A 63,582-nucleotide genomic window follows, 5' to 3' on the forward strand; every position below is an offset into this window, starting at 1 on the left:
GAAGGCAGCTGCTTAACCAACTGAGCCACCCAGGCGTCCCATACTTCCTAAAATTCTTTATTGGTGAGGAGAAGTTTGTATCTCCTATTTCCCATGTGTGTTTTATAAAGAAAGAATTAGAGGTGATGCTTTAACTAAAGCTTTTAAGACACGCCCATCCTTATCTAATAATATACCTGATTAAACACATTGTCAGTTCACTTTTCCTTCGTCTTATTTCTACCCCGAATAGAAGGATGGCATCAAAATTTTTTGTAAGCAGTTTGAGAGAAATAGAGGACAAAAATATACATGATTCTGAATAAAGAGAAATCTAGTTCATTATGATAAAAAGTGTGCATTTTATTCACTTAGTTTCTAAAATGGCTGGGGTTTTTTTTCAGTAAATCTTTCTCTTTTTCCAAATGACAACAAATAATTTAACATATAACATTAAGATTGTTATTTTTCTAAGTAGTGATTTTTAAAGAAACAAATGGGATGGCTTTCCTTTTTTTCCCTTAAAATTCAATTAGCCAACGTACAGTACATCATTAGGATAGCTTTCATTTTTACCAATATATTCTTCCATCATAGAATGCAATTTGATCTCTTCGATCTATGACTGGTCAACTCAGAGGTTAACCTAACCTGTGAGGTTTAGATTTACTCACTACTATGGCCACAGACCCATCTCTAATCCTAAATATTCATTCATCCTACCAATTATTATTGCTGTCCAGATATGAGACCAAAGAAATGTCATCTGAAGAAAGCAAAACCATTTGTATCAATAAGAGGACAATCAGCTCAAGTTCCTTACCCTACCTCTAAGTATTTTCAGTATCATCTTGGGACAGCTCATTCATTGTTAAATTTTATATTTATATAGTACTTAGGAAAGATTGTAGGTTGAAGAATTTTAGGTATTGTAGTTGAACCCTATAGGAAACCTGATATTATACCAGACACAAAGCTGAAGTGCAGTGAAAACTATCCAGGGCAGGGAACTAAATATGCAGTATTTGAATCCAACTCTTTTCATTTATCACCTTTCAGCACTTAGACATGTCACTTAACATTGTCCAGCCTCCATTTCTTTTTTTTTTTTTCAAGATTTTATTTTTATTTATTTGACAGAGAGAAAGCACAAACAGGGAGAACGGGGAGAAGCAGGCTCCCCACTGAGCAAGGAGCCTGATGTGGGGCTCGATCCCAGGACCCTGGGATCATGACCTGAGCCGAAGGCAGTTGCTTAACCAACTGAGCCACCCAGGCGCCCCTCCAGCTTCCCTTTCTTTATGGAATTGGGGAGAGAAATACCTATCTCCCAGTTTATTGTAAGGATTAAATAAGATAATATACGTAAACTACTTAGCATAGGGTTTGACACAAAACAAGTACTCAGTAACTACTAGCTGCCTTTATCCTTTTTGTCGTTATTACGAATCCTACTGAAGAGGTATTATAAGAATGAAATGAATATGGAATAAGGACCGTATTCTTTCTTGAGCTGAAAATACTTTGTATAGCATTAAGCATTACATTTATGGAATATGTTACTATCTTACTAGGAGGAAATGATGCTAAGAAAAGTTAAATGATTTCTTTTTTCATTAATTTAAAATTTGCTTGGCATGTTATTGTGTATTGAATACTCACAAAATACTGAGATGGGTATCAGAAAAGTCTTATAAGGGACTTTCTTTTCTGGGTCAGATGTAGTAGACCATGGCAGACCAACACTCCTCCTCATACAATTAGAATAACCTATTATAAGTGACAAAAATTGTACTTTAAAGGCATCAGGTTGCTATGAAATCACTGAGGATTACATGCACTAAAATTCCAGAGAGAGTAAGAATCCTTTCGGTAGTGAGAAGACACCGTCTGATAATTTTTTCCCTAGGGCGTGTGCTGTTTAGAGGGTTGGGTGAGGGGATTGCTCACACAGAGAACCTCTACTGGGGCAAAGAAAAACCAGTTAAGTTCTTAGCAGTTATAAAAGGATGATGTGACAATAGGGGTGATGTGACAAATAAGAGGGAGGAGACTCAAATGCATGACTGATTTCCCCCTTAACGTATTTGCTGAATTCTGGTACTACACAGGAGGCTACAGAGCTAGGGTAAAAGCTTCTAAAAGACAGACTTCACTCGAAATGCTTAGAAATCAAAGACCCTCTGGGGAGAACCTTGTTTCAAAATGCTTCTTGTCTCTCCTTAAGACATTTACCAGATATTGAAGTTGTGGGGGACAGGTAGGTAGGCTGAAGAGGTGGGCTGGAATTTCTGAAGGGCAGGGCTGGATCTCCTGCAATCTGTCAGGACCAAGAAGACCCTTAGGCTCAGAAATATAAACCCAGGAGAGCCATGCCCTAGGAACAAGGGGCAGGTCAGAGGTAGAGCAAATCTTAGTTAAATTGCAATTCAGACCCAACACATCTCAATTTCTCACATAACTGAAGGAACCAGTCCTCACCCTCTCTAACAGAGAAAAATGGGGAACCTTCCCTGGTAGAAGGTAACACTCGGACTCTCTGTGATATTTTTATGCTTAATGTTTGGCATATAATATAAAATTAATAGACATGTGATGAGCCAATAAAACATGGCTAATAGCCAAGGGACAAGGCAGATAATAGAACTAGGCCCACTGATGATCTAGATATTGAAAGAACTATAAAATAATTCAGAGCATAAAGTGGAAGACAACAAAGGAACCAACCATTCCAATACAGAATTACTTATGATTAGGCTATGATTTGCAAGGGAGTGTCCTCAGTCAAGAAAATTATCCTGTTTCTCTCTTATCCTTACAGAGGGTGGTGGTTAAGAGTAGGGGAAGAATGGTCTTTGGCTTGCACAACAGAACCAGGACCTCATGTCCTGGATAGTAAGTGAGAATAAAACCAGATTACCAAACGAAAAATTCCAAAGAGAAGCCAGGCAGTACAACACAGAAGTTCTGGGATCAAGACCTAAAGTTTGAAGATGAGGACTGAGGCCCTATCCTGACCCAATGTGTAAGTAAAATAGCACACAGTAGGCAGGCTGAGGAGATAGACAGGAGAGATATTGAGGAAGAAGAATCAAGAAGTGGTGTTTATTGGATGAGTGGAAGATGGAAAGGAAAGAATCTATGATGTCTCTAAAGTTGGGTGACTGGATGAGTGGTTCCCAAACAGGGAAAAACAGAGGAGGAGCAGGTCTGATGAGCAGAAAGGAATCTTGAATATGGGACCTTTTAAGTGCCCTTCCAATAGAGATGTTTCCCATGCTGTTTTATACACTCAGATGCACGTAAGCAAATACATAAGTGAGAACTTTGTCAGAAACATAGATGCGGGTGTCATCAAAGCAATAGTGGATGAGACTGCCCAGGGAGAATGTTTCAAGTGAAAAGAGATCCAGAGATAGAACCCTGAGAAATACTGACATTGAGGGGAAAAGGAAACTTGAAAGGAGACCCTGGTAGGACAGAGGTAGGAAGAAAATAAAGCAGAGCAGTATCACAGGGATCTGGAGGAAAGCACGGCTTAAGAAGCGGGCACAGTGAAATGTGCAAATGAAAGGCACAAAAGATACAATTAAAACTTTATTTTTTATTTATTTATTTGAGACAGAGAGAGCACAAGTGGGGAGGAGAGTCAGAGGGAGAGGGAGAAGCAGACTCCTTGCTGAGCAGACTGCCCGATGTGGGGCTTGATCCCATCCTGGGATCATGACCTGAGCTGAAGGCAGATGCCTAACCAACTGAGACACCCAGGCACCCCAAGATTAAAAGTTTAAATAGAGAGCACTGAACTTTAGCAAGAGAAGATTCCTTGGACAAGTGGCCACCGAGATTCAGACCATTCTTAAAAGTTTGATTATGAAGGAAAGGAAAAGGTCGATTCTGGGAGGGGGTGGGGTGCTGTAGGTGCAGGTGCTGTAGGCAGGTTTTCTGTTTGTTTTGTTTTCAAGACAGGAGAAACTTGAACATGCTTATATGCTGAAGAGAAAGAGAGCACGTGGCTGAAAACGTGGGAGGAGATAAATAATGGTATCAGGTCCTGGAAGAGGAAGGAAGTTACGGAATTTGATTTAAAAATAGGTATATATATGTGTGTGTGTATATACATTTATATATCAGTAAGACTGTATAAGATAAAAATCAATTCTCTCTGGATGGGATTTTTCATATAATAACATAGAATATACCTAATATTTTAAGTGGAGGTACTATTAATAGCCACAGAGTATAACCCAAACTTAAATGATGACTTTAACATTTTATCTTGAAAAGTGATTTTTCCAAAATGCTTTACTTTGCCTTCTTAAACAAAATGTTCTGAACCTAATTTGACCTTTGCTTGATGATTCACTTTGAACATCAGTCATTGTCCAATGCTATAATACCGCCATGCCCTCAGGAACATTTGAGGTCCTCGGGGCTGTTAGCCCAATACTAAATGGCTCCAGACAGCTGTGACTTTAGAGCGGTTCTCTCTTCCCACCCTGTCATTTGTCACTCCTCTGCCGTTGTCAGTGTATCCTGACTCCCTGCTTTTCGTGTGTTGCCTTCACTTTGTAGCCAAGAGCAGCTCCGGCCACCCCCAAAGTGCAGACACAGACCTGGGCCAACTTGTTCAGCCTCTCAGGTGCCTTCATGCAGAGCCCTGGCCCGAAGGAACTGGGCCTTCCTGCCTCGGGGTCCCCACCTGTTCTTCAGGTGGGAGCTGAGGAAGCTGCAAATCTGACTTCTTGGGTATAGAGACACAATTGGCAAGCCCTACAGCTTGGTTGAGCCTCCCTGTGGTCTCCAGGCACTCTTCTTTCTCCTGGAGGTGTATAGACCTGAGTCATCAGGAGGCTTTCATTAAACCCTCATCTGCATATGGTCCTGAGCTATAGGGCACTGCTGTAAATGAGTCATGAAACCTGACTAGTGTCTTACTTCTGTTTTTGTTTTCCTGTCAATGGGGCCAAATTATTTTGTCCCTGGTAAAAGTAGCTAGATTTTTACAGCTTCCTTTCCTGCTCTCTAGGAACTAACCCCAGACAGATTACCCCACAGTTAGAAGCTTTGTCTACCCCTGGTGGGAGGTATACGTCTTTCTTTGGCATACCTGCACACACGTGCACACAGAGGCAGAGGTGGGTGATAATTGGGTCTGCACACTGACATCCATAATAACTGCAGGATGGTTTCCCTCTACTTTCTCTGGCTCCTTCCTCGTTCCTGAGGTCTCCCATAGACAGAAGGAACTGGCACTGAGGAGTCCAGAATTATGAAGGAAACCACAATGTCACTCCAAAATATGCCATTTTGGCAGAGGATTATTTCGAGCTAAAGGCACTTGAAAAACAGCCAGCTCAAGAAGGGTGCTCTGACCTTCCCTTTTCTTCCTAAAAGCAGGAGATGAAACTCCCATGTGAAAGATGTCTTCTCTGTACCTGGAGGTAAAGAACATTCTTATCACCAGAATCGGGTAGTTGAAGCTGAGAGAATTCTGTACAAACAGACCTTGTTAAAATGACTCTTTTCTTTCCTTTAGCTCCCCCATATTTTTAGTAACTTTTCCACAGTTCTCTCTAATAACCAACCTTGTATAAAAGCATTTAGGTTTTGCCACCTTTTTGGGTCTTCATTTCCTTACAAAGGCTTCCCATGTCACATAAAACTTACATTAAATAAAACGTGTATGATTTTCTCCTGTTAATTAGTTTTATGTCAGTTTAATTCTTAGACCCAGCTGGAGACTCTAGGAAAGTAGAGGTAAAGTTTTCCTCGTCTTCCAATTACCTCTGGAAAATGATAGCTTTGCCTTGGGAGGAAGGGGTCAGATTTTTCTGCTGTCCTCTCCTTTAAAATGTCTAGTAAACCTCTAGATGCAGAGGCTTGTATAGTTGTCCATCAGGCACACACATACAGGTAGAAGCACATTTTCAGAGGCCCATGTGATGTGGTCAAGGCTGTTGTCAGCAAGCCCCAGTGGGTTTCTCAGCAGTTGGTTGCCATTAAATTATCTATGGCAAGTGTTGCCATCCAACATTTATATGGCGAGACCCTGCCTATTAAGTGTGCAATGATCACTGAGTTGCCAATAAGGAGATCCTGGAGGCTGTACAAGTGAAAATAGTTTTCTGTTTCTCTCTCCCTAAAGCAATTTTTCCCCTTGGGTGTTATGTAATAAGCTCTGTAGGAGCAGTTGGTTATGGTGGTAAAATCTACTTCCAAGTAGGAGAGTAAAAAATTTAAATCGATAAGAACCAGTTACATTTGATTAAAAAAAAAAATGGTACCACTTTGAGCGGTCCCGCGGGGGGCGCGGCGTTGGCGGCCCCAGCCCCCGGGCGGGGCAGTGGTGGCCCAGGGCCCCGCATCTACTTTCAGAGACCCCCTGGGGCTGCAGGCGAGGGCCCGGCGGCGCGGACGACGAGGGCCCAGTGAGGCGCCAAGGGAAGGTCACGGTCAGGACGACCTCAAGGAGCTACGGAAGCGCCTCAACCTAGAGGGGTGGATCCCGGAGCAGCTCACTCGCCTCTATGACTGCCAGGAAGAGGAGATCCCAGAGTTGGAGATTGATGTGGACGAACTCCTGGACATGGCGAGTGATGATACCCGGGCTGCCAGGGTCAAGGAGCTGCTGGTTGACTGTTACAAACCCATTGAGGCCTTCATCTCTGGCCTGCTGGACAAGATCCGGGGCATGCAGAAGCTGAGCACACCCCAGAAGAAGTAAGGGTCCTTGACCCAGGTGAACGGTGGCTTCCACAGGACAATCGCTGCCCCCCGACCTCGTAGCAACAGCAATACCCGGGGGACCCTGTGGCCAGACCTGGTGCCTGTGCCCCTGGCCCAGGGGCCTCTTCCCTGCCCCCTCAGTTTTCCATTTTGGGGTTTTTTTATTGTTATTAAACTGATGGGACTTAAAAAAATGATACCATTTTTTGTGTAAGCAAATATGTGTATATATAGATACGTAGAAAATCATTTGAAAAAATGTACTTAAGAGTATTAACAGTAGTTTTGTATGGTGATGACAGAAGTACTTTGAAAAGTATTCACTGGCTCTGTAAGGTATAATTTACATATACTCATTCAAGATACATACAAAATACACTTACTTTAAGCACACAACTTGAATTTTGACAATGTATACACATTTGTAATCGCCATCACAATCAAGACAAAACATGTGCATCTCCCCTCTGGAAGTTTCTTCATGCCTCTTCTGATCAATGCCGCATCCCCCAACCGCCAGCCCCAGGCAATCTCTGACCTGCTCTTCTGATCAATGCCATGGCCCCAACCGCCAGCCCCAGGCAATCTCTGACCTGCTCTTCTGCAGTACTCATACTTTCTTCCTTTTACTTATCTGTGTATTGTAATATTCTTCAATGAACACGTTTCTTTTTTTATAAGAAAAAAGTTTTAAAACTAAAAAAAATTTAAAACTACGATAAAAAATAGAAAAGCAACGCAAACAAATGTATCTATAAGATGAAGTAATTTCAAAATTAATTGATGTATTTCTCGCTGGGTGAATTTCCATTTCCTGCTTTGCTCCCTGACTTTAAAGGACCTCCCGCATCCCCTCCCACCTACCCACACTCCCCCAAATCAGCAGCTCACACCCCATCAGGAATCCATAGCCTCTAGGGGTTATGACAATCTTCTCATCCAAAATGGAAAACGGTGAGACGGCCCCCTTTTTTCAGAAGGTTGTACATATGTGACATTGAGAGCAATTTATTGTTTAGGATAATTCTTTAAATTACTCCTTTTCCTTCACTTCTGTTTGAAATACCTCCCAGTCGTAGAGTGATAATTAAACATAGTAGAAGCTTCACACAGTCCAAACATATTTAAAAAGATTGCCTTCCTTGGATGTCTCTCCTGCCAAACCACTGGAAACATTCTGAGACTACAGGAAATGAAGAAAAACAGTGGTGAATGAACTAGACAGGATCTTGGGATTAGGTATGGTGCAGACCTAGGAAGCTGGTGGCTTCCCTGCCTATGAATGTGATGAAGGAAATCCTCGACTAGATATCGGGTACACAGAGTGCTTCCATGGAAGCCAAAACAAATGATCAAATATTGATTGAACACCTGCCTACCTAATATTCAGATACAAAGTCTTCCTTTGTACCAAAGTACCATGTACACTTCACATGATGTAGCCTAGAAACCCTGATGAGAACATACAGTTTTATTTAGCTAACATGGCCCTAAGGGAGTAGGGAGGGATGCAATGTACATTGCCTGTTTACCTTGCATAAGAACGTCACATATGTTACTTTTCTTAATTTTCTCCAACTCACAGATGAGGAAATCGAGGCTTTGAGGGGTTAGGTAAATCACCTGAGGCTGCGTGGAAAGTGGCAGAACTGGAATTTAAATCTCCGAAGCCCTGCTCTCCTGAAGCGCCTCCTTCCTGTTTCCTCTGTAAATAATGGCGGCAGCACCCTTTAGTTGGCTTGTTAATGTTGCACTGAAAACATTTGTGAAGAATTTTCCCGGATGTTTGGAAGGTTGATGGCTTTACTTCCTCTTCTCTGAGAGCATTTCTTTCTTCCATTCATTTCTTCCTGATTCCTCAAGTGTGAGATAAAGTTAAAAAAAAAAAAAAGACTGGCTTTTATTTGTTTGTCTGTTTGTTACTGAGAAAACACTATCACCATGGAGAAAGGGAACAAGTCAAATGGGCATTCTGTGTTCCTTTACTCTATTTATGCTAACCCGTGAGACTGATTTTTTCATGGACTTGAGTAGTTGGTCGAATGCACTACAGACGGAGCCTTTGCTTTTCCCTCAACCTCTCAATTAGTGAGATGGATTAATATCATTAATATTTGTTGTTGTTCTGAGAGTTTAAAATGGAAAATGGGGAAATTCTGTATGTGCTAGGTACTGTTTTACATAGATTATCTTATTCCTCTCATTAACGTTCTTGTTCTCAGTTTTAGAAAGTGGCTTAGAGAGGTTAAATAATTTGTTCAAGGTCACACTGCTGGTAATTGCTCAAGATCGGCAGAGCCGGTTTTCACACCCAGGCTGTGTGATTCCAGAGCTGTTACACTGTGCCACGCTCCTCCCCAAATTCAACTGGGCTCTCAAGGGGTAGCGTACTGAATTCATTTAAATAATACTAATATAGTTAACATTTCCTTCAAAGAGCTTTGGAAAACATTGGGGAAAAAAACAAAAATCAAGCAATATTAGAAATAAATGAGTCAAGTGCAAAGAGAAGAAAGAGAGGCCAGTTGACAAGGAAGAGGCATGAAATGGGGTTAGGGCCCGCAGGGATCTTGATCTCTAACCATCGTTGCTTGAGGCAGGAAGTTGTGGTGATGCTTCAAAGGGGATTCAGCTGAGAGTGATGAGGCATTTTAATTGTTTGGCTGGCGTGTGGCTTCTGAAAGTCTTTCATAAAGAGAAGTGTCACAAAAGGCGGGAAGAATGGTATTAAAGGATGGGCTTTTAAAGTGATTATTTGGAAAGAAATACATTCGTTTGAATGTCTAAGCGCTGGCAAGATGGATAAAAATCATTTTAATCCCTTTATGGTGCTGTCTCAGATGGGTCTGGTCACATAAGGTTATAACTGGTCTGGATGGAGCATGATTCTAATAAGGTCACAGCATAGAGTCTTAGAGGCTGTCTGTTTGTAATAGAGGATATCTTTTCCACTTGACCATGATCAGCGAGCCACCTGCAGGATACTGGTGACAAAGGAATCTGCATGAGAGAGAATGTGCAAATCCATGACCATCCTTACACAAAGGCTTGTATTTATCTTGCCAGTATTCAGTGATGGGATTCTTTATGGTACATAAGCAAATATTTATTGAATACTTAGTATATGTTGGGTTCCCATTTGGAAGTAACTATAGTTATTATTAATTTAGAAGTGAAATCCTGACAGCTTTTTTTTTTTTCTTTTTGAAATGTCTCTCACATTCATCTTTTCCTGGTATCACTTGTTACTGTCTTAGGTCAGGACCTCTTATCTCCCATCAGGATTATTGTCAGAGCCACCTAAAATGGAATAGAATAGAAATAAATTGTTTTAGGGTGGAAGGGACATCATTTAGTCTAAATCAGTTTCAAGGCTCAGACCTTACCAGAGACTAACTTCCCTTAAATCATTGTCTTTATATGATGTTTATCTATCTTCTCAAGAATTCTCAGGTTTTTCCCTTTGAGTTCAACTCCTAGCCTGGCTGTAAGGTCCCACCTTGCATTGTGGCCCTACTGTACGTGTCCAGTCTCATTTTTTTCTCAAGTTCCTAAAGTACATCCTCTCCTTTAGTCAAGCCTAACTCCTTGTGGTTCTCTCCTCAGGTCTGCCTCTGAGACTTTGCTCATGCTATTCCTTTCTCCTAGAATATCTTTCTTTCCATTCCAACTGTCTAAATTTCACCTGTCCTTGAAGAGCCCTTGATGTCTACCTCTTCAATGAAATCTTCTTGACTGTTCCAGTCTTCATTAATTACCCTTCTCTGAACCAATAGTGAAATTATCATGCATCCCACAATTTAGTGCCTAATTATACAATTTCGGGATTGAAAATGACTTTAAGATCATCCAGTTCTACATCTCAATCTATGTGTGACTCCCCTCTACCACAGCCTTCCCAACGAGCTTTTGCTCTTCACTCAAACACATATCTGGCAGATCTTGCCATCTGTACATTCATTCATTCAACTCACATTTCCTGAGCACCCAGTATTCCAGGCAGGGAACAAGGGACTGGGGATTTGACAGTGAACAGGATGCAAAAATCTACTTTTCATCATGAAGATAATATCATATAGTGAGAGATACTAAAATGAAATAAATAAAAGGGTGTTGCCTTAGAGAGTGCCTTGAGATGCTAACTTAGGGTGACCAGAAGAGACTTTTTAGAAGAAATTACTTTAATGCTGACGGCCTTACTGATGAGAACAGGCTAGCCATGTATACCTTGGAGAGAAATGTTTTTCGGACAGCGGGAACAGCAAGTGCATGCCTTGGGAAGTGGGGGTGAGTTTGGAGAGTTGGAGGAGTAGGAAGAATGGCAGTAGGTGAAGTGTAGTGAGTGTGTGGGAGGAAGATGAGAGAGCGGCTGGAGAGTGAGCCCGGGTTACAGCCTGTAGAGCTCATAGGTCAGAGCAAGAGGTTTGGACAACACGGCTTGTATTTAAATTGAGTGCAATCTGTATTCCTCCTAACAGTGATTATCTAGGTCACCAACACAGGATAGCATATGTCTATTTCCTTATTCTTTCTAATATGTCCTGTTCATACATCTCAAGATTGCATTAGCTTTTTCTTTTTTCAGCCATTTGCACTGTCTAGTCATGTGGACTTTTTGCCTAAACCCCTGGATCATTTTCTATATCATTTGCTATTAAATTGTACTTCCCCTCAACCCACACTTCTGTGATGGCCATTGTGCAGGGTTTTTTTATTCAAGGGCAGAGTCTTACATTTATCATGAGTATATTTAGTATTACTTGATTTAACCCATTACACCAGTCTTTCAAGTTCCCTTGGGATGAGATTTCCTCGTCTGGTGGATCTGCTATTCCTCTTACCGGCTTGTCATATACCAATTCAATAAATGTGTTTTCTGAATACTCACTGAAGTCATCTAAAATGTTTATGGAACAGGGCTAAGGCCAGACTTAAGTATAAGATTTATAAGGGCAGAAGCTGTCTGTTTTGTTCATTGCTGTTCCTTTTGCTCACCATAGAGTCCAGTACAGAGTATGTTTGATGGATTAAATTGGAAAAAGTGCTTGGGTATGACCCCAAGAGCTTCCTTTCAAACTGACACAAACCCACTCTTTGAGTAATGCATGAATTTACTGGACTGTTCTCACATTCACCCAATGTTGTTGACTTGACCGTAAGGATATCAAGAGCGACATTTGTTTGTTGCTGCCCAAGGATACTATACCTCTTACAACCTCATGATCCACTGGTCTTATAACTCTTATCAAAAAGGGAAATGAGGTAGTCAGAGATGCCTGACTCATAGAGAACCTAGTTCATGCTTGAACCAGCAGATTGTCTAGTTGATTGTTTGGTAAGTGCTTAAAAATCTGGCCCTTTTAAGAGCCACGCAGAAACATCCTGGGGATTACATTTAAGAACACACCTACCATTCGATTTTCTAAATGAAAGTGACATTTGCCTCTCTTCTGTGTTTATTTAGTGATCTCTGGTCTTTCAGTAGTTTTCACTGTCATTTATTGAGCCTGGAAACATGAATTCATGGTGGGGTGCTGTGTGCTCTCTGAAGATTGCTTTGCAGAGGCCTTGATTTAGTTCTTCCTGATCATTTTTTTCTACCTTTTTAGTTTAAATACCATTTATCTTAACTGAAAAGATGGAAGTAAAAGAGACAAAAGTTGCTTTGGTTTTTTATGGTTTTTTTTTTTTGACATGCACAAACTCCTATTAATTCCAATGTAATCCTGATTGAATATAAGTATAAAATATTTTTTGTTAACCGGAGCATTTTTTGCAACAAGTTTCATATTACAGTTTCACATAATTCTGTACACAGATTGGTGCCATTCTTATATTCTTTGTTCAATGGGCTTTTTCTCACATGCTTTGCAAGTTATAGAAGAGCCTGTGAGAAAGCAGGCTGTGTATTTACATTGCTTTCTCCTTTTCTTCCTCATGGAGAAATTATATAGTCAGAATTTCTTTTTGATCTTAAACTCTTGAGCTGTATTCCCTTTAAGAATCTTCTGCCATGGAATCATATTGTTTTCTGTACCTCAATCTCAGACTTTCTAAACTTGAACTACATTCAACTTTTCTTTTTTTTTTTTTAAAGATTTATTTATTTATTTGAAAGAGAGAGAGAATGAGAGAGAGAGAGAGAGCACATGAGAGGGGGGAGAGTCAGAGGGAGAAGCAGACTCCCTGCTGAGCAGGGAGCCCGATGTGGGACTCGATCCCAGGACTCCAGGATCATGACCTGAGCCGAAGGCAGTCGCTTAACCAACTGAGCCACCCAGGCGCCCCCGGCAAGTTTTCTTTTTCTGATGATCATACAGGGACACTTTTTTCCTGGAGCACCGTTTCTTTCATTTCACCAATGAACTCCTTGTTTGCAAGTCTTAGGTTCAGAGTTGAAATTCCTCTGGTCATTTCATTGACTCTTTGGGAAATGCAATAGTGTATTTAGCCACAAATTAATAAAAAGTTATTTTAGCTGAATGAGACACTTAGTAGATGTCCACATATTTGAAGCTATCTCATCACTCTTTCTTATTTTTTTCCCACCAGATCCTTCCTATTTATTCCCTTGAAAGTGCATTCACCATGCCATGCTACAATCTCTAGTCTACTTCCTTTATAACCCATGTTCTGTGTTAGTATGTAAAAAATCTGAGATTGTGGGTCTGTGAGAATTGTGCATGACCATCTCTCAGTTATTTTTTTATTATTTTATTTATTTTTTAAAAGATTTTATTTGTAAGCGATCTCTACACCCCGCGTGGGGCTCGAACTTACAACTCTGAGATCAAGAGTTGCACGTTGACCAGCTGGGCCAGCCAGGTGTCCCCCTCAGTTATTATCTTAATTGAAATGATTTGGCACTACCCTTGCACTGTCGTTCTTGTTTCTACATAACTTAAATGAGAATTGTTTGCCTGCAAGAAATAGGTACCTACTCAAACCAACTGAAACTAAAAATGAGATACTTAATGAAAGAATATAGTGGTATGTCACAGAATATGTGACTAGGAAAAACAGCTGGGCTTCACAAGGAACTCATCTGACAACTGGACATTTGGAGTTGATAGTACTCTGTGCTCCTTTGAACACAGGGTGCATTTGCACCATTCTCCAGCTTCTGCAGCCCACCATTATCTGCTTCAGCAAGCACAAGGCAGGCGATGGTGAGCTTATCTCCAGTGGACATAACCCTCCAGATCAAGTGCTCAAGCACCAAGACTCAGTTGTGGTACCCCTACCTCAAGCTATTTTCTGAATGGTATTGCCTTGGAATGCCATATGGCTTATTTTCTTTGGTGTCACAAGCATTTGGAGTTGGAGAAGAAAGGGTCACATGATATAGACTGGGGAAAATAGCTTTTCTAAGAAGCTCACACCTAAGAAGGGTGAGGGCACAGTAGAAATGATTTGGAATTACCATGTTAGAATTGCCATCTTCAACCCAAATTATTGCCATAGGTTTATTTCTGATTTTAATTTCCTTCCTCTGCAATTACATTAAGTAGTTTCCAACCAAATACAATCTTATACTTCTTTGTAAAGTACACTTCCATCTTAGACATGAGTCTTTAATTCCAGTATTTTAAACCATTTATTGATATCTCCCATATCCTTCTCTTCCTCCCAAAGGGAATCAATGAAAACATCCCCTATAATCTCAAAAGTTTCAATTTCCTTCCAATGATGTTATTCTCCTAAATATACTCCCCAGTGTCCCTATAGGAATCAGGTTGATTGGGTAATGGGCTTGGGTATATGCTTGAGAAAGATAGCAATACTAATTTCTTTGGTCTGCTGTGGCTACTCCTAAGCTCCATCACAGGGAACTACAATACCAAGGTATATTCCTTCCTCTCAAGATCGGTATTTGATATCCTTGAACTCCCGGGGCTGTTCAATTCCTTTCCAGCATTTTTTCCGTCCTCAAGGAGGGTCTAGGCACTGCCCTTCACCCCTTCACTGGGAAGCACATCCTCAATGTGCATTGCCAGTAGGCCAACATCTTCTTTTTCTTCTCTCTGTCACATTCTTGTACTCTTTATTCTATGGATTCTGATTTTGATTCTACTCTTGTTCAGATTCTTCTGTTGAGCTTGAGATAAAACCATTTTTCTAGAAGGTCTGGTTTTACCTTTTGGGGGAGGCTCATACCTACTGTGTGTATTTTTAGCCCAATAAAATTTCTTCTTCAATTGACCTTTGCTTTCTCTTTTTCCTTTTCATTCATTCGTATTTGTGCTATTGGATCAAGTTCTGACCCTCTTCACCTTTAAAGTCAGGATCTTGTACTTTTTAGTTTTTCTTTTAATCCTATTTTATTGGAATTATTTTTGCTCAGATTCTCTCTGTGAAGATCAGACCTCTTCATACATTCAAGCATGTAAGTTAGCTAGCTAGTGTTCAATATCCCCTTAGCTTATCTTTGCTTCTGACAGGAAGACAAATTCAACTTTTTCTCTGCTTTTCATTGAACAGGTGCCATTATGTCCCATGAGTTTTGGTTGGCATTAAGACATCATATATATGTTATCCTGTTTCGCATCATTTTCTTTTATTGTCTCTTGAAAAAGAAGTAAAGAGCATAGCCTTAGTTATAGAGGTCAGATAGACCCCTATAATATTGGGCAAGTTACTGAAGCTTTGTAAGCTTCAGTTTCCTTGTCAGTAAAATGGGGATATAATAATTCTCACTGCATAGTATCATTATGAAGATCAAATAAGAAAATATGTGTTGACCGTTAACTACATAGTAAATGCTCAATAAGTGCTGGCTTTAGTTATTGTTGTGATTACTTTTGTTAGATTGTAATTTTCTTGAAATTGGGAACCATATTTCAAATTTTATTCAGCAACTAGTACTTAATGCAAATTTATTATTTAATAATAAATTAATATTATTATTTACTGTTTACTTATATCATAGTTATATTTAGTGATTAGAACTCCCAAAATGAAACACACTGGAATGAAGATTGTTAGATTTGATTATGGCTTCTTTATGTTACTCTTCTTTATTTACCCCCAAGTTGGTGGGTTGTTTTACTTCTTTCTCCTAATCTGACTTAAAAATTTTTTTTGAAAAATATTACTCATTTCTACACTTTCTTTTGTCTTTTCTAACTTGGTAGGGGGATTCATATTCAAATTCCACCAGTATTCTTAAGTGTCAACTCTGGCAGGCTCTGCACTAGATGCTTAAACACATCTAGACATTATTTCCATTTCATAGGTGAGAAAACCAAAGCTCAGAGAGTTCAAGTGAATGGCCTAAGATTGTAAGATTAGTATGGGAAGACCCAATGTCAGCTTTGAAAATATGTCCTTTCACCAAGTTTACTTACAGTGCTCATAATATAAAACCAGGCCTTGAAATGCATGGTAAATATGCTGATTCTGGGTACAAATGAATCCTCCACTTCTGAAGGCTTGGTATGGGCTCCGATTTAGGTCTCCAATACAGGTCCAGCGATTTTTGGTCCTCTTTTGGGAAACACACCATTTGGCATGATCCTGGTAAGAACTGAAATAAGACTGTCCAGATATCTTAATTGCTTTGACATTGTAGACATGGTAAGGAAGGGAGCAGTTTGAAGGAAGCTCTTGTCTCTTTCGCTGCCAGGTTTCTGTTAGCAAGTGTGTCTTCAAACGTTGAGCCATCCAGGCTGCAAAGATGTCTAGAGTTTACAGGCAGAAAGATAGTGAGGTTAGTATTTATACTTAGATAAGTCCCTGAAAATATCCTCAGCAATGGAAATCATCATTCACCCCTGATATGTGGATGTCACAAGCACAATAATAACAACATAATTGAGATAGTGGATGGGAGAACATTTTGTAAGTGCTAAAGTGATATGTAAATAAAAATTATTATCATTATTACTAAGATGACATTGGTGTTTAAAAATGTCTTCTGTTCCACGCAAACGAGAGCAATATATATTTTTGTCCTGAAAAGATCTTCGGAAAGAATAAAGCTAGAGAAGTAACCAGGGGCCAGCTTCTAGGGATCTTTGCAAATCATGCCAAAATGTTTGGATTTTCCTGAAATCAATGGGGCTATTTATTTATTTAGAGTGAGCAGAGGGGAGGGTGAAAGGGAGAGAGAAAATCTGAAGCAGACTCTGCTCTGAGCACAGAGCCCAATGCAGGGCTCCATCCTATGACCCTGAGATCATGACCTGAGCTGAAATCAAGAGTCAGACACAACTGAGCCACCCAGGCGCCCCTCAATGGGGGAGTTTTTAAAGAAGTGTTAATGGAGAATTAATAGAAACTGGTTTATGATCACAAATATCAATCGAGAGGCAATGTGGAGGATGAGCTGAGACAGGTGCATTAGATTGGAGATAGGGAGAACGTCAGGTTGTCACAATAACTGTGACAATAAACATAGGTGGGACTGTGGCAGTAGCAGAAAGTTTGGAGAAGAAAAGATAAATGTGACTGTTACTAAGAACCTGGAACTGATTAAATTTGATGACTTGATAGACGGGTGAGGAAAAGGAGGGATCTAGAGTCCCCAGTGGACTACGCAGAATACAAGAAAATAGTGGATTTGTGGAGGATAATGATGAGTTTGGCAGGTTGAATTTGGGGTGGCTGGGCCACCTCCAAGTAGAAATGTCCCACCCACTGTTGAATACATCTGCCAGTCCAGAGGTCTGGGGTGCAGATCTAGTCTTGGGAATCACCCGAAGCCTTGCTGGAAGAGCCTAGAGTGAGTACGTAGAATGAAATAAGGAAGAGTAGAGGACCCCATGGCAACTCAGTCACCTAAGGAGTAGGCAGAAGAGACTTACAAGAGGTGGTAAGAAGACCAAGAGACTATATACTCCCCAAAATCAGGGAGGGGGAGTGTTTCAGGAAGGAAAAGGTTTTAACAGTGCCAAATTCTGTGGAGGCTATTTCTGTCCTGTTAATGTGTGGATCTCTGTCTGGTGCCTAACACAGGGCTTGGCAAGTGGTAGGCATTCGGTAAATTTTATCTAATATAAAAGGAGGGAAGCAAGCAAGCAGGCAAGCAAGGAAGAAAGGAAGACAGTGAGGTCAACTAAGAGAGTCATTGGTGACGGGGGAGAGATTGGAGTCTCTACAGACAGAGGCTCAAGACTGCAGTGAAGGAGCATCGAGCAAGTGAATGTTCTGAAGAGTTTTTTAAAAAAGAAATTTGGAAGAAAAGAAGAAACAGAGAGAAGGGGATCTAGAACTAAGGGAAGGTTTTTAGGGATGTTTGTGCGCTAAGGGGACAGAGCTTATAGAGTGGGTCTGTTGAAATAGAAGAGGGAGAACAGATCAGGTGGATGAATCAAGGTATTCTGAGGCTGGGAGGGGTTCCAAGGCACAAGGGGTGCACTTCTTCTGTTGGGATGAGAGAAAACTCGTGAAAAGGAACGGAAACAGATAAGATTGTTGAGAGTGGGTATGTTCTTTTTTTTTTTTTTAGCTAGTTTTAAAAATTGAAGTATAGCTGACACACAATATTACATTAGTTTCAGGCATAAAACATAGTGATTCGATAACTCTGTACATCATGCTATGCTGACCACAGTGGAGCTCCCATCTGGCACCATACAATGCTATTATAATACCATCGACTATTTCCCTAGGCTGCTCCTTTCATCCCTGTGACTTATTCATTCCATAACTGGAAGCCTGTACCTCCCACTCCCCTTCACCCATTTTGCCCATCCCTCCACTCACTCCCCTCTGGGAATCATCAGTTTGTTCTATGTATTTATGGGTCCATTTCTGCTTTTTTTGGGAGGGGTGTTTGTTCATTTTTTTTTTCAATTCTACATATAAGTGAAATCATTGTCTTCCTCTGTTTGACTTATTTCACTTAGCATAATACCCTCTAGGTCCATCCATTTTGTCACAAATGGTAAGATCTCATTCTTTTTAATGGCTCAGTAATATTCCATTGTGTATACATACACCACATCTTCTTTATTCATTCATCTATTGATGAACACTTCGGTTGCTTCCATATCTTAGCTACTGTAAATAATGCTGCAATAAACATAGGGCTGCATATATCTTTCTGAATTAGTGTTTTTGTTTTCTTTGTGTAAATACCCAGTAGTGGAATTATAGGATCATGTGATATTTCTATTTTTAATTTTTTGAGGAACCTCCTACTGTTTTGGGTGGGGTTTGTCCTTGAAGTGGTTTCTCCTTGGTGATATCTGTTCTCTCTATGAAGGAAAAAGTGAGGCTGAGAATCAGGTGTCAGGGTAATGTAAAGGACTTGAGAGTAAAGAAGGCTTAAAATAGCTGCTTAGGGAATGGAAAAAAAGGAGACAGCTGTGGTCCTGTGCCCAACCGAGGCTGGAGACTGAGTTTTCACTGGCCCCTGGCTGGATGATGGTGAGATACTTTGGCCGTTGGATCAGCAATTGTGCTATTCAAGCAGAGCAGGCAAATGTTTGAACTGATCCAACTTCCCTTTTCCCTTTCCTTCCTATTTCCTCCCTTCCCTTCTACTTCCCTATCCCTGAATAATCAGAATATTTCCTCTGTACAATCCAAAGTGAGTCCAACAGCAGAGTTACATATGGTTGGATCATGATCTTTCATACCATCAATGAAGAAATCAGACTTTGCAAAATGGAGGAATTTTTGGCCCTGGGCTGACTGAAGTGCAGTGAGGTGCCGGCCAGGGATCTCTGATGAGCTGGACCCAGTACACAGCTGGGGCATGTGAACGAGCTCCTGGTGAAAGATGGCTGGGATGGAACAGCTATAAATGTTTGGGTTATAGACCAAGAGCTGAGAATCTGGATCAAGAAACAGAAAGAAAAGTTGAGAATTAGGACACAGATGGAAATTCTTGTTGATATTATAGATCTTATTGTGAATTAAAAAACAAAGCAAAAAAAGAAAACCAACAAACAAAAACAACAATAGCCCCTTCTTTAAACCAATAGCTTTCAAATGACTCTTGGTTAAAATAGGTGACACCTATTGAGTACTTCCTACTTTCCAGGCACTGTTCTATGGGTTTTACATGGGTGTACTAATTCAATCCTAACAATAATCATATTATTAAGTAAGTTCTTTTATCGTTATCTTCATTTTACAGTTGAATTAATGGAGAATTTATGTCACATGCACAGGGTTATAAAGCTTGTAACTGATGGCGTTGATATTCAAATCCAGGCAGTCTGGCATTGGAGCTCATATGTTCCTTTCTCAAATATGTACATATACAAAAGTAGAGAACTCCCGTGCACTGATCATCCAGCTTAAAGAATGGTCAACTCATCAGCATGTACACCTAATCTCTATGCTACTCATCTCTATAATCATTACGGGAACTCAATTAGTTAAACTAGGGCTTAACTTGGGTGAGAGCCTCAGTAATCCTTGCCATAAGGTAGAAATTTAATGAAAAACATATTCTAAATCTCCTATACTTAAAGGTAAATCACTCTTTACTACGATTTAGCAGCATCCTCAGTAAAAAGAGATTGGTAAAACAGCGTTCCTACTTCTCCTCTCCCCCACCATAGTTTTCCAAATCCAAGCATTTTTGGCTGCTTGAGCTTGGGATCTCAAAGGAAGATCACGCAGCTTGGAGCTGTCAAGTTGGTGGTCTGCAAGCAACATGTAATCTGCACAATTATTTTTTTAAATAAGATTGAGACCATACTTTTCTTCCGACTCTCTCCCACCCTCCCATCCCTAGATTCCTAGTTCCTCTTGAAAAATATAGAGATCTGATACCATTAGGTCTGCTTTTCTGCAGAGCCACATGGCAGAGCTGAGGCTTTTGAGGGGAGAGTCAACACCCCAGTTTGTCACTGTCCCCACTGCCCATGTGACGTTGTTTGTCTGTTTCACCCATTTTCATTACCTGCCTGGCCACTGCAGACATTTGAAAATACTACCCCTGATCAATTTCAAAGACTTCATCGGTGGTTAAACAAAGGTCTAGTAAGTGAACCTGTTCAAGGTCTCACCATGGCAACGCCAATATTAGAATCTAATAGAATCTAGGTATCAGAGTGTTAATGAATAGAGAAATAGAGAAATAGATGATACATTTCCAAATCCTTTCTTTAACGTTGCTATCTCTTTTTTAACACATTCTAGTGTTACCTATTGCTTCATACTGGTTATACTTAAAAGTTATGCAGATGCCAGTTTGTCCATGTCTTCTTCCTGTGGGTGGATAATCATAGCCTTCTTCAGGAGTTGGAGGAAACCGGGGAATAGAATGAATCAGCCAGATTCCCTGGACTCTGTTCCACAGCAGTAAGCCTACCAAAAATACAGTTAATACAGATACATTAGAAAAACAAATCTCCATTCAACAATAGGGCTCAAAGCTGCAACATTTAAGCCCATTTATATTTCAGGCCAATGTTTTATTCCGTTAAAAGTCACAAAGATTATGCTTGTTTTTCAAAGATTTCAAAACCAATTCAGGCACACATCACATTGCCCCATTACTGATAATAAGCCACCAAAAAGAGAGCCAGGGCAGCTACCCTGTGAAGAGTTAAGAGGAATTTCATGTTGTAATCATAAGGAGAATTTGTTTTGGCAGAATGCAAATTTGCTAAATTGGAATTTGACCTTGTTAAACTATATAGTCACCTGGCAAGCTTCAGATAACGAGTCTCTTTACTGCTAAGCAGCTAAGCTATTTTCAAAAGCTGGCTAAAAAAGAGCTGAAAGAGAAAAATATCAAGTGGAGAAATGTACCTGTGGTAATTTGTTGTAAGAAACTGATGCTTGCTTATGTGTAGAAGACCAGTCAATTCCACAAGCCCAGAAACAAGAGGCAAAGAGAATTAAAAGAGAAGCCATGCCAAAACAGCCCAGTTAATTGTGTTTAGTGAAGATTTCTAGAGCAAAATAACATGAAAACTGGAAAGGAAGGAAACAGAAAGATTTTCATCATCTTGTGACATGGCAAAAGGAATCCTATCCAACAGGCATCTGTGACTATTTCTGTGTTTATAAATAAATTGGGATAGTTTTGGTATGCTGACTAGACTTTCCAGTTTGCATATGACCATGCAAATATAAAGTATTCATGTTTGTCTTATTGTTAGAGTGGAAACCAAATGCCTGCCAGTTATTTCTTTTGCAAAGGACACACTTTAGGAAAGAACACTATTGGTCTCTCAGTGGATATAGAACTATTCCCTGTGTCCAGGGGGAAAATGTCCAAAGTCCTGTTCCCTAAAAGAGCTGGATGACCTTCAGAGGCTCTCTTCTGCCCAGATGAGTGTGCTGTTTGCCTGAAATCCTAACCCCCTGGTACTAATGCTACAGGATGTCAGGCACCTGTTGACAAAGAGAACACCCCCTCTGGACATGGGGTCTCATTCCCTTTCCAGTCTTTTTCCCAAACCCTTTTAGCAACTAACAGGGTGGAGTGAGAATGGTGGTTGAGGGTTGTTGGAGGAGAGGTTGGAGAATGTGGTGTATTATAAAAATTGCTGAATTCCATGCTAATAGGACCATCAGGAAGGCAACTTGGCTAAATCAAAAGCTTTCAATGCTCATGACATTTGACAGCCATTACAAATTATATTCTTAATCAGAGGTTGCAAAGTGGCAGCCTACTGGTCAAATCTAGCCTGCAGATACATATTATTATGCTTACAGAGTAACTTTGAGTTCATTGCCAACATTTAAACACTGGGAAAATTTTCCACAAATACTAATTTTCAACATCTCCTGAAAAATTGCATCCCTAAAAGGCAAGTTGAATACTATCTGCCTCTTGACAAAGTATGCACCCTCCAGTTCTTCAGTGACCTGCTAGTTCAGCCCACCTGGCTTGCTGACGTCCATTTGCCTGTCCCTGAAGGCATTTGTGTTTGGGACCTTCTGAAAAATACTTGTTGCCATGGGAAATTATTCATGATGTATTAAGTTGAAAAGCAGTTGAAAATAGTCATTACAATGGTTTTATAAAAATGTTTTAAAATACATACTATAGAAAAAGTAAGTAGAAAGGATTATTGTGATTATCTAGTGGGTCCTAGGATTACAGATATTTTGTTGGCTTGGCATTTTGAATTTTTAAATAATATATATATGTATATAGTTTATAAATAGAAAAATAAAATTTCCTGTAATAAAAATTATAATATATGTAACAAAATTACAATATAAAAAATCTATTTAAAATACTTTTCAAAAATATTTATTTCAAAAGGAACTCTACACTAAGAAGAATGAATTTTATTCTGTGTAAATTATACCCCAATGAATCTGACTGAAATGTGTGCATACACACACACAAACACACACACACACAACACACACATAGATAGACTGGTTGGTATTCCCAGTAGTCAGTACTTGGATTTCTCCTATAAAGCATGTATTTTTAAATGTTAAGAAATAAAATGGAATTTGTGAAAAGGAGATTTCCAAGTCAAATGATGTAATTATAACCTGTGATATAGAAATCATGCATTTTGATAACTCAAACCATTAAAAAGAAAAGCTATCTTTTTAGCGTGGAATATAAGAATATTCAAGACAGAACATTTAAGAGAATGTTGATTTCCAGGAGGAAAGAGAAACCTAACAGCTTTTGTCATACCTTTAGTGTGTCCATACTTTCTGCTGTAATTCACAGAGGTAGGGACCCCATCATTGTATAGTAGATAGGCTGTGTTATTATTCTGCAGGAATACATTAGGGTTATAATGGTGTAAATCTTACGCTCATAAATGCTCACATTTCTACCAGCCGCCCAGACTGCAGTACAAAGCTTTCATTAATACACTTGAGAAGTCATCCATTCTCCTAATAGGCAGCTTCCCCATCAATGTGAATTTTGAGCCATGCAAGACAGGGAACCGGAAGTCAATTCTCAACCATGTATGGCTTCGTCTCACGTGACAGGGACCCTATGCATTGTGATGTGCATGCACGGGCAATATTCCTATTTCTCTTGGTTGTTTTGGACCCGCGTTTCTCATTTGGCAACTGGTGTATAATAAAGGAGTACTTAAATATTTGTTCAGGAACTGAAGTAGGAACAACCAGCCAAGGATTACACCTGGGTTTCTTCCACTGATATTAGAGGCACAATGTGGAACTGGCTGTCAGGGTCTTTTGGGGTTCCTCTGCCTATGTTGTGCTTCACCGCTTGGTCATAGTTTTGTGTTTAATCAGGATTCCTCATTCTCTGTTCCCACTACTTCCCTATAGGGGAGGATTTCCCTTCAATCCATTTCTCAGTGTCACTTCACCTTTCTTGCCTGATACTTTCTGCTTAGAAAAAGTGGTGAAGTTGAGTGTGTGATATTGGATTTCCTCTGGTAAGTCTAAATATGAGTAAATTTTCTAAACAGTTGGCCAAATCTCTGAGTAAAAATGAAGGTATTATTCTGGTGGTATCTCTTATGTCATGTTTTGGAAACGTGCTTATATTTGTTCTGTGTGGTTCCATTTCATTTGTGTCATGATGCAGCGATTCTTATTCAAGCCAATAATGTTGATATTTAAAAAAATCTGGGGATGTAATTAAAAGCAAGAAAGAACAACCCAGCTCCTATATAAAAAAAAAAAGGCTCCTCCTTTTCTCTCAGAAAAAAAGTCAATAACGGAGTCGCTTACAGTTGCTTCATTATTTGATGTAATCTAAAAACTTTTTTTTTAAATGCACCATATAGTCTGTGAAGCATTCCTGGCTACTATATTTATGAATATCCAGGAAAAGAAGCTGTCTCCTTACCCTCAGTTTCCACAATTGACCATAGCTACTGTTGGCATTCACGTCCTCTGCCGGAGGACTCTGACAGTTAGTGATTCAATGAGCTGGCGTTGAATGTGGTCAGGAGGCCATTGTGTGCCTTTGGTATGCAATGTGAAGGGGCTCTGGGAAGATTCCGGAGGAGCTTTATTCTTATAATAGATGAAGTGTATTATTCTAACCAGGAGGGTAACAGTAAGCTAAGGTTAAATGGGATGTAGCCCTAGTGAAGGGAGGCTCTCTGATAAAGGGGAAAGACCATGGACTTAAGAGTAGGTAGGCCTACGCATGTGCCTCTGGACAGCTTTATTTCTTTAACACCTAGGCTGGGTATTATTTTGACTACTGGATGTTGGACAAGACTGGCACAGTCTTGGCCCCTAGTCTAGCAGGGAATATAGACAGGAAAGTACAGGCAACTACAAATATAGTTTGATAAGTGTTACTATGAAGGTGTATGGAAGGTTCTTATTGACAAAGGCAGAAGAAGGGAAACAATTCCAAATATAACTGAGATATTGGCCGAGGTCAACTTGACAATTGAGATTTAAAACCAGTTGGTCTGATCTTGCATTCTGCTTTCTGTTAGAATTCCAGGTTGGGAGGTGGGGGAGTTATGTCTCACCATCACGCCTGGCACAGAATTCCAGCTTCCAAAGAACACCCCGTCTCCCTGGGATGTCACCCACTATTGTTGCTCTTCTTCTTTTGGCTCTATGCCAATCAGACAGGGAAATCAACCCCTTTACTGTCATTTTCTTTCCTGAATCCATCACTCAAGGTCTTGTGTAGGAGCAGGTTTTACTGAGGCTACAAAACATTGAATGGTTTTACATCACTACACCGGCTTGCTCCCGGTCTCCCTCCGTGTTTCTTACACTTTCTAATTCCTAGCTCTCATCTACTCTTTTCTATTTTGCAGAGCAGTTTGGCTCTCTTGCCCTCCTAGGCTCTGGGGCTAGTGTTGTGCCTCCAAAGATCATTATTATACTCTGCCAAAGTAAGAACCATCTGCCCCAAGTAAGGTAAATGACAGAGGCTCTACCATGTTGCTCTTTCCTTTCTCTCCCCAGTGGGGAAGGGAACAGTAGAAGTGTTGATTTTCTCACTGATGGGTTATGCCCCCAGCCTCCATCCCCAACCTTGGAAAGAAGGCAGTTTTGACTTTACATAATAATCTATTAATTGAAAACAGGGTTGCTGCTGGGATTCAATAATTTTAAAAAGCACCTAGAACCGTCCTTGGTGCACCTTACAAATAAATTCTTACTTTGTAATTTGGCTCTGAAGGCTGGTCTTAATGGCAGGTGAATAAAGTGAGTATTAGCCCACACAGGGACGGCTCTCTGCATGTTTTAAGTAAATACTCACATATACATGTACCATAGTGGTAGGGTCTAACACAGTATTGTGGGGATTAGATTTACTGACCTATAGAAAGGCCCAGTACACTGTAAGTGCTGAGTTATTTATACACATTGACTTCTCTATAAGTGTTAGGAATGCATCCGTGCATGCAACTGAATATTATTGTTTGATTTTATTTGTCACCGCTGGTTGGAAAGCAGTATCTTGTCACTGAACAGCAGATGGTGCCTGGAACTTTGGGAGACTGCCCACAGTGAGCCAGCAGCCTACTTACCTGTGTCTTTTTGGCTGGTTAGCTCATTGCCTGATCAAGTCCAGATAGCAGGTTTAGTCTCCATTCAGGCAAGTTGGTTCTGGGCCTTGCACTAGGGCCCTAGCTCTCAACCTACTATTCGGAAAATGATAAGTTAAAAGGAAGACCAAGTGGAACCCTTTATGTGGGCCACCACCACTCAGCCCCACCATAGCATCAGGAATCCATCCCTCATGGCATATTGACTGCAGGTCTCTATTGCATTATAACAGGAGGGGGTTCCTTTCTATTTCTGTCAGAGGGATAAGATAGCAAGTACTGAGTGAATTGGCAGAGTCTGGCAGCCAGAAGGCTTCCATATGTAATTAGTTCACACCTTACCCAGCGATACTATTGGATATAGTGCTGAATGTGCCAATAATTTGGCATTGCTGTAGAGTCTGATGACATATGCCTTAAGGTTTTAGATTGATTCAGATTCTGCGCTGGCTTACTTCAAGTTGCTAGGATTGGGGGTTTGGTAGGTTAGCCGTTAAAATCTTTTGGAAGCTTTAGATTCTGTTTCACGCATTTCATATGATTCAGATGAATGATTAACTATAGCTTACCTTGGAGGCGTCGGCTTCATATAGCTGTCGTAATGTCCTTCCCAACACACTCTTGGTGGTGTTCATGAGCTGCTTACTCCTCCTCCAGCTTCTGGTTGTAGAGTCTAGGTATAGGGACTCTAACCCAGTCTGTCTGCTTTCCTTGTCTTGCCTTTTAGGTAACTTGTAAAAGATAAACCTAACAAAGGAAATAATTACAAATTACTAACGTTTATTGACTGCTCCCCTGGTGTTAAGCACCTAAACATATCATTTCACTTGTGTTTCCTAAGCCTAAGGAAAGGGACTTGCTCCAGCTTTCTGCCTCTATTCTCACCTTTAGCTTTGCTCCTTCCCAGAGAAGGAATGTGAATCTGACAGGATATGTCTCGAGAGAGTAACCAGTCCGGTGGGGAGGGTCCCTGTAGGGGAAACCCATGTATGAATTGTACCCATTGACCGTGGCTCTCTTCTGTTTCCACGGTCCTTATGGCTGTATTAGGGAGAGGCCAAAGCCCAGGGCTGGACTGCAAAGGCCTTGGATGTGTTTTTCTCTTCTGCCCCAAGTGCTTGGCATGCTCATCTCTTTGTAGCTAGCTGGCTGGGTCGGAGATTTGGGTCTGGCAGGCAGAGTAGATGGCGTCTCCCTTGAGCCTCTGGCCTAGGCCACATTCTTCAGCTGTTTATCAGACTGCCCTGCATTGAGGATTCAGGGCCAAGACCAGCCAATCAAGTAAGCATTTTGCCTTCTTTACTCTTATCTCCTGTTTGTATATCTTCATCAGGTACTTCACAGGGAGGAGAGGTGGTTGGATCATGTAGCCCAGGGTTTCTCAATGTGCTCTGTTCACATTTCAGGCCAGATCATGCTTTGCCGTGGGGGGCTGTACTGGGCATCGCAGCCTCCCTGACCTCTACCTATTAGACGACAGTAGTACTCCTCAGCTGTGCCAATCAAAAATGTTTCCAATGTTGAAAGTCCCCAGGGGGCAAAGTCACCCGGGTCTAGCCAAATACTCTCTAATAGCAAAAATCCCACAATGAGCTGTCAAATACAATGAAGCAAACCTTCTAATGCATTTCACTATTGCCACACGCCAGTGTCTCACACTGCCCGTAAAAGCTTCACATTCTACGCTCACTTCTATTTACACGCGCTCTTTCCTGCCCTGCGCATGCGTTCTTACTCTCAGGGCAGGGTCCTCACATGTGGCAGGAAACCTGAGATTATTCTTTGCTGCGGGCCTGATGTTGCTCCGCCCTTTGACTCTCACGGTGAGTTGTAGCAGCTGGAGGCTGCCTCCCTGTCTGCTCAGTTCAGCATTCCCTCTGACGGGTATTGCTAAGTAAGATGTTCATTAAGTTGTGGCAAAAATACATTTTATGTGTCAATCACACGGTGGTGGCCCACCACTGAAGGCCTGGAGAACTCTCAGTGTAACAACATACCAGATGAGAACTCATGCTTTTAAACATTTTTGGGGGGGTAACCATTTCCAGTTATATTCTGAAGACTCCTGAATCTGTTTGTAGCCCAGACCTCTCTGCTGAGGTCCAGAGAAGTCTACATGCATACATGTCCCAGAGACCTCCAGCTCCATATTTTTGAAACCAAGTTTCTAATATTTTGCTCCAACTCTGCTCTTCTCTGCAGCTAGGGAACACATCTATCTGTATGGTCAGAGAAGCCAGCAATATAGAAGTCTTTCTTAACTTCTCCCTCTCTCCTACAACCCTCAGCCCATTTGTGGGCAAGTTTTCTCAGAGTGTTCCTTCCTCTCTAATTTGACTACCATTTCTCTGACGTGGGTCCACACATTGCCTTGCCCATAATGTGAGTCTTCGTGGTCTCCATGACTCTAGCTAGACTGGTCTCCGTTCAGCTGGCCTTCAGAGTACCGCCAGTGGGCTTTCTCAGATATGAACCTGACCACATCACATCCCTGCTTGAAGGTCTTTAGTAGCTCCCTTTGAGGGTCGAGTGTGGACTCTGAAGCCCAGCACACGAAGCCTTTCATGACCTGGCCATTGCCTCCTGCTGAGCTTCCCTCTCGCCATCTCCCCACGTTCTCCTGAAGCACCAACAACACTGAACTGCTGCCATGCCCTCTCTGTGGCTTTTTGCCTTTTTGCCCCTGTATCATCTCCTCACTGCTCCCTCCTGGGCCTGGGATGCCCTTGCAGCTCCCTGGTTTTTCTGAGCAGCTCACCTTTGTTCTTAAAACTTAGCTCAAAACTACTCCCTCAGAGAAGCTTTTTGGGCTCTCTGCTCCCCAATGGCCCCATCTATGCCCTCACCCCATAATTGAGCTCCTGGAGGGCAAGAACCACGTTTTGTTCATATCTGTATTTTCAAAACTCAGCACAGGGCCTGGCATGTGCTCGGGAACTGTTTGCTGAGAGACTGAGTGAGTGTATCTGTGTTCTCTAGCCTGAAGTTTACGCAAAGCTTGATCCCGACCATAATGTCAAAACTAAACACCTTAATTAAAGAGTGAAAAGGTGATCAAAGCTTTAGAAGAATCCATGACCATGATGTGATGCTGTGCTTAGTCTCTCTGACACTGTGAAGGAGGCCAGTGACCTAGTACCCACTCCAACAGCTGCCCTGTGCTGCCTAATAAACAAGGTTACCCCAACAGTGCTGTGTTCGATCAAGCCCTCTTTCTCCTTCTCATAAGGGGAAGAGCAAGCTCCCATGTCAGACAAAAAGTAATCTGCCTTCTCTCCTTTGTCAATCTCTAAAAGGATGTTGGAAGGCACAATGCAATGAAAGGAAACTGCCAACCAAGAGAGGCTGTCAGTCCTCCCCCACCTCTGTGGCCACCAGCTGTGCCCCTCTGGGACCAGCAAATCAGGTTCACGAGGGGCTGCTGTGCTCTTTCTCAGTGGGGAAGCTCCCCCACTCAGGAGCCTGCCGCTATTTGGATATTTGGCCCATTTACACACTTTAATTTCCTCTCTTTTTAAAAGGGAGAGGCAGGGTGGAAGACTCCTTTGGAACTTTACAGTGAGCCGCTTTGCCTCAGATACTCTGGCTTTCTAGCTGCATGCACCAATCCGCACATTGCATTTACCTACCAATCCACAGCTTTGCCTTCTTCATTCCTGCACGATATTGTTGTTGCCTCCAGGACCCCAAAGAGGCTAAAGAAGAGCAAAGCAAGGGCTGTTCTCCGAGGTCTTGCTGTCATTTTTTTATCTGCCACCTTCACGCCGTGCCACAGCGGGAAACCTGCCCCCGAGACTGAGGACTCCGAGTCTCAGGTCTCTCTCAGTCCGTGCTGGTGCTGATGTTGGGATTCCATTTACCTCTGTTACCGCTGTTCGGGCATTTTCAGGACAGGGTGAACTTCATGTCATTGTGTGGTCCTGTCACAACAGGCCAGCGTGACTCTGGAGGCTTTGGTGCTGAATTGTTGACTGGTTTGCAAAGTCATCAAAAGTTCTGGAGAGAAAAGCGGGATATATAGTTAACTCTTTGGAGTGAACATCATATAGTAGGAAGTTCAGTGGGCAGGGGAACTCCATGTTGATCAGTAGATGTTGAATTAAATATATTTCATGTTTTTCCCTCATGATGGCCCAGGAGTGAAAGCAAATGCTTGTCGTTGACTCATTGAGCAGAAATGACAAAACCTTATGTCTTAGTAATAGTTAGGATCTATCACTTCTAATACTCTCAGTCTTAAGTAAACATTCCCTAAAGTACTTCAAAGGGTTGCCTCAAAGTCAGAACAAATTTAATTGTATTTCACCAAAGATGTTTACATATTGTCTCCACCTCTGGTTTTAGCCACTCAGCGTGGTCCTTTCGTTTCCCAAGAGGCCTTGGTGTCCGATTGGTTTTAATGCAATCAGGTAAACATATTGACTGCTCACCCTTCAGGTCAGATAAAAAATGTTAGAAAACATCTGTTTTGCCCAAACTATTCTTTTTCACTCTTGAAACTGAATTTGAAGTTGAAGGCCAAGAGAAAATGGCCCATTACCACAATGACTATAAAAAGGTGAGACCATTCTCTTTTTGGGGGAGGGAAGGGAGTAGACAGGCATATGAAGAGAATTTCTTAAATTGACTCAATTATTAAAGATGCTGTCATAAAAAGTAGCATTTTACCCTCTGCCTGGAAATCATTTTGGCTCTGATCTGTCCCTCTGAATATGGATCTAGATCAGTCACTTAGGGACCCAGACCAAACTGGAATCTTTCAAATCTTCTGGTTGAGTTGGAGTTTTTCAGGACTCAAGGTTCATGGGAAAGTGAGGGGTTGGGGCTCTATTTGTCTAAAGACAGAGTTTTGTGAAGGATGTTTGGACCACCCACCCACATTTTCCTGTGGTGCTTACAAAAGGGGCAGAATTCTGAGCCTCAGTGCAGACCTGCTAACTCAGAATTCTTCCACTTCGGCTTAGGAATCTGCATTTTTTTTTTTTACAAGGTTTGTGGTGATGCTGGTACACCCTAAACTTTGAGGCTTGCTGCCCTGAGCCAAGGCTGTGCTGTATCTGATAGGTTTGCCACCTATCAACTTGGTAAATAAAAAGAAAATTTCTGATCATTTCTCTGTGGGTATCATTTTGTTTTATATATGTTTTTATTGCATCCAAAAAAAAAAGGATTTCAGCAACTGTAAACTTTTCATCAAGTTTTAAAAATTTCATAGCATGAAGTTTATTTTTCTAAGTTAAAATAAAATAAAATTAATTTTATCTTATGATAGCTTTTGGTAGTATAAAGGTAATAGCTGAGTACCCTAGGCTTAAGATTCATTGATGCAGGGGCGCCTGGGTGGCTCAGTCGTTAAGCGTCTGCCTTCGGCTCAGGTCATGATCCCGGGGTCCTGGGATCGAGCCCCACATCGGGCTCCCTGCTCAGCGGGAAGCCTGCTTCTCCCTCTCCCACTCCCCCTGCTTGTGTTCCCTCTCTCGCTGTGTCTGTCTCTGTCAAATAAATGAATAAAATCTTTAAAAAAAAAAAAAGATTCATTGATGCATTCAGAGAATATAAGCAACTTGTTTTCAGTTATGTAGGCTAAGGAACATTTGTTGAATAGGATATAAAATAATTCCTGTTTTCTCCTCATTACATGCTTAGCACAGGGCCTGGCCAAAAGTAAATGATCCACAAATGTTAGGTAAGATTATTTTTACTACAACCTGAGCCCTTCCTGTGGTTGGGCTGGGGGACATCTGTATTAGGATGCTATTTGCTAAATCCACTTTTATTTCAAGGTCTGGAAAAATGCTGTTAGGTTACTTTCTTTCAGATATAACTTTCAGTTAAGCTTTCTTATCTCCAGTTGTTGCTGACCTGATCATGCTGATTGTCAGTCTGTGACTTTTCTTATGCAATCACTAGGTATCAAACCCTGTCCTGGACATTGAGGGGCTCCAGAGATTTCAACATTACCCTAAAGACTAGATTCCAGTGTGTCCTGGTTTTTGCTGAAAACAGTGAAGTAATGTAAAAGGAAACTGAATTTCGTGGATGGAGAAAACGCAAACTGGATAGAATGTTTTTCACAATATCCACTTTTGAAGCCCAAGTGGTAGAAGATGACAAAAATACCACAGATCCTTCACAGTACAATTACCTCTAAAAACAGTAGAAAACCCCTTCATTATAACTTAGCCGAGTATAGTGAACAAAGTAGAGTTCTTCACTTGGTCATGGGCTTCTTAGTTCATAGTTGAAAGTTTGCGTTCATTCATCCAGTAATTCTGCAAGATCTCAGTCCTGATCTCCTTGAAATTGTGCCTCTTTCACTCTTGCTCTGTCATTTGTGCCTCTTTCACTCTCGCTCTGTCATATCATCCTAGACCCTTTTACATCTCTTGCGTACACTCTGTCTCCTGTGTGTCTGTATCAATCCCGGTTCTTTATTTGGATCTATCTTCCAGTTCTCATATTCTCTCTTAGGCCACATTATTCTGTGACTTAATCTACCTCTTCCAAATAGCTAATTATATTTCTTCAGTTGTGTTTAATCTGTTTCTTAATGCATTTGGTAATGCATTTCTAGAGGTTCTATTGGGTTTTTTTCAAAATTCTCAGATTTACTTGGTCTTTTCTATGGTCTCTTGTTTTTTGCTCAAGAGAAGATACACTCTATCTCAAGGAGATATGCTCAGTTCTTTCTTTTATTTCTGTAAAAATATTAAATATGTTATTTTATATTTTGTGTTTGATAATTCCAATATCTGAAGTCTTTGCTGTTTGTGCTCGCTTCGGCAGCACGTATACTAAAATTGGAATGAAGTCTTTGCTGTTTGTTGTTTCTGCAACTCTCTCTCATGATACCTCGCTACTCTGTGTGCTTTTTTATTTTCGGCCGTGAGTCCATATTCTTTGAAGCCTTATCTGTGAAAATCTCTTGAGATTGAGATAAACTTGGATTTCTCCAGCCCCTGGCCTATGCTGGCTTCACTGAAATTTGGTCATCCTTTGAGGACTTCTGGAAGTCAGGCTGCTGGCTTTATTTTTATTTTTTTTTATTTTCAATAGCTTTTGAGGTATGATTTACATGCCAGAAAATTTATCTGTTTAAGTTTAACTTAATGTTCAAACTTTTACAAGACTGTTGATGTCCTGAGTAAAATCTGGAATGTGACAGACTGAAGGAAAAAGTTGATATCCTTATTGTGGGAGGAAGGCGGGGACTGGAATTATTTTGATGAAAATTGATGAGACAAGCAACTTGATACAGGTATTTGTGAAACAAAGAATTGTGTATGAAAAATGTTGTTAAAGGAAAACATAAGTAGAATTAATGGAAGAAGGCCAGAAAATTTTATTTTGTTAATTCCTATTCATCATTCATAGCTTTGTGGATGCCAGGCCCTCCTGGAAGCTATCCTTGATGTCCCTCAATCTGGCTTAGGTATCCCAGGGTTCACTGTATTTTTTTCAATGGGAGTAATTATCACAATGTGTTCTAATTACTTGGTTATGTTTCTGAGCCTTCTTCTTAAGAGCCGGGGTCCTCAGGCCAAATCTGGCCCACTGCCTGTTTTTGTAAATAAAGTTTTATGGGAACACAGCAACATCCATTCATTTATGTATTATGTATAACTATTTACGCTGTGATGGCGGAGCTGAGTAGTTGCAACAGAGACTGTATGGTCTGCAAAGCCTAAAATATGAACTTCTTGATTTTTTACTGAAAAGGTTTGTTCTAGTGTGAAGGGTATAAACTTCTAATGTATAATCCCTATCAGGGCAGAACAATGTCTGCCTGGTTTGCTATTGTATCTCTAGCACTTACCCTGGTGCTTATCACCTAGAAGGAGCTAAAGAAATATCGATGAATGAATGGATTGAATGAAAACGATTTCAGAGGTTTCTATTCTGGGATTACGTGGAATTCATAATGAATTAAATCTAAACAGATAAATAAATAGAAATGAGTATGCAGGCAAAATCCAATTTTAAAGAACTTGCAATGTTATGTCAAAAAGGCAGCTGGGTGTAGTGAAAACAATCAGGCAGGCCTGGGTTCCATGCCTGACCCTGCCTCTCAAAAGTCTTGTGGTTTTTGGGGCGCCTGGGTGGCTCAGTTGGTTGAGCATCTGCCTTCGGCTCAGGTCATGATCCCAGGGTCCTGCATCGGGCTCCTTGCTCAGCGGGGAGCCTGCTTCTCCCTCTGCTGCCCACCCCCCACCGCTTGTGCTTGCTCTCCCCCTCTTGCCCCCTCTCTCTGTGTCAAATAAATAAAAAATCTTAAAAAAAAAAAAGCCTTGTGGTTTTGGCTTTTTTTTTTTTTTTTAAGATTTTATGTTTAAGTAATCTCCATACCCAACATGGGGCTCGAACTCACAACCCCTAGATCAAGAGTTGCTTGCTCCACCAACTGAGCCAGCCAAGTGCCCCCACAACAGCCATGTGGTTTTGACCAAACTATTTAACCTCAACACTGTCAGCTTCCTTCCCTCAAGGTGAGGCTCATGATCTGTGCTTTCAAAGAGTGCTCTCAGGATTCAGTGAGGGGCTGTGTGCATAGCCTCTGGCACATGACGAATGCTTATTAAATGCTGGTTCCTTCCCTCCTTGTTTCCTGTTCTTCTGTGACACTGTTCTGTCTTTATCTTTGCTGATGGACTAAAAACTGTCCTTTGGTGATACGGGTTTAATGACCACAAATACACCTACATCGCTCATGTTTACTCATGTTTATAGTCGTCCTTGCCCAGATAAAAGTCAATGTTTGACTCAAATGGAGTGCCTGTTACTGAAGACTGGAAGCTGAATTTTCATCCTGCCCCCAAGGGCAATGAGCTTTTCATTCTCCCCTTACTTCACTACTTAAACATCCTAGCCATACACTCAGAATCGATCAGAGCAGAGAATTCCCCTGCAATTTAAACCAATGACTTCCGTTCTAGAAAAAAGGGATGGCTTGGACTGGGGTCTCTCTGGGGGTCGATAAGTTCTGGCTGGTTCAGTGTAAGCAGAATACGGCTTTTCAGTCTCAGCAGGGCTCTGTCCACGGCCCGGGTCTGCCTGGTAGCCTTATAGCTTTGGGCAGCTCACTTTATATCCAAACAGGGATACTTCCTCTTAAATTGCAGGGGTCTGGGGAGGAATAGATAAGATAATGTAGATTCCAATGAATGGAATTTTAAAAAATGGTATAGAAACTCAAGTTTGCATGGCCGTTTCCCTCCCTCTATATCCCTTCTCTCCCTAAAGAGTGGGCTGGCCATCCAGGGGGGTGATCAGGGCTCTGCCTGTAGTGGGGAAGAGCCTGTTATTCAGGGGCAAATGGGTGGGGTTCTCCTCCTGCCTTCTGTCACGGAGTAATTTTGTGACCTTGGCAGGCTATTGAACCCCTAGTATCTCCCCTGGTCAAGTTTGGATTAAAAATAACCTACTTCACAGGGTCCTTGTAAAGGATCAGAGGGAATAATAGATGCCCAGTTCCTGACACAGATGAAACCCTCACTAAATGGTTACTACTGTTATTTTTATTCTCAAGACTTGCACATTTGGAAAGAGGTATCTTTCAGTGTATGCGTTTTAGTGACATTTTCTTCCCACCGAGTTCTTGGAGGTCTCCATCAATTCCTTGTTGTGGCGTTTCCCGCCCCCAATGCTAGAAAGCTGCTGAGGGCCTTGTTCCAGTCCCCAGCCCTAAGGCTACTGGCGCCATGGAGAGGTTGGCAAGAAAATTAGCATTTCCCCTGACATTTAGTGACTGAACTTTCTCTTCCTTTGTAATAGGCAGAAGTATGAAAATCACTGAGCACCTGTAAATAGAATCTTCATTAGCTAACAGGTCACCTTCCTTCTACCATAATTATGCATATGACTTGTTAGACTCTTTTTGAAGCATCTGCTTGACAAATCCCTTTAGAGTCACACTTTGAACATAACTCAGGGCATAGCCCTCCTTGATAGCAAAAATAAAGCCACTCTACAGCCTAAAGCAACATGACATTTTCTACCAGATATCAATATTTTCCCATCTGACATTTAGTAGATCCTAGGCAGCCAAAAAAAAAAAAAAAAGAAAAAGAAAAGAAAAGAAATACCAGCTGCTTCTAAGGTTATGATTCACCATTGTTGTTCTTATCCTTATGTATTGTTAAGATCTGCCAAAGTGATATTAAGATTGTTCAGATGAGTACTCCTTTTTCTCGTATTAGTTTAGCATCTTTCTCTGAAATCTTTTTGTTCACGAATACCCAAGAAAATAGTCAGGCAAAGGAAAAACCTGGGCACAGAATTGGAAGAACTTCTCCAGAACATTCCAAAGACAGAAAGAGAGGCCTGTCTCCATGAACAGTTCTTCCATCATGGTGCACTGCAACTGAGTTGATTTTTATACCTGTGTTGGGTCCTAAATAGCTAGCCCTTTTGTATTTGTCTCTGTTATGGAGGGAAGAGATAAGGCTTACAGAAGCTCTTCTAAGACTGAAGAGAAAATGTGAGTTATTTTTAAATTTAAAAAAGTTTTTTTTTTTAAACCTTTCTTAATATTTTCTACCTCAAATCCAACCACTGGGCCTTCTAGGGTTAACAGACTCCAGGCTAAGGACCCCTAGACCTGTAGTGACAGCCTTCATCGTTTTCAGTATGGCTTGCAAATAAGAGAATGCTCACGATCTCATTACAGAAGTGAAAAATAAGATTAATTTACAATCTCAGAGTGTTGTCTCCAACATTGCTTGCGGGCAAGTAATGATTTCTATCCTCTTATCTTTCAAGACATGTCTAAGAAAAGGGGATTTTCCTTGTGTAGAGCCAGGTAACTCATCCAGAGTATTGCTCTAGGAAATTGAGTTTCCTTTTGTAACTTTGTTTCCTGAAGCCACACAAGGCTGAGGAAGGACATCCAAAGTATGAAGGCAGAGGTAGGCCTTGTCACAGCAGCAGTCTTTCTGGATTGGTGTGCAATCTGGGTATTTATCTCTAACAGTAATTGGAACCCTTTGATATAAAATCTGACATGTAGTTATTATTTATCAATGGTAATTATGGCTAACATTTATTGAACACTCACTCTTTGCCAGGCCCTTTTCTGAGTGCTTTGTGGTTTTTCCCACAGAATCCTCACAGCAATCCTGAGAGGTGGGCACTACCATTATTCCCATTTTATAGATGGAGAAATTCACCTCCACGTGCAGAGCTAATAGGTGGCAGAACAAAGGTGCACCCCTGTGCTGCCTGATTCCAGAGCCCAGAGCCCATCCTCTCAGCCACCTGCCCACCCTCCACATGACAGCCACCTTCCTATCTCACTGTGCAGTTATCTTGGATATGGATCTCTGCACCACACTGTGCTTTCTACACCATAGGGTTCTGGCACCTACTTCTGATGTCTCTGCCTGCAGAAATGGGGGAAGTCTTATTGAGGAGAACAGCCTCATTTCTGGTCTGGACCCGTTATCTGTCAGGTCCTGCCAAGAGACTCTCGGGCATCCCACACCTCTGTTGTTCCATTCTGCTCCGTCCTCAGATGGTTATGTCCTTTTTCTTCTGACTTATTACCCAGTAAATGTGATTACTCAAGCTTTGCTCTGGTGCCAAGGCCTGGTTGGGAGCTTGGGGAGGAAGGCTGACCTCTCCTGCATGCATCACGCAGGAGCTCCATGATGGCTGCGCTGTGTGGAGTGCTCAGTCTTGTTAGCACTGTGAGCACTTTGTGCTGCGTCCCTGACTCTCTCTACACTCAGTTCTGCCCTTCCCGGGCCTTCATTCTCCAGTCAGCTGTGCCTGTGATCTCCAGGCTGCGGCGATCAGAGAGCTGATGGTGCCTTCCCCACTTTCCCAGGAAGAGGAACTTCCTGCTCAGGGTTTGAGCTGACGTGGCAATTCTGTATTGAAATCTTTGGGATATTTTCATTAACTATTCCATGTCACCACACAAGAAGTGGAGGTGATGGTGCACCAGTCATTCAGCCATGCCATATTTGTTAAGCACCTATTTATGTTCTAGGCACTGTGCTGAGCACTGGGGTTGCCATGACAACTAAGATAGAATGGTTTCTGCTTTCATGGTCGCCCGTTTTTTAACAAACAGACACATGATGAGGCAATTGGAACATAATTTGATAAAGGCTCTGCTAAGGCAGTAACTCTTTCCAGAGCATATAGAAGAGGCACCTACTCCAGCCCTGAAGAACTGGGCAGATAACCGGGAGAAGTGGCATCTGAGACCTGAAGGGTGACTAGAATAAGTTCGGCAGGTGAAGGGGTTGGTAGTTGGGCGGAAGGAAGAGAAAGGGTGCCCAAGGAAGAAGGAATAGCATATTCAAAGGCCTACAGGCAGAGAAAGCATGCAGAGCCTGGGCAAGCCCAATGAGCTCAGGATAGCTGAAACAGAGTTTGAAATAGGCTGTGGCAAGACATGCAGTTGGAGAGGTGAGCAGGGTTGGGGACCTGAAGGGTGGCTATCATTGAATCTTTCTATGTATCATGTAGGAACCACTTGCTTTCACAGACTGAGCTACTGTAGCTTGGGTATTTAGTGGCAGGGCGTAGGACTGAGGGGTCACATTTGTTGAGTCCTGCTGTGTCTTGCAGCTGATGGATGATCTGGGAGACCTTTGGTTCTGGCCCCTCATCCATGCCATCCAGGGGCCCCAGGCCAGCCAAGTGCCTCCCTCCCCCCGGTGGAATACCTGTGGCTCAAAAGTCATGTCAGAGTCTTCCTCCGACTGCGGCCAGCAGTGCTCTCTACTCTAAAACCTGGTGCCTTCACTCAAAGTCCCTCTTGCCATCCCTGCCGCTGCTGTGCCCGCAGCTGGGCCTGACGTGGCCACTGTAGTTGGGGGTGGCCCTCGCTGCTCCACTAGGTACTAGGAACTGAGCTGGGACGTTCACACTCACCAGCAACTCCTACAAGTAGGGGTGGTTATCTCCGTTTGTACAGCCGGGGAAACTGAGGGCCAGAACCAACAAATTATTTGTTGCAAGCCACAAAGCTATAAACGGCAAGACAGAATTTGGACCTGGTCTGATTCCAAAGCCCCTGCAACCACAAGCGGTGACTCTTTCCTTGTCCATATTATCATTCTTATTAAGATCCTTTAAGTCCGCTCTTTGTGTTGTCTTATTGATCCTGTTCTTGAAGATAAGTCCCTCCAAAACTGGGTCAGAGGCTTTTGAGGGACCTCTCCAAGAGTCGTCCCTTTAGTCAGCAGCATGTCCTAGCAGGCTCTGTCCCTGAGACTTAAGACCGCCTCTCATACTTTATGATTCCTCCCTGGGGATCTGGTGACGCTTTACGTAAGCAGAATTTGGGGCTGCCATCAGCATATTGCCTACGTGCCATTAGCAGGTGAGGTTCCTCTGTGACCCTCCCCAGACTCTCATTGCATGTTGTTTCTGATTTACTTTTATTTTTGTCACTTTGCTTTCATTACCATTTTAATGTTCAATTTTGACCCTAACTAAAATAGGGTTTTCTGCCCCTCTGCTCCCTCCTGCCTCTTCTCTCAAATACCAGTAAAGTCCAGGGACGAATCTTCTGAATCCTAGCAGTGGGGTTGGATTGCATTCGCTAGTGAGAGCTTGGGCTCCAGATAAGGCTACTAATCAATCAGTCACCAGGCTTTTATTAAGTGTTTCTTCGCTAAAAGCATAGCTGTCTCTGCAGCCAGATGGCCCTGGCTCTGCCCTCCTAAAGGTAATCTGGACCCTGTCACTAATTACTCTTCTTCCCGGCAGCAAGTAGAAGAAGCAGTTTGCAAATTGTTTTTATTGATCACACAGCATTTTCTCCAGAGTATTGCTCAGTATAAAAAAAGAGGATATAATTATTCTCAGTTAACATAGTCAAAACATGTTAATAGAAGAAGGGCAGTCTACACAGTGGTTCGGAGGACAAAATCTGAAGTCAACAGATCTGACTAGGAATCCTTGGCTCTATCCTTCACGAACTATGTGGAGTAGAGCAGGTCACTTAAACTCTTTGAACCTCAGTTTCTCCCTCTGTAAAATGGGAATAATATGAGTTTATATATAGAGCTGTTACAAGGATTAAGTTAGCAGGAATTAAATAAAACAGAGTAAAGAGTTCAGTCCAGGAGATACTGTTATTGTTATCATTAGTTATTGTTATCAGGAAAGCCCTGTACCTGTCTGTCTTCAGGCTAGCGGGATATATTTTCATCTGTTTCTCACAATTCTCTTTTCTCCGTTAAAGTTCCCATTTCGCTTCAAAGGTCGGATGTAGTCTTGCTTTCATAAATACTCTTAACTCTCACCTTTTATAATTATGTGATTAAATCAAGGCTTAAGAGCTTGGAGTTGACTTTTTGCTTTCGTTAAGTTTCTTCAATAAGAGGACTGTGTTTTTGTTGTAGAATGATGAGGTGGAGTTCGTCCGAACTGGCTATGGGAAGGATATGGTAAGAGTTCTTCATATTCAGCGAGATGGAAAATACCACAACATTAAAGAGGTGGCAACTTCAGTGCAACTTACTCTGAGCTCCAAAAAAGATTACGTGCATGGAGATAATTCAGACATCATCCCCACAGACACCATCAAGAACACAGTTCATGTCTTGGCAAAGTTTAAAGGGGTAGGTGTCATTCTTAGATGCTGCCTATCTTGATGCAGAACTCACTGTACTATAACCTGAGGGTATTATTTGCTTACTGCAAGTTCCCTTTATTTTTTAACCCTATTTTTACATTTAAGCCACTAATTTTTAAAAATTTCTATTCTAAAATTCTCAGCCTTACAGAAAAGCTTTTTTTTTTTCTTCTTCTTCTTAACCTCACTTCTTCTCTTTTTTGGTTCTCAACTTACTACATTTTTTAGGAAGAGAATCCTATCTGACAAATTTACATGTTCTCTCTTAATTAGGATCATTGGCAAATCAAGGCCCTGGGAGGATTTCAGAATAGGATTTTATACATTTTTGTCATACATTTCTTTGATTCCTCTAGCTAATTTAGAATGGTGTACATTTATAGAAAAAAGTACCATTTCTCTTCCTGCTGTTACTATAGAAGAAAATCTTGAGTATAAGATATATTTCAAAATATATTTGCCCAACTTTTGATGCCTTCCTAATTTTCCCAACTCCATGACCACTTAGTATCTGTATATTGTGGTAAGTGCACTCCTCAAAAGGGTCTTGAAGCTGATAGAATCTGCTATTTTAACACTTCACCTTCCACTTTCTTTAAGTGTGAGTGAAGCTGTGTTGGAGCACTAGCAGATTTCTGGGCAACTCAAGATAATTTTTCTTTTTTTTTGCACAGGCATGCAGATGTTATTTATTTATTTATTTATTTATTTATTTATTTATTTATATTTTATTATGTTATGTTTATCAGCATACATTGCATCATTAGTTTTTGATGTAGTGTTCCATGATTCATTGTTTGCGTATAACACCCAGTGCTCCATGCAGAACGCGCCCTCTTTAATACCCATCACCAGGCTAACGCATCCCCCCACCCCCCTCCCCTCTAGTACCCTCAGTTTGTTTTTCAGGGTCCATCGTCTCTCATGGTTCGTCTCCCCCTCCGATTTACTTCCCTTCATTCTTCCCCTCCTGCTATCTTCTTCTTTTTCCTTTTTTTTTTTAACATATGATGTATTATTTGTTTCAGAGCTACAGGTCTGTGATTCAACAGTCTTGCACAGTTCACAGCGCTCACCATAGCACATAACCTACCTGATGTCTATCACCCAGCCACCCCATCCCTCCCACCCCCACCACTCCAGCAACCCTCAGTTTGTTTCCTGAGATTAAGAATTCCTCGTATCAGTGAGATCATATGATACGTGTCTTTCTCTGATTGACTTATTTCACTCAGCAAGATAATTTTCCTATTTGCTAAGAAGTCTAAAAAGACAAGACATGTAGACTGGAAAACTTCTTTTCTCATGCTTTTGCATGAATGCACACTCAGAATGCATGAAATGAACAGATTAATTGAAATATAATTTCTGCAAGGCCTTCCTCCCTGCTGAACCTTTCTCTTGCTAATCAGAGTGGCCCAGCAAGCATAAACATGGCTATGGACGCAAACAATGAATCATGGAACACTACATCAAAAACTAATGATGTACTGTATGGTGACTAACATCACATAATAAAAAAACAAAACAAAACATGATTATGGACAAAGGCATTGCTCTCTTGAAAAATTAAATTGAAAATAGGCTTTCGTCTTGAGCTATAGAAGAGGACCAGGTAACACAGATTCTTGTATTTCTTGCACTGTGTGAGAGATACAGAAAAGTGATGGAATGGACCTGGGTATTAAAAACAATTAGAATTTACTCATTATATATAGAATGACCATATAATTTCTTATCCAAACCAAGACATTTTTTTCTTTTGATTTTTTTTTAATTGAGGTATAATTGGCATAAAACTTTATATTAGTTTCAAGTGTACCACATAATGATTTGATATTTGTATATATGGGGAAATAAATATTTATTTCTTGAGATGAGAACTTTTAAGATTTGTTCTCTTAGCTACTTTCAAATAGGCAACACAGTATTATTAACTGTATTTGCTGTGCTGTACATTGTATCCCCCTGACTTATTTATTTTATAACTGGAAGGTTGTACTTTTTGACTCTCTTCACCCATTTTGCTCACCCCCTCTCGCCTGGCAAACAGTATTCTCTTATCTATATCTATGAGCTTGATTTTTTTCTGTTTGTTTTTGTTTTGTTTAGATTCCACATATAAGTGAGAACATATGGTATTTGTTTTTTCCTGACTTATTTCACTTAGTATAATGCCATCAAGGTTCATCTATGATCTATGTTATCACAAATACAAAGATCTCATTTTTTATAGCTGAATAATATTCCATTATATATATATAAAATATATATACACCATATATATACCATATAAATATGGTATAAATAATAAATATAAACCCTAAATATATATATGTATACACACACCACATTTTCTTTATCCATTTATCCACTGATGGACACTTAAATTGTTTCCATATTTTAGCTATTGTAAATAATGCTGCAATGAGCATACATCTTTTTGAGTTAGTATTTTTGTTTTCTAAACTAGGACACTTCTGAGAGTGAAATAAGATGCTAAAGAGGCATAAAACAGAACTATCCTGGGGAAACCTGTACAAACAGTCCACCTTAGGCACAGACATAAATCATTTGTAGACTGTGCTAAGACCATAACCCATTGTCTAAAGATTATTATGAAGAATTTGCGTGAAAGTAGGGAGCTGCTTTATGGGGTGGAGAGCTGGGGATGGTCCATAGAAGGCCTGTTTGCAAAGCAAAGAAGCAGAAGTGGTTCTACATTAATGTTTTTCCTTGGGAAACTGGGAGGTCCATTGGCCAATGTCATAAAGACACCAGAGCACTTTGGAGTATACTGTGGTACTGTAGTTGGGGTGGGTGATGACTGAGCTCACCATAAGGAGAATCTAAATGTTAAGTTTCATTTTGCTCATCCACTGACACATTTCTTCCTGCAAAACAGGTTTCTTTTAAAAATAGGATAGTCTCACCTGGTAATGGCGATCTATTAACTCACACTTAGAAGACGTTGTGAAAAATCGAGATAGGGGCCAATTCACCTCTCCAGAGTCTTTCAAAATCTCTATTTCTCTGATTCAAAAAAAACATTTGAACAGGAGAGAGAACTCCATGGGTATTTAAAAATTATTTTTAAATGAGGCAGTTGTTTCTGATCATTACCATTTTGTTTCCTTTTACAGATCAAAAGCATAGAAACTTTTGCAATGAACATCTGTGAGCATTTTCTTTCTTCTTTTAACCATGTCATCCGAACTCAAGTCTATGTGGAAGAAGTCCCTTGGAAGCGTTTTGAAAAGGTTACCTCAGTTATTTGTGCTGTCAGCTTAATTAAAGAAATTGGCTTTATGACATATGCTGAAATTTTACTGGAAACAATTTTTTTTTCTAATTTTCAGAATGGAGTTAAGCATGTCCATGCATTTATTCACACTCCCACTGGAACACACTTCTGTGAGGTTGAACAGATGAGGGGTGGTGAGAAAATATTTTTCATGTTTTGATTCTGCAATAGCAATTTCAATATTTTATTCTTCTAAACAATTCTGTTTATTAGCATTGAGGAAAACTGTAGAGAATTTTGAAGGCATTTAAATCTGAGATGGAAATGAGCATTGTGACTCTGGAGTACAATTAAAAACTATCTGCTTTTTAGCCTAGTGTAAAAATGAAATAATACATTTTGCAACAAATCTAGGGGTTGAATAAGGTAGATCATTTTTATCATCTGATTCTGAGGTGAGGGAAAAAAAGGTCCAGGCTGACAGAACCCCAAATCTCTGAATTTTCTGACCGGTACTTTTTGTACAATACCATGCTATAATTATAACAACCTTTGTAGGAAATAGCCAGTAAATAACAATCGAGTTTCCCTGACATTTTATTTTCATAATAAGACCACTGATATTATTATAATTACTATAGAATGAACCCCATTTAAATAGCAATGACAATGATATAATTCTTTCTATTTATTAAGAAATTTAAAACTTAACTGAGGAACATAATTACAATATGGACCTTGTTAGTACTGATGATTGAACATAGCAAATATCAAAATTCCCAAAGCTTGTCTCCCACTGCTTGGTTGAGATGGTCAGAGCAGAGTTTAATAATTGGCTAAGAACCTTGGAGCCAAACGTGGTAGATAGGTTTCTATCCTAATAAAAATAAACTTCTGGGGCACCTGGGTGGCTCAGTCATTAAGCGTCTGTCTTGGGCTCGGGTCATGATCACAGGGTCCTGAGATCGAGCCCCGCATCGGGCTCCCTGCTCCGCGGGAGCCTGCTTCTCCCTCTCCCACTCCCCCTGCTTGTTGTGTTCCCTCTCTCGCTGTCTCTCTCTCTCAAATAAATAAATAAAATCTTTAAAAAAAAAACTTTCATGATCATCATAAATTGAGAACGTGGACTCTGAACTTTTTCCCTTTTCAATGATTCTTCCCTTTCTTCTCCTCTCGCTCCTTCCCTTCCCTTCCCTTCCTTTGCTGTATCTCCTTCTCGCTCTTCTCTAGCTCTCTTCAGTAAGAATTGGAGGTAGCATCTCATAAATGTTGGAAATATTACAAAGTTAATAAAATATAAGTCCCTTTGGAGTTCTATTGGATAATGCCTTCCCTTAGAAAGTTCTATTGTATTAGCTGTGGTTTAATAATTTTCGTTATCTGTATTAAATTCCAGGCACAGCCATAGCCTTCTCAGTGTTTAATTAACAGTTGTGTAATTATTGTCCTATAAAGGAGACTTAATAACTAGTTGTTAAATTAAGTTGAAGAGATAATGATTTTTTAATCCCCCAAATGCTTAGCCATGTGATATATTGACTTGCTGACTGAGCTGTGAGTTAGTTGAAATGTAACTTTCCTTCCTTCCTTCCTTCCTTCCTCCCTCCATTCCTTCCTTCCTTCCTTCCTTCCTCCCTCCCTTCCTTCCTTCCTTCATTCCTTCTTTCTTTCCATCCTTTCCTTCCTTCCTTCCTTCCTCCCTCCATTCCTTCCTTCCTTCCTTCTTTCCTTTTGCATGTGACTTTTGGAGAGAAAGAGAAAAAAATGTTTCCTGCCTCCCCAAACCAGGGTTTTCTTACCCAAACCACACGGACTAGCCTCAAAAAATTATAAATTCTAAACAGCACTGTCCAGCAGAAATATAATGCAAGCTACATATGTAATATTAAAATTTTCTGGTAGTCACATTAGGAAAGAAAAAAGAAATTAATTTTAATAATATATTTTATTTAATCCAATATATCCACAATGCCCCATTATATATGTTATAAATATCAATTACTAATGAAATATTTCACATTCTTTTTAAAAAGTTAAGTCTTTGAAATCCTGGGTGTATTTTATATTTACAAGCCATCTCAGTTCACACTTCCCATATTCCAAGTGCTTAAGAGCCATGTGGGGCTAGCACTACCATATTAATTAGCATAGCTCTAAACCAAATCATAAGTGATTTTGCAATATTTAGTATATCCCTCTTTTGACTTTCAAGTATGTAAAATAATAGTAGGGGCTAGAATTAGATTTGGGGAGAACTAACTAAAAAATGAGAACATGAATGAAATATGTTTATGTGATTCATTGAAATACTATTCATTCAACAATTGGATTTTGAGGACTTTTTATGTATCCTAGGGCTGTAAATTCAGAGGTGAAAAAGACATTGCTTGGCCCTAGTGAGTTTACAGTAGATGAATAGCAGGAGATAGACTTATAGAAAGATTTATTGCAATATCAGGGGCTAAAAATCACAATGAAGGAATCAAAGTTATGCGAGGAAGGCAAAGAGGTGCAAAAACCTAACTCTTCCCAGGGTAGTCTGGAAGGCTTGACAGGGGAGGAGGAAATATTCCAACTGACTTTTGAAAAATGATTCAGGATGTGCTGGGCATAGAAGGGTAAAGAAAATTACAGGTGGAAGAAATAGAATGTACATGGGTAGGACCTATGAAGGAGTGGAGGAGGGAAACTAAAATATTTTGGACATCTGCCTTTTGCTGACCACCACCCTGGGCAAGTAATTTTTGTTTTAAAGGGCAAAGCATTTGAGGAATAGTAGCAAGTTTAAAGGGTCTAGTTCTTAGAATGTAAGGAGCTGAGATGAAAATGAAGAGATTGATTTGGGCTGGATTTGGAAGGGCCTTGTGTAGCATGCTAGCAAGATTGGTCTAACTTGGAGGCAGTTTTGCATGGTGGTAAAGCCATAGGTGTTGGACTCTGACTACGCTATATTTGAATTTGAGCTCCACTACTTAATAACTTTGTGACTATGAGAAAGTTACTTATGCTACCTCATTGGTTTTCATTTGTGAGATGATGATAACAGTGATCACCTCAATGGCCCAGAGAATTAAAGGAGATAAATATTAATATAAAGCATTTTAGCACAGTACCTGGCACATAGGAAGTACTCCTTAAATGAAAGCTACTAGTATTATTATTTAGGATGGCCATAGAGACCCAGGAAAGGTCTGTGTGTGTGTGTGTGTGTGTGTGTGTGTGTGTGTGTGTGTGTATGTACCATTCAGTAATTCTGACCAAGGTTACTGTGCACTGCCTGGATGAAACAGGCAGTAGTGAGAAATTTGGGACCTTGTTGCAGAGATGGAGAAATGATGGAGTCGGATCTCAGGCAGTGAGAAGTAGAGATGGAGAGGGCATTATATGAGGCATTTCTCAAAGGTACTGAATGTGTGTGAGGGGTTGGGTAGGGGTGGAAGGTACAGAGAAGGAGAGGTTAAAGTTGCCCTAAAGCTGGGGGCTCGCAGGAACTGACTGAGGAGAACACATATGATGAAAAAGTGTTCAGGGGGAAGCTGGTGAATGAGGGTAATAAGGGATCGAGGTAGATTTGGAGACCATCAACAGACTGATGGTGGGTGAAGCTGTGGGCAAGAAGGAGCCATTTCAGGAAAACAAGTGAAATGAGAGGAGAAAAGTGAGAGGACTGGGGGAAATTCCCCAGTTTATGGGTTGGGCAGTCTGAAAAGTCAGACAGAAGAAAGGACAGAGAGAGAGAAGGAAGATTGGAGAGAGTGGTGTCATGGAATTAAAACAAAAATACATTTCAAGAAATCAGGGACCATGTTAGGATAACAGGATACATAACACACAGGTTCATATGTATTGGCTCCATACAAGAAGCTCACTGCTTTTTGTAAAAGTCCAGTTCAGTGTGTGTGTGTGCGCGCGTGAGTGCGGGCATGCGTTGGGGTGATGCTCTGCTCCAGGAAGTTATTCAGGAATCCAGGTTGATGCAACCTTACATTTTTTTAATCCTTACTTTTTGGGGTCACCTTGAGAGTAGATCCCCTTACCAGACAACCAGGAGAAGAAAAGAGCTTGGAGGAGCAAAAGGAGGAGGCAAAACCCCTCAAGCATAACACCAGGCCTGAGACTAGCTAGTACACAGCACTTCTACTGGAGAGAACGCAATCACACAGCCACACCCAACTGCAATGGAGGCTGGGAAATGTAGTCTACCCAGGTACCCAGGAGGAAGAGGAAACAGATTTAGTAAACAGCAAGCAGTGTTTGCCACAGGAAGGTTCAGAAGTTTGGATTGAAAGAAGACTGAAGAAAAATGTGCAGTTTGGCAAATGGGTCACTGGTGACTTCCAAAAGAATATTTTAGCAGGGCCTGGAAGTGGAAATCGAGTGGCCAAGGTTAGGTCTCCGCTGACCATAAGAAGAAAACCGTCTACTCTTTACACCCTTGTTCTTTCCAGGAATTACTGGAAGCTATCGTCAGCCTGAATTCTAGTCACCTGGTTGCTGCAGAATGGAAAAACTAGTCACCATAATAAGGCGAAAGCTTTTTCTTTCTGCGGAAAGCCTCAATGCTTCAGGGTACTCCAGTCGTTATGGTGATGTTCCCAGAAGCCCCAGCTTGACTCATCTAGAGTCCAGCGTCCCTCTGAATGTCATGCAGGGCTGGCAGGGGTCAGGGTAGGGGAAGAGGGATCTGTTGCCTTAAGTGTATGCAGTATGTGTGTGGACACGTATATGAGTATGTGTATCTGCCAGTGTTGTGTACATAAAAATGACATTTGTACTCTGTCCCTCTTTGGAAAGTAAGGATCTATGATCTTAGGGTAGCAAAGTTTAATTCTTAATTTGCTTATTATCCAAGAGCTAAAACTGCAGGTATTTTGAGGTAAGTCAATGAACAAGCATTATCGTAAGAAATGCCCTTGCATAGGCCTAACTGAAGACAATAATGGGTATCTACCCCTGCCCCTCCAAACCCCAATTCACATGGCAAAGACTGTTGTTACAAACTTGTAAGTAAGGCTTTTGGTGAGGGGCTAGCTAGTTGGTGAGAATTCTGCCCACTCAAACACATGCACTTAATCACACATTCAACCATGCAACTCCCAATAGGGACTCTTCCCAGCAGGATATGTAACTAAAGGACTGGATTCTTTCTTATCAATTGAACACACATTTATAGAAAGCCTACTGAATCTTGAGCACCATTTTAGGCCCTAGAATTGCTGTAAAACTCCCATTACACTATTTTCCTAGCGGATCTTTGAAAGCTACATCATTAAGTGTACTTTTACCTATTTCAAAGTCTGTTAGTTCCAAGGGAGAATCTGGAAGAGAGAGAGAAATTTGTTCACCCAAAGGGATGACAAATGTTATGTTTGTGACTTGCCAAACTCTGAGAGAAGAGCTAGGTTCTGCATGTGTGATGCAAGTCGTTGGTTCAGGCATTCTAAGGAACCTGGATCCTACAAACTCTTTCTCTCATGTGTCTCCCTGAACGATAAGCGTAGCCAAGTCTTGAAGTTGCTGAGATGGTTGAGTCACTAATTTGGACTAAATTGCCCCCCAGACCTCTGCAGTATTTGATTTATAACTCACAATTCTTTAAGAATCAAATTCCTCCCAATCTGACAGTAAGTATAAAAATTCAGCTAAGGCATTGCTAAGTAGAGGAATGGTAGATGGAGAAGACATGTCAGCTAAGAGATATTGTCTTCTGGAAGTAAAAAGAAAAAAAAAATCTATTGACATGGAGACCAGTAGGGCCTTGGAGGTGGTCTTAAGGAAGGAGGGGTGATGAAACTGAAGTCCTAGAGGAGAGTAATTTCAGAGGCTCGGCAGGCGGAAGTGAGAGGGAGGAACTGGAGACTCAGGACAGAGACGGCCCATTGCCAAGAAGGCTGTGTATGTCCTTTTTGATATCACGACAGAAACACTCTTCAGTTTCTCCAAAAGATGAGTTTTTAGTACACACAAGTTTTTTTTAAATCATCTCTATCACAACCTCGTTGTACAAAAGCCCAGTTAACTTCCTTCCACCTGGCTGACACCTTTTCCCCATCCAGAGTTGCACGGAGGTACCTTGCATTCTCCCTGCATGAGTGAAATGGACTCTCAAAGACAAATGATATTTAATCTTCACTTTCTCTAGCACTTCACAAGTTTGAGGTTTTTCTACTAGAATGATTTAATATAGTTTTAAAATATCCTCCTTTTAGCTATTTGTGTCCTTTTTGGAGGTGTTAAACATGGAAGCAATTATCCTCTTCATGACAGGATTTTTTTTTTCTTGGCTCAATAAAGCTTTGTGCTTTGTGACACCTGATGCGTAGGTAAGGAATTGGGCTTATTTTCTATTAATTTGCAGTGAGTTTCTTTCCCTTAGAGAGCTAAGGGGTAGGATGTATGCTTCTTTGAGAGATAAACCACAATCTGTTAAGTGTGTAGGAGGACACTAAAAGCTAGCAAAGATTATGTTCTAGCAAAGTAAAATGTGAAAAATCTTCTTTTGCATTACTCTATAACCATGGCAAAAAAAAAAAGGAAAAAAGCTGATTAAGTGGTTTCATGACAAGTAACCTAGAAAAGGACAGTCCTTTTGGTTGAATTAATTCTGTTAGTATAAATTGGAATTGTTTTTAGCCTGTGTGAGGCAACATATTTTTAGTTGATGGGTCCATGAATTTGAAAGGCTCAGGTTCGTACCAGTGTTCAGAAAACTGGGGCACCGCCAACAGAGAAGATAAAATAAGCTCTTTGATTTCATCCAGAGTGTCTAATGTGTGCCAAGGAAGAAAAATTTTTCACATTAAAAGAGAATAGGGGTTTTTTGTTGTTGTTTCTTCATAGAATGATGAGTGCACCAGAGTAGATGATTTGTGTTCTGCCAAAACTGTGGCAATGGTTAATTGTCTTTGGGAACATAAAAACATTTTATTCTATGTGAAATTGAGGCCAGAACACATTAGAAAATTCAACTTTTTCTTCATTTTCAGATTCTAGCAAGAAAATAGATCATTTAAAATTTGCCTAGCAAAACTGACACTCCCCAGAGATCAATAAATCTCATCGCAGGGTTGGAGGTGGACAGAGATGGCATGTCAGAAGTAGTTTTCAGAACCCAATGAGCCTTTGTGAAACATGGGAAACATTCACAGGTAGTTAAAGTTGATAAGAAAAAGTCAATTATTGCAAAATCATGATAGCTTTTAGAAAGCCTTTTCTGTGGGGCAGCCATTCTAATAAGCACTTTACAGATATTATCTCAGACATCTATCAATTATAGGAAATAGGTATGGTGATCATCTCCATTTTCAAGATGAGAAACTCAAGTTAGAGAGGGATTAAGTATTTTCTGAGGGGAATAGTGCTCATAAATAGGGGAGGAGAGGAACAGAAAGCACTAAGGTTTGAATTCAGGAAATCTTGAGTCCGAAGGCTGTGACCTCAACCACTATGCAACAACACTACACCCGGGAATCCTTTTATGACTAAGACCATTGGAGGAGCCAAGGTCTTATCGGCTTACTTGGATGTTGGTGATAAAGTCCAGCTGTATAGGAAAAGATAAAATAGGTAAAATTTGCCTTTGGTTCTCATTGACTTTCTCTTTATCCGCCCCCCCCAAGGATTCCCACTGCTTGTTCTAACCTCATTCCTTATTGCAAACCTACATTTCATTTCTGTAGGACTTTTTTTTTTAGAAGGGATAACTGTTGGAAGTAGGTTATATTAGTTTATAAAGGCTTAAGAAGTCACCTTTTTATGGGGTCTTTGTATTTCAGTAGGAAATTTTTAAGGAATGAAAAGTTTTCCAGACACAGGGGCCATTTCTAAAAGTGATGCTTCAAGTTTTTGTTTCAGATCAATGGAGATGGTATTTTTCAGGTGGGGATTCTGTCTGAGGCTCTCAAAGAACATTGTGGAAGGGAAGGTGGCAGCCTTCTTGTCTCCTGGAAAGGCCTCTTATTGTAAAAAAAAAAAAAATGAGGAGAGTTAAAGGAAGGGGAAAACATCGTGGGGATGGGGAAGGGGATCCAAAAAGGAGGAAATAATGAAGTGCTGAGTTCAAATTCCACGCCTGCCTAGCCACGTGACTATGAGCAAATGACTGAAAGTCTCCTGTCTAAAAATGCTTAATAGAATTGCGAGGATTAAGTAAAATAAAGACTGAAAAAGGCAGCAACTGAACGCTTGCCAATAGTCCAGATGTTCTCAGCTAATGGCGACGTCCTCCGCCTCCCCTGCCATGCTGTCTATTATAGTTTGGTGGGTGTGATCAGGAAGGGAAATGGTAAAGATTGATGGAAGAGAACTGTCTAGAAAAAAAAGAGACTAGCTGTGAAATATTTATTCTTTGACGTGCATCAATCTTGTTGCATGCATTCACTCATTCATTCAATAGATACTTATTGATTGCTTCTACAATCCTCTTGGATTTTAAACTTAGACTCACTTGGATCAGCTCTACACAGCATTTAGAAATGCTGATTTTGTAGAACTATGTCTTCATACATCTAAAATCTGTTACATCAAGCCAACTTAAAGCATGCAGTCATTGCTAGTGCCTTTCTCTTGATCCTTCTTCAGATGTAGTTTCCAAAGAGAACTTCAGAATGTTAAACAAATATCATTTCGGTTTTGCCTCATTATCCTGGAACACTCCGACCAGAAGACCTTATTTAATCAACTGATCTACCACTAGCCACTGGCTATCGCTATCTTTGGTAGATGTACACATGTGGCTGGGAAAATATCAAAATATAGTCATTATTTACCTACTTCTAAACTCCACAGCTCCTGAGTTAACCACAGTAACTTGAGAAGATGTAAACTATTGGGTTATTAAGAGCTGCCCTGGATTTTAACTGAGGATAGAATTATATTCTTGTCCTTCAACTAAAACCATGTACAACATAGTGATGCCTGATGCCTCTGGCCCTTGAGTTATACACCAAACCAGCCAGGAAAGAGAGATATTAATCAGGCCTAACTTCAAGACTGAAAAGAGATGACCTTAGTCATCCTGTCATGGCACCATGCCACTCAGGGTTTGTACCCAAGTGCGCCCTGAACATCCAGCCTCACCAGCCTGCACAAATAAGTCTATGGTAATGTTAATTCCTGAATTTTTCTGGCCTTGTAGTTCTCTCATTACAAAACTGCTGGATCTCTCCAAACTCTCCCACCTCCTGACAGTCTGGAGGTCTGTTTCACACGTGTTTAGGGAGAAGTTTGCACCCATTGGGTACCACTACTGCTTCACTGGCTCTGCTCAGCATTGGCTGTGCTCATTGTCGCTGCTCTTTGGGAAGAATGATGCTTTCTACAGAACATTGTACTCTGGGATTTCCCAGTATGTCACCTGGTGCCATGTTCTATTCAGGCTTCACCAAACTGCTGGAGCTACAGTGTGTTCCACATAGAAGAAGAGAGAATCTTCCCCTCACTAACTCTGTTCCCCACCTGTCCTGGGCCCCAAGCTAGACCTGCCTGGTACACAAGTAAATAGCTTCTTCAGATTATACCTATTATCCCTCCACCTTCCTCATTCACCTCATGCTGTCAGGGACTGCAGGAGAGCCTTATCATCCCCTCCATTTTTGCCAACTCTGCCCTCTCTCCCCCAGGTCCCCATGAACCAACTTTGTCCCTTCTCCTTCAGCCCAAACCAAAAGCTGTTATGGGTATTCATTTTAGGCAGATCTATGCCCTATGGGATACTGCCTCATCGTCCCAGTCTCTATTTAGGCTGAGCCGGGTCCGCAATGCTACCCATTCATGAAGTTGTCTGGTTTCAGTGAGCTCATGACCACAAGAGAACTGAGGGTCTGATGATCATCGGAGCCATCACCCAGTGTAGATGATCAACATGAGGACTAACTCTCCCCTATCGCATAAAGGCAGTCAGAGTAGCAAACAGAAGAACTGTTCTGGAGGAGCTTACTAATCAGCATGATTATCTGTTGAGTAAAGGAGAGCTCAAAAAGTAGAAGGTATTTGGCCTAGAAGTCACCTATACGTGTAGCTGAGAGGAAGGTGTTCATTTCAACACAACAAGAAGGTTTAGTCTCCAACCTTCAGTTCTCCTAGGGCTGGAGAAAGGTGGGGAGTCATGGAATCCAGATAGAGAGAAAGGCACACCATCCTCATCACTTGGACTTCAGAGGAGACAGGGAGACAGAAAATATGGGCAGTGAGGTAGTTATTTGTTCAAATAGTGCACCATGTTTTAATGGCCCAGATCCTTAGAGCTAGGTATCAGTAAGAAGACACTATTTTATGACCTTATTCCTTCTTGCGTTTTTACTTAAAACAGGACCTCCAGTCATTCATTCTGGAATCAAAGACCTCAAGGTCTTGAAAACGACCCAGTCTGGATTTGAAGGATTCATCAAGGACCAGTTCACCACCCTCCCTGAGGTGAAGGACCGGTGTTTTGCCACCCAAGTATACTGCAAATGGCGCTATCACCGTTGCAGAGACATGGATTTTGATGCTATTTGGTATGAGCTTGTGCTAGGGCCTGGCACCACCTCTGCCCTCTTCCCAGGGGCCCCAAGGTCATAGACTCTTCTATCTGAAAGGGAAACTTAGAAGCCATCCAAGTCAACCTCCCCACTGTTTGGAGTCCTTCTGTTGGATAGCAGAAAGACAATGCTCTTGATTTAAATTAGTAAATCTGCACTGAAATCCTAGATGCTATTAGCTAAAATGACCTTGAATGGATCACCTAATTTCCCTGACCCTCTGTTTTTCAATTGATTACATCAGTTCTCAAACATTATTGTGTATCAGAATCACCTGGAGGGCTTGCTAGAATGCAGATTACTGGGCTCACCTCCAGAGGCTCTGATTCTGTAGGTCTGGGGTGAGGCCTGAGAACTTACATTTCTAGTAAGCTCCCAGCTGATGTTGATGCTCCTGGCCCAGGAGCCACACTTTAAGAATCACTGTATCAAGCGAGGCTAATGATATTTGGGTTTACTACCTCATAGTAGATGCAGAGAGGGCTACATGAGGATGACCAACTCATCCCAGTTTGCGAAGGACTTTTCTGATTTTGATACTTAAAAGTCTCATGTCCCAGGAAACCCCTTGGTCATAGGCAAACTGGGACAGGTGGTCACTGTAGGCTAAACTCAGAATGAGATGATATTCACAGAAGCAGTATTTTATAAATGATAAATGCCTTAACAACATAAAGGTGTGATTATTATTATAATATCCTTGACAAGCAGTAATTAGGCCTCTGGACTCTGAGTTTGCTTTTTAACCAGGCATCTCATTCGTCTGCTGAAGTTCTAATTGTTAGAAACGTTACTTTCTGATAAGCTGGAATCTGCCCCCTGGGAGCTTCCTCCCACTGGTGTAGTTTTGCTCTACTCCTTTTATTATGTGATGGGTTTGAAAATGCTTACAGAGAACCTCACTTCAATCTTCTTTTTCCTTTTTTATTTTAAGTGTTCCCCATTGGCTGCACGCTGATGTACTTCTGTTGGAAAGAGCACAAAATTGAACATGGCAGAATCAGGGTCTTAGTTGGGCCTCCTACTAAGGAGAGGGACTTAGTGTGGATCATTTAAATTTTAAAATTGCTCATGTCTAAATTGGGAATAATAATAGTACCTGCCTCAGGTATATTGAGAGAATTCAATGAAGTAATCACATAAAATCCTTAACACGGAGCCTGGCACAGAATAAAACACCTAAAAACATAATAATGCAAAGAAATGGCCAAGCTGAGCAGTAAGAGCACTAGCGTACTTAGAAGTCCTTTTCATGGGTTCTTCAAATGTGAGGAAGATTTACTCTGGAATGCCCAATGGACCCTAGTTCCAGATGATGAAGATAGTCTAGTGACAATACTTTTGTTGAATAGGGTGCGTGCGTGTGTGTGTGTGTGTGTGTGTGTGTGTGTGTGTGTAGGGAAATTGGAAGTGAGGTGTTTTCAGGAGGAAGGCATTGTAGGATATTAATCTCTTCTAAAACCAGCAATAAAATTGTTTTCTGGGGAGACAGAAGGTCACCACTACCCAGCTTTATAGTGCATTCCTAAAAGACCACTCTATGAGTCCTCAGGTCTCTTTTCTGTGTTTTAGTGATACTGTTCGGGACATTGTCCTGGAGAAATTTGCTGGACCCTGTGACAAAGGAGAGTACTCACCCTCTGTCCAGAAGACCCTCTATGACATCCAGGTGCACTCTTTGAGCCGAGTTCCTGAGGTATGTTTTGTCACTTGCCATCCTGAAGACTAAGAGAACTTGTTGTGTCTCCCGTCAGCTCTGACAGAGAGTTGAGAGTTAAAATAAGACAGTGGAAGACACATGAAAAATGACATCTGTTGTTGTTCAAAAGCTTGTTATAGCAAGTGAGAAGAGAGCAAAAAATGGAAAAATCTGTCCAACCTGAAAACACAGGCCACTGCTATAGTTCTTTAGGCTTGTTGAAAATTCTGTGGGTCTTTTCAACCTGCCATAATTTAAGCCTCATATCAGGACACTGAAATGCCCTGAAGGAGGAATAATTAGGCCAAGGGTCTATGTTTCAGGGTAGCCAGGGAATGAAAGATAGATGCAGACAGATTCCATCCATCCATCCATCCATCCATCCATCCATCTATACATCTGATGTTATTGGATGGTTATTATATCTCGGTCAACATATGAAGAATACAAAGACAGATTAGACAGGGTGCCTACCCTCAAAGAGTCCATCATTGAGTAAAAGAAAAAAAAATAAGTAAACTAATGATGCAGTAGAGCATAGACTATTATGGAAATACAGGGAAAGGCATCTAACTCAGGTATGGGGCATAGGACCAGCCAGGCTTTCTGAGGGAGAGATGTTTGGGTTGAGTCTTAAGGGAAAAGTAGGGGCTTTCTGGGTTCACACTCAAGGGTGAGGGAGCCTGGTAGGTATAGAGAGAAGGAGGCATCATAGAGCGGTCATTTGCCATTGAGGATTGCCATATATGAAGCTCCATGAATGAAAGTCTTTCCATGTGCCTAGGGATGAGGCAGGAACCAGATCAGGAGGATCTTTGTGGGCTTGTTTACAGTCTGTACTTTAACTTGAAAGCTCTTAGGAGTCACAGAGGGGTTTAAGTAAGGTGTGGCACTACTGGATTTGCACTCTAGAAAGATCACTCTAAAAAAGGGTGATAAATTAAAAGGATAATAGATTACAGACAAGGAGACCTGTTGGAGGCTTTTGGGAAGCAGAAATTTCACAAGAAGGGCCTGAACTTAGTTCCATGTTGGCCTGGAGAGGAAGAGTACCACCCTTAGACCTGGGCAAGAGGGATACCTGCCATGGCTCAGCACTTTCCAAGCCTTTCTCTGGCTATGCCCCTCTTCACTGGATGAAGAGTCAATGGGGCCAAGGCAACAAAACCTTCAGGGACCCACATTCTCTAGATCATTCTCTGAATACTTGCAGCCCGGAATTAACTGCCCAAATAACCCTGAGACTACTTTCAGAAACTGTGCAAACCTCTTCCTCAGATCCATCCTCTGGAGGCACATTATGCCCTCAGTGTATACACCCTTAGGCCTGAGAGTAGGTGAAGGGGCAGATGTTTGCGGGAGGTATGGATGAGACTTGACATGTAAGCAAGGGTGTCCACCCATGTGAGTCCAAAAGAGAAGGTGGGATGGGCCAAGGGCTGGGGTCTGGCTTTTCCCATACTACCACATCCTGGCATGGCATTGTAAGCAGTCAGAGAATTCTAAATTACATCCTGGCCTTCCAGGTTGTTATGAAGGTATATTTGTCAAGTTGGAAGGATAGAACATATTTCACTTAAAAGTTTCTTGCTTGATTCATAACTTTATTTTTTAACTTTTTTATTCATAGCTTTAAACATCTGGTATGTGGGCCTCCAATTATATTCTTACCCCAGGGCCTGCAAATGTTTGGGACAGGCCTAGAGAGGAGGAAATGGACTGAGGAAGAATTTAAGAGGTTGACTGGCCAGCACCAGGAGGCCAGTTGGATACCGAAGGTCCCACAGCTTTCTGAGCCAAGGAACTCTTACTTTTCTGAGAACAGATTGTGTACTCGGAGGGGAAAAGCTTGGGTCCACCATCTAATAATAGGACTATCAGGAGACAACTGTGTCAAGCAGTAGAGGATCATCAGAGGGTGTCTCAGGGACAGAGGTAGAACTTGAGTAATGGGCTACTGGGCAGGTGGGTTGCAGGGGAGGAGTGATAGAGGGAGAGAGATTCACAGTTGCCCAATGTGATCCGTATTACTTCGGATTCCAGATAGAAGACATGGAAATCAGCCTGCCCAACATGCACTACTTTAACATAGACATGTCCAAAATGGGACTGATCAACAAGGAAGAGGTAAGAGAACTTTAAAAACATTTAAAGTACATCCACCCTCCTGCCCCCACACCCTTACTTGTCTTTATAAATTTGGGGTGATAGCATCACCAAGCAAAACTCTACACAGTTGTTGCTTTTGGAGTATTTATAGTTGCCACTGATTAGAGTCCTCTTAAACTCTGGGCCTTTCCATACCTAAGGCTGGAGTACCCTAGAAGTGGATGAGTGATTGTGGAGGAGGGTTGGAATCTGCAGGGAGTAAAGGACAAGGAAAGCACAGAGTGTGCCAGAAGAGACAGCTCTGAGATCTACTTCTCCGAAAAGTGCCACCCAAGGTCACGGCTTCATTATTCTTCCATGATGAGGCGACGACGAGAAGAAAAAGATTCTATTTTCATTTTCCTTCATCGTCTTTAACTTTGGATTAAGTCATCAATTTAAGTAGCATATAAACAGATAATGTCAACAGAAAAATGAAAGAGTGTTTGTGTTTCCAATTGCAATTATAGAAAGCGAGATGAGGAAGTGCGCTTTTTGAAAGGAAACCTTGTTTTGGAAAAAAACACTTACCTGGACTTGTTTTAAGCCATGACAGAAGGTTAAACCGAGTGGGAGTGTCTGACTCAACAGCCTGAAATAGTAGGGCCTTGGAGATTAGAACTGTCCTTCCCCTCTCGAACCACTTTCAGAATGGTAGGATTTCTCTATTTGATCCATCCTTGTATAGGCTTCTAGAATTTGAAAAACATCATCTTGATAGCTTGTTTTAGTGTGTAGGGAGAGGGACCATCTATCAACGTGGCTCTGTGGCCATAGAATTTGGGCCTGCTGACCTAGGAGCCTTCTTCTTAGCCACAGTCCTCTGGCCAGTCACCTTGTTTCTGTTCGGCAAATTGTGTTCCTGGGCTGTGCGGGGCCTGCACCACCACAGCTGCAGGTGGAGGCTGGGGAACTTGAAGGTCATGTGAAACGAAGGTCATGCTTAGGTGCCAGGATGGCTACTAGAAAACTCTGAGTGGCAGAGGAGAGCAACCTTGATCCAAGGTGCTGTTCACTCAGCTGAGCAGGGAGGCAACATTGTTTACTGTGGTGGAAGGAAAGCATGGTGATTACCAGAATACCACTAATTAGAGTATAAAGTCTTTTTCTTTTTTTAAGATTTTATTTTATTTTTTTTTAAGATTTTATTTATTCATTTGACAGAGACAGTGAGAGAGAGAACACAAGCAGGGGGAGTGGGAGAGGGAGAAGCAGGCTTCCCGTGGAGCAGGGAGCCCGATGCGGGGCTCGATCCCAGGACCCTGGAATCATGACCTGAGCTGAAGGCAGACGCTTAATGACTGAGCCACCCATAAAGCCTTTTAAAGCAATTACCTTCTAAAGAGCAGGAGGGGGACCTGAAAGTAATCCTGGCCATGTCCACCAAAGGTAAAACAAAGGGGCCCCAAATAGAAAAGGGCCCAAGTGTCATGACTCAGACAGTGCTTAGCCCAGGAAGCCAGCGGAGAAAGGAGGTCTCCTCAGGGCCCCCAGACACCTCTGGCTTGCACCGATCCCAGCTCAAAAACTTGTTGCCAGCTTGCCAGTTGTGTCTCTATACCCAAGAAGTCAGATTTGCAGCTTCCTCAGCTCCCACCTGAAGAACGGGTGAGGACCCCGAGGCAGGAAGGCCCAGTTCCTTCGGGCCAGGGCTCTGCATGAAGGCACCTGAGAGGCTGAACAAGTTGGCCCAGGTCTGTGTCTGCACTTTGGGGGTGGCCGGAGCTGCTCTTGGCTACAAAGTGAAGGCAACACACGAAAAGCAGGGAGTCAGGATACACTGACAACGGCAGAGGAGTGACAAATGACAGGGTGGGAAGAGAGAACCGCTCTAAAGTCACAGCTGTCTGGAGCCATTTAGTATTGGGCTAACAGCCCGGAGGACCTCAAATGTTCCTGAGGCCATGGCAGTATTATAGCATTGGACAATGACTGATGTTCAAAGTGAATCATCAAGCAAAGGTCAAATTAGGTTCACCACATTCTATTGAAAAAGCAGGGGGATATATAACGCATTTGAGAAACTTTCATATCACAGTGATTAAAGTTTTTCCAAAACTCTTTTAACTTTCGGGACCATCAACTCATCTCTCAACTATTGCAGAAAAATAAGGCATTCCCATACTTGAAATAACTATATGACTGTAGGGCATATACATTTTCCTGTTTAGTGAGTTGTTTTTGCTGTTGACTTACTATTGATTCACAGAAAAAAGGAGAGGCCTATTTTAATGCCTCTGAAGTTGCCATCTGGTTTTTCTACAGGTCTTGCTACCATTGGACAATCCATATGGCAAAATTACTGGGACAGTCAAGAGGAAACTGGCTTCGAAGCTGTGACATTGTAGCCACCACCACGGGAAGTCTACTCTCAACTGAGGAATTCCTTCAGCCTCTTGTGATGCTGGAAATCATAGCATGTAGCCATGCAAATGTTCAAACTAGAGTGTCGATTTATAGTGTTAATTTTCCTCCTGTAGGAAAGAATTGTTCTACTACTAGCTCAGTGAAGTGTTTTGTGATTAGTAATTATAACATGCGTGGTGGATACAGTTTACTTCAAAAATGCTAAGCAGTATGAGAAGAGTCATAAGTCAATATTTCCTTTTAGTTGTCTTGTGCCTTCCTATCTTAGAGAAGTTTTAGAATCAATGTATTAAGAAAATAATCATGAATTAATGGATGTGCCCTATCAATTAGTTTGTGCACAAATTTAAGAGTAAGCACTGTTTTCAACCTACTGATGCTAAAACTTTGCTCTGGGCAATGCAGAAAATGTAATGACAAAATCATATTTTGAAAACTATCACCATTGTGACTTCAGTTAGACTGAATATTTGAATTTCTAAGAATGCTCTAGTATATGAATCACTGGGAGCTTATTTCTATTCTAAATGTACTTTTGCAATCTTAATGTATTGGTTTTATGACTTTTACAACTCTTAGAGAATATTTAGTAGACACTGAAAAAAATATAACTTGTTTTTCTTTGAATAATGCATCACTTTGGCCCAAAACGAGCACATTTAATAAATGCTAAGTCAATACATCAATCAGTGAATATCCATAGAGAAAGAAGACGAGAGACTCTCTCTATAAAAATATCAGTGATGGGGCGCCTGGGTGGCTCAGTTGGTTGAGTTGCCAATTATTGGTTTCAGCTCCGGTCATGGTCTTAGGGTCCTGGGATCGAGTCCTGCATCGGGCTCCATGCTCGGGGAGTCTGCTTCAGTATTCTCTCTCTCCCTCTGCCCCTCCCCTTGTTCACTTGTGCAAGAGGGCTCTCTCTCTCTCTCTCTCAAATAAATATATACATCTTTAAAAAAATATCAGTGATGATGATTTCTAGATGGTGGGATTAGGGGTGATTTTTTTTTTTTTTTTTTGGCCATGTGCTTTTCTGGATCTTCCAAATATGAAGAGTTATTACTTTTATAATCAGAGAAATAAATATAATTGATGATTTAAAGGTGTACACAGATTTGACTGGTGATTATCTTTATATCAGTTGATTAATACTACCATTGTATATAGATATATACCATAAAGCTTCATAAACTGTAATTTTAGAAGCCCATGATGAAAACCTGTCCACATGAACATTCTAGATAACCTTCCTCCATTTAAAAAATCTCCATTTATTAATTTTCTTAAATCTCCATTTTTTATAAATGGTTACATATGAGTGCTTAGTATTGTTTGATAACTCTGCTTCATTCCCCGCCCCCTTCTAGTACTATACCTTAAGCTAGCATGGCGTAGTGTTTAATTTCACAAACTCACTTCACTCCTGGATCCTCCTCTTACTAGCTATATGACAAGTGTCCTCATCTGTAAAATAGAGGTGAGAATAGAATCTCAGAGGTTTTTTGAGGATTAAATGGGTTAATGTCTGTACAGTGCTGTGGTCGTATTTATGCCCGACACACAGAAACTTCTATATGTGTTTGTTAAATGAAATTGCTTGCCTTCTTTTCATGTGTTACTAGACCCAAGTAGAAAATCGTCATTGGACTTTGTGAGTGAGATGGGAGATGGGAGGTCTGAGCGCAGCGAGCCCTAGAAGATGCTGGAGGCCAGGCACAGGCTCGTGCCTGCTGGGAAAGAACATGAGATAAGAAGGAAGAAATAATTTGATAAGGAAAGTTTTGTGCCACATTGAATATTCACGTTACAGAATGTGCTTACAGCATGTCACTTGCATGGCCAAATAGCTGGTACATTTTATTCCTCTGCTGATTTGATGATCCAGTTTGAAGAGCAATTTAGAGTTTAACATGATTTTTTTTTCCTAAAAACAAACAAACAACAAGAACAAAAACTTAATTGGGCCCTTCTTGCTAGATATTTTCTCGGTCATGTAAGTTTAAGAAACACTGTAGTTTCTCCTGAGAAGAAATCCGTATTAGAGCAGAATCCTTAGAAATTGGGGCCCATTTTATACACGCGTTCATTTTGTTTCTCCTGAGCTCTTAAAACATTTATTGTAAGGGACTGCACATGAGCTCTTGGATGTTATGACCCAGTGGTGCGCCAGGAAAGCCTGTTGTCTGTGAAATTTTCAAGGACCAGATTCCTATTTTGGGAAGGATGTTTTCTTGTGGTTAAAATCATAACTATGTGCTGAAAACAAGGCTGGGGGTTTCACCTGGTCTTGCCAGTGCCCTCAAAGGAGCAGGCCAGCCTGAACTGGAAACGCCTGTGAGCTCATTTGTATCAAAACACTTTGTAATGTCGTTAAAGAAGCCTACCGGGACTCTGCCAGTTTTTCTGGGAAGCAGACTTGCTCTCCAGCGCTCTCCCCTGCCTTCCCCCCAGGCATCCCCCAACCCGCTCTCAAGTCGGGGGGAAGTAATGCAGGTGACTCCAGCCGGGGAGGCAGTTTGCATGGCCTCAAGGGATCAGCTGTCATTTGGGGCTTGTGGTTTTGGCAGCCAGAATTCTAAGACTTGGTCGAAATCCTCTAAATTTCATCTCCCACTTTTCATAAACAGGCTCAGAAAATATGTTCCATTCTTTCTCCTTTTTAGAGTCCGACTTAAGTTCATACCTCTCTTCATTTTCCGTCACCTGCTTTTTCTCCCTTTGTTCTCAATATAATAGAAATCACTCTTTGGAAACAGTGTTTTTCTTGTTTGTTATTGAAACAGAACTTACCTTTTTCAACCACATGCAAGATTTAACTACAGAAATCTGAACTTCCCTCTAACCTCCTAGCCCTCTGTCCAGAAAGAGCATTTTTTTCCCCCTTCAGACTTGGGACTGACCGGACTTTG

General features: G+C 41.2%; 2 protein-coding genes and 1 pseudogene across 2 annotated transcripts; 2 read left to right on the plus strand and 1 right to left on the minus strand.

Moving 5' to 3' along the window:
- The first annotated feature begins 4,383 nt into the window (after positions 1-4,383).
- Positions 4,384-6,779, plus strand: LOC114208374 (protein phosphatase 1 regulatory subunit 14B pseudogene; annotated as a pseudogene).
- A 9,268-nt stretch (positions 6,780-16,047) lies between these two features.
- Positions 16,048-29,844, minus strand: DNASE2B (deoxyribonuclease 2 beta). The gene is made up of 6 exons (XM_028102588.2): positions 29,732-29,844; positions 26,672-26,849; positions 23,285-23,366; positions 20,815-20,976; positions 19,293-19,490; positions 16,048-16,388 (listed from the first exon to the last, which is right to left on the minus strand). Exons 1-6 carry the CDS (start codon positions 29,842-29,844, stop codon positions 16,048-16,050), a joined length of 1,074 nt encoding a protein of 357 aa, XP_027958389.1.
- LOC114208481 (uricase) lies at positions 24,101-60,646 on the plus strand. The gene is made up of 9 exons (XM_028102566.2): positions 24,101-24,110; positions 30,477-30,660; positions 40,463-40,681; positions 43,839-43,955; positions 44,055-44,133; positions 54,249-54,435; positions 56,032-56,155; positions 58,202-58,285; positions 60,572-60,646. The coding sequence occupies exons 2-9, from the start codon at positions 30,631-30,633 to the stop codon at positions 60,644-60,646; spliced, it is 915 nt and encodes a 304-aa protein (XP_027958367.1). The 5' UTR covers positions 24,101-24,110; positions 30,477-30,630.
- Positions 60,647-63,582: the final 2,936 nt, after the last annotated feature.

Source organism: Eumetopias jubatus, unplaced genomic scaffold (assembly GCF_037043125.1).
Source record: "Eumetopias jubatus isolate StellerSeaLion01/CBP00866 unplaced genomic scaffold, mEumJub1_p1.0 scaffold_4, whole genome shotgun sequence".
In the NCBI taxonomy this organism is placed as follows: Eukaryota; Metazoa; Chordata; class Mammalia; order Carnivora; family Otariidae; genus Eumetopias; species Eumetopias jubatus.

Bases quoted from the DNA above. Each gene is read 5' to 3' on its own strand.
- DNASE2B (XM_028102588.2), bottom strand. From the start codon at position 29,844: ATGACAGCAAGACCTCGGAGAACAGCCCTTGCTTTGCTCTTCTTTAGC. The intron at 26,850-29,731 runs GTAGGTAAATGC...TTCCTTTGTTAG, and splicing joins GAAGGCAAAGCTGTGGATTG to GTTTATCTTTTACAAGTTAC. The intron at 19,491-20,814 runs GTAACACTAGAA...TTCTTGATCCAG, and splicing joins TAACCAGTATGAAGCAATAG to ATTCTCAGCTCTTGGTCTAT.
- LOC114208481 (XM_028102566.2), top strand. From the start codon at position 30,631: ATGGCCCATTACCACAATGACTATAAAAAG. The intron at 40,682-43,838 runs GTAGGTGTCATT...TTCCTTTTACAG, and splicing joins TCTTGGCAAAGTTTAAAGGG to ATCAAAAGCATAGAAACTTT. The intron at 44,134-54,248 runs GTGAGAAAATAT...TACTTAAAACAG, and splicing joins GGTTGAACAGATGAGGGGTG to GACCTCCAGTCATTCATTCT.